This window comes from Melampsora larici-populina, assembly GCF_000204055.1.
Source record: "Melampsora larici-populina 98AG31 unplaced genomic scaffold MELLAscaffold_60, whole genome shotgun sequence".
Taxonomy (NCBI): Eukaryota; Fungi; Basidiomycota; class Pucciniomycetes; order Pucciniales; family Melampsoraceae; genus Melampsora; species Melampsora laricis-populina.
In genome coordinates, this window is record NW_006768824.1 from 181,931 (window position 1) to 252,683 (window position 70,753).

At 40.0% G+C, this 70,753-nt stretch overlaps 11 protein-coding genes across 11 annotated transcripts; 3 read left to right on the forward strand and 8 right to left on the reverse strand.

Annotated features, from left to right (window-relative positions):
* Positions 1 to 15,988: 15,988 nt before the first annotated feature.
* Positions 15,989 to 17,692, forward strand: MELLADRAFT_93707 (uncharacterized protein; the record flags this gene model as incomplete). The annotated part of the gene is made up of 5 exons (XM_007416368.1): positions 15,989 to 16,422; positions 16,487 to 16,515; positions 16,604 to 17,284; positions 17,362 to 17,474; positions 17,549 to 17,692. The coding sequence occupies 5 exons, from the start codon at positions 15,989 to 15,991 to the stop codon at positions 17,690 to 17,692; spliced, it is 1,401 nt and encodes a 466-aa protein (XP_007416430.1).
* Positions 17,693 to 18,274: 582 nt separating this feature from the next.
* MELLADRAFT_93708 (uncharacterized protein) lies at positions 18,275 to 21,321 on the reverse strand (the record flags this gene model as incomplete). The annotated part of the gene is made up of 5 exons (XM_007416432.1): positions 18,275 to 18,457; positions 18,536 to 18,798; positions 18,878 to 19,093; positions 19,182 to 20,645; positions 20,712 to 21,321. The coding sequence occupies 5 exons, from the start codon at positions 21,319 to 21,321 to the stop codon at positions 18,275 to 18,277; spliced, it is 2,736 nt and encodes a 911-aa protein (XP_007416494.1).
* Positions 21,322 to 21,964: 643 nt separating this feature from the next.
* Positions 21,965 to 25,261, reverse strand: MELLADRAFT_111982 (uncharacterized protein; the record flags this gene model as incomplete). The annotated part of the gene is made up of 20 exons (XM_007416431.1): positions 21,965 to 22,072; positions 22,166 to 22,229; positions 22,297 to 22,401; positions 22,471 to 22,496; positions 22,586 to 22,605; positions 22,685 to 22,749; positions 22,845 to 22,922; positions 22,993 to 23,176; positions 23,371 to 23,413; positions 23,478 to 23,741; positions 23,820 to 23,848; positions 23,920 to 23,968; positions 24,045 to 24,076; positions 24,144 to 24,209; positions 24,290 to 24,368; positions 24,451 to 24,523; positions 24,600 to 24,672; positions 24,746 to 24,770; positions 24,872 to 25,021; positions 25,094 to 25,261. The coding sequence occupies 20 exons, from the start codon at positions 25,259 to 25,261 to the stop codon at positions 21,965 to 21,967; spliced, it is 1,701 nt and encodes a 566-aa protein (XP_007416493.1).
* Positions 25,262 to 26,660: 1,399 nt separating this feature from the next.
* Positions 26,661 to 29,837, reverse strand: MELLADRAFT_93710 (uncharacterized protein; the record flags this gene model as incomplete). The annotated part of the gene is made up of 20 exons (XM_007416430.1): positions 26,661 to 26,680; positions 26,726 to 26,820; positions 26,864 to 26,968; positions 27,042 to 27,067; positions 27,172 to 27,212; positions 27,270 to 27,334; positions 27,425 to 27,502; positions 27,570 to 27,690; positions 27,790 to 27,855; positions 27,931 to 27,973; positions 28,044 to 28,282; positions 28,399 to 28,456; positions 28,615 to 28,646; positions 28,713 to 28,778; positions 28,856 to 28,934; positions 29,015 to 29,129; positions 29,170 to 29,242; positions 29,310 to 29,334; positions 29,449 to 29,586; positions 29,670 to 29,837. 20 exons carry the CDS (start codon positions 29,835 to 29,837, stop codon positions 26,661 to 26,663), a joined length of 1,653 nt encoding a protein of 550 aa, XP_007416492.1.
* Positions 29,838 to 32,460: 2,623 nt separating this feature from the next.
* On the reverse strand, positions 32,461 to 33,760 carry MELLADRAFT_67938 (uncharacterized protein; the record flags this gene model as incomplete). Its single annotated transcript, XM_007416429.1, has 3 exons — positions 32,461 to 32,953; positions 33,037 to 33,171; positions 33,300 to 33,760. The coding sequence occupies 3 exons, from the start codon at positions 33,758 to 33,760 to the stop codon at positions 32,461 to 32,463; spliced, it is 1,089 nt and encodes a 362-aa protein (XP_007416491.1).
* A 234-nt stretch (positions 33,761 to 33,994) lies between these two features.
* MELLADRAFT_79278 (uncharacterized protein) lies at positions 33,995 to 35,866 on the forward strand (the record flags this gene model as incomplete). Its single annotated transcript, XM_007416369.1, has 8 exons — positions 33,995 to 34,262; positions 34,345 to 34,423; positions 34,508 to 34,598; positions 34,671 to 34,726; positions 34,857 to 34,952; positions 35,020 to 35,155; positions 35,226 to 35,476; positions 35,546 to 35,866. The coding sequence occupies 8 exons, from the start codon at positions 34,040 to 34,042 to the stop codon at positions 35,667 to 35,669; spliced, it is 1,056 nt and encodes a 351-aa protein (XP_007416431.1).
* A 1,710-nt stretch (positions 35,867 to 37,576) lies between these two features.
* Positions 37,577 to 39,485, reverse strand: MELLADRAFT_93713 (uncharacterized protein; the record flags this gene model as incomplete). The annotated part of the gene is made up of 7 exons (XM_007416428.1): positions 37,577 to 37,902; positions 37,983 to 38,151; positions 38,224 to 38,329; positions 38,401 to 38,876; positions 38,950 to 39,059; positions 39,141 to 39,246; positions 39,336 to 39,485. The coding sequence occupies 7 exons, from the start codon at positions 39,483 to 39,485 to the stop codon at positions 37,577 to 37,579; spliced, it is 1,443 nt and encodes a 480-aa protein (XP_007416490.1).
* A 1,197-nt stretch (positions 39,486 to 40,682) lies between these two features.
* On the reverse strand, positions 40,683 to 43,195 carry MELLADRAFT_118089 (uncharacterized protein; the record flags this gene model as incomplete). Its single annotated transcript, XM_007416427.1, has 6 exons — positions 40,683 to 41,594; positions 41,669 to 41,728; positions 41,795 to 42,009; positions 42,092 to 42,356; positions 42,787 to 42,987; positions 43,102 to 43,195. The coding sequence occupies 5 exons, from the start codon at positions 42,919 to 42,921 to the stop codon at positions 40,683 to 40,685; spliced, it is 1,587 nt and encodes a 528-aa protein (XP_007416489.1).
* Positions 43,196 to 43,733: 538 nt separating this feature from the next.
* On the reverse strand, positions 43,734 to 47,433 carry MELLADRAFT_79280 (uncharacterized protein; the record flags this gene model as incomplete). The annotated part of the gene is made up of 3 exons (XM_007416426.1): positions 43,734 to 45,515; positions 45,595 to 46,128; positions 46,842 to 47,433. The coding sequence occupies 3 exons, from the start codon at positions 47,431 to 47,433 to the stop codon at positions 44,242 to 44,244; spliced, it is 2,400 nt and encodes a 799-aa protein (XP_007416488.1).
* A 3,886-nt stretch (positions 47,434 to 51,319) lies between these two features.
* On the reverse strand, positions 51,320 to 52,506 carry MELLADRAFT_93716 (uncharacterized protein; the record flags this gene model as incomplete). Its single annotated transcript, XM_007416425.1, has 4 exons — positions 51,320 to 51,711; positions 51,760 to 52,287; positions 52,351 to 52,426; positions 52,477 to 52,506. 4 exons carry the CDS (start codon positions 52,504 to 52,506, stop codon positions 51,320 to 51,322), a joined length of 1,026 nt encoding a protein of 341 aa, XP_007416487.1.
* A 7,870-nt stretch (positions 52,507 to 60,376) lies between these two features.
* MELLADRAFT_67943 (uncharacterized protein) lies at positions 60,377 to 60,694 on the forward strand (the record flags this gene model as incomplete). The annotated part of the gene is made up of 1 exon (XM_007416370.1): positions 60,377 to 60,694. The coding sequence occupies one exon, from the start codon at positions 60,377 to 60,379 to the stop codon at positions 60,692 to 60,694; it is 318 nt and encodes a 105-aa protein (XP_007416432.1).
* Between the last annotated feature and the right edge of the window lie 10,059 nt (positions 60,695 to 70,753).

Below are 70,753 nucleotides of genomic sequence, written 5' to 3' on the forward strand. Positions count from 1 at the left end.
AGTCAGCTAGATTTCTAGTCACAACATGTTATGATCTTTACCTGAATATCACATGGTTTTTTTTGTGAAGCCTTTGGGCTTCAACAATTGGGATGTTCATGTTACCCCAACAAGGGCTTTTTCATATGCTTTCCAGATTGCTTTTTAAGAAAAAATGTTCTCAAAACAACTCTTCAGCTTGATCTGAAACTACTTCAACCTAGGCTACAACAATACAAGTGAAGAAACAGGGTCCTAGGCCACCTGAGACATATGGATATCCCTAACTGGCTTGACACACATTGCCAATGCTTCACTTATCTAACTTTACCTCAATCACCTTGAGACTCTGATGTCTATGTATATTCCTAAAACTCAAAAAACTTCAAGGTGTTATGTATCTTACTTAGCCAATGAGGTCAACCCAAAACTTCTTTGTCTGATAAGGTCAGAAAACTATCAAGACAATGCTGAATCCCAGCTGGTGGGTTGGGGACATCTGCCACACCTAGGTAGTGACCAGTGCAGATAAACCTGGGCAGGTCCACAGAGTGGGCACACACCTGTGACCAGAGATATATGAGATGCATACAAAGCTGTGATGAGGTGAAACCAACACAATTTGTAAAAACTCAAAACCAGCTAGAGAGATATTCAGGGGATTATGGATTGTCTATGTCTTTGGGTATCTGATATGCAATCCTACATGGTTGATTCTTGCACCTCTTGTACTTTTTACCTCCTCAAGCTAAAAAAGTGTATCTGGACTGTTCAGAGATACCCTGAGCAGTCCCCTGTTTAAAATTCAAACCTACCAGGTGAGCTAAGGTAGATCCTCATTTCTTGTGAATCATCTTCAGACAGCAGGCTCATAGTTTGGGACTCTAGAAGATTCTGGTGTACAAGTTTCAGATGGCCAAATTGCGCAGGATACAAATAAGGTGTTCCACAATCCCACAAAAGTAGATTCATCTCATTGATCTTGACCTCATTGAGCAAATCATGTAACTCTCACAGTGCTCCAAAGTTGGTGAATGAAGTATCAAAGCAGAACAATGACCTTTTGAGGAAACCTGGATAGTAAAATCTAGAAAGATAGGTTGTATATCTAATCATATTGAATTCTTCTTGTAAGTTTTTTATAACCATTGTGAATTGGGAATTTGAAAACACAATATAGGATATTAGATCAAAGATTTGATTTTTTGTTGAACAAACTAATACTTATTCAATTCCTTGATCATCCTTCTTGCTTTTGTTTTTTCTAAAATGAAATAGAATACAAGATGTCAGATCCCCTTACTAGCTCCTCCTCCTCCTACTCTGTCTACTCAATCTGGACCATCACTTCATGCTTGTACCCCAACACAACCCAAGCCTGAATTTGTGCTCCAGTCCACCAACTTACACATCACTACTCATTGACCTCCAACCCCTGATGATGTTGATTCTGTGTATCAACCTGGTTTATCAGGAATTGTCAGCAGTTGTGGAAACTTGGATGGCAAGATTGAGTTCATTGACAACAATGTTGAAGACTTTCCAGCAGTCCTTTTGACAACTCCCAAAGCCAAGAAGTGCCATCAATTGAAAAGCAAGAAGGGTTGTGCCAAGGGATGTCCTAGAGGCTCAGGAGCTTCTTTTGCTTTGGCTTGAGTACAAGCTAAAAAGAAGAAAGTGGTGCCTAAGGTAAGTTATTGTGTTTATTTTGTTTGAATTTTTCAGTTATGTAATCTGATCTGGTTCTCCCACTTCCCTCTTTTATTTTATGACCACTCAGCCATCCAACTCTTTTCCCAATGTCATTGAGGTTGATCAAGATTCTGACATTGAATTCATTGGCACAGAGCCCCTTCAAGCTCAAGATCCACAAGTTACAGAGTTAATGTCCTATTTATTTCCTCCTGTCCATATCAAAAATAAAGTAAGTGTTTCATACATCCCTACTTGATTTGATTTAGTCATTCCAATACTGAATCATCTGAATTTTTCAAGACTGGAGACAATCCTCAGGGTTCTGAGTGTTGGTGGTGTATAGGTACTTCTACATGTGGTATTCACACCAACTAGAACTTTCATGCCCATTGTGACGGTGCTCCAGGACAGTCTGCTTGTCCCTGAAAGTTACCTTTGAGCTGGGCTCAAGAGCAAGCTAAGGCATTGGCTGCTTCCAATGAAGCCAATGGTCACCAACACTTGATGCATTTCTTTCTCAGACTACCTTCAGTGTTGATTTATGCAACATATTACTGGTTGTATGGACTCTCTGACATGCTATTCTGTTCAATTGTTTTCATGATGTCCCTTTACATGTGTTATGAATCACACCAGTGACATCTCTCAGATCACATGTCACAGTTCTCATTGTATAGTTAGACTTGTAGACTACGTCATTGAGCTGCTCTCTTCCTCATCCGACAATACACATTCAAGACCCAGTGGGCAGTGAACAGATCCTTCATACTTCACCTCTAGAACCCTAGCCTATCCATAACACATTGTCGGATCTAAAATCAAAGAATCAAGGATCAAGATATAGAAACGAAGATTAGAATTAAGAAGATTTACCTGAAACCTTATTGACTGAATCCAAAGATACTGAACCAACTCCAACCTTCGTACTGAATTAGAAGACTGAAGATTATAGATCATCGACCACACTGCATTAGAACCTTAACATTAAACTAGACTAGATCACATCTCAAGACCTTATCCATACTTTCCGAACGCCACCACGTCACCATCATACAGAACCCCCAACCCGGTCGACAACGACTCAGAACCTGACGATACTACGCAATTCGTCGACGCTGGTACTACAGATCCTGCATCAGAAGATCCTGGAGTAACATTTACCCAGATCGAGATGGACGAAATACAACGTCAGATCGCCGACCTCGCTAGATCTTTACAAGATGAGCGCCAGCTTCGCCAACAAGCTGAAGCCAAAGCCCAACAGGCTGAGGAGCGCCTAGCTGCTATCGAAGCTCATCAAACCCAGACCTCGAGTGCTAACCCTGCACCTCCAGCTACACCATCAGTACCACAAATCGACGCATCTCAAAGCCTAAAGGGCCCGAAAGTTGCTACCCCCGATAAGTTCAGTGGAGCACGTGGAGGTCCAGCTGAGATTTTCGCAAGCCAAGTGCAGCTCTATATGATGGCTCACCCCAATGTCTTCCCTACCGAGAAAGCAAAGTCGTATTCACGTTATCGTATCTCACGGGAGCGGCAAGCAGCTGGGCTCAGCCCATTACCTTAGAACTCTTCGACCCCGAGAAACGTCACCTTGTAACGTTCGACCGGTTCATACATAACTTTAAAGCTATGTACTTCGATACCAAGAAGAAGTCCAAGGCCGAACATGCTTTGCGTATCCTTACCCAGAAAACTACCGTGGCAGCGTATACTCATGACTTTAATATACACGCTGCTGCTACGGGGTGGGAGGTACCTACGTTGATCAGTCACTTCAAGCAGGGATTAAAGAAGGAAATCAGGGTAGCTATGGTGATGGTTCAGGAGAAGTTTGAAAGTATTGAACAAATCGCAAATCTTGCTATCAAGATAGACAGTAAGATTCACGGAGTCTCTGATCACACGCTCTACAACACGACCTCCAATCCTGATCCAAACGCTATGGATATTTCGGCAAATTTTGTTCGATTGTCCGACGAAGAACATTTGAAACGAATGAAAACGGGTTCTTGTTTCAAGTGCGGTGTTCAAGGTCATAGAGCGTCCGACTGTCCTAAATCGTCTTACAAGTCTGCTAAAGGAAAGGGGAATAATTACAAGAGTAGAATTGCAGAATTAGAGATTAAATTAGCAGCCTTAGGAGGAAAGAGTGACAGAGAGGATGATAAACAGGAGGGTAGTAGTAGAGCTGAGACTTCAAAAAATGGAGGAGCTCAGGAATGACGGTAGTGCCTATCCTGAGCCACCGAGAAGATATGAATGAAATTGAATTAGGTTCTAGTAGAATTAATGAGTGCAATGCATCAGATCCTTGTTTATTTCTCAATACTTCAATTTCTATGTCCCAATCTTCCCGTGCCACTCCACATCAATCTTTTGACGCCGTTTTATTAATTGATTCCGGTGCTACGCATAACGTTCTGAGTGAATCTTTTGCTAGAGCACACGGACTGTTAGACCATGCTGAGCATACCTCTAGGGTAGTCACAGGTTTCGACGGCTCGCAGAGTCATTCTTCATTTCAAGTTTCCTCTTTTATCAATCACGACCAAGAACCAACCACATTTATTATCACGAAGATTAAAGATACGTATGATGGAATTTTGAGCATTCAATAGATCAAAGACCATCTCGACATTATTGATTGGCGCCGCGGCACAGTCCACCTTCATACAGACACTAATCGCACTGCAACTGCTGACACTGCCAGCATTAAAGAGGTTCCCGGATGGGAATCTGGGTCCCAGGGACCAGATTCCCCTTCTGTTACTGTTACACAGCCTAAGGAATATTGCCTGAGTAGTCATTGTGATATATGTAGTCAATTTTTCAAAATTCTTGTCACAATCTGAGCAAAATTACAACATGTATTACATGTAATTTTCCTATCCAGATGAACAGATAACTGAGCTGATGTGTATGTAGCTGATAGCTAAGGATTTACACAGATGTTTGCACATATGTAGCATATGCTTCAAGGCTCAGTTGCGCAGTGCAAGATGATTTCATGACCATTTTACTCTCAATCATGTTCCCAGCCTAGGTCACTTTCCCACCTGGGAACCTCTTTAATGCTGGCAGTGTGAGGTAGTTTTGTCTTGTCCGAAAACACCCTCGACAGACCAACGGATGGATCCATCGAGGGAAGCTAGGACAACTGACGAGGGGATGTGTACTTTAAGTACATTAGCATCCCCGCAGTGTGAGTCCGACATTCATTTCAATCATGTTGAGAATCTTGTGGCTAGCAGTTTCATTTCTGCCAGTATGACACAGGATGACCACATTCACGACCTACAAGACACAAATCGGAAACACCTCACAATCGCAACTGCTACGGCTGTTTCGTCAGGACCGAAAACACCTTCATCGACTCCTGCATTGGATCCCATGAGGGAAGCTAGGTACCGTGACGAGGGGATGTGTATCCGAGAGGATACATTGACATCCCCGCGATGTGAGTACACTTATCTACCAGAAAAATTGCCAATTGAATCAGATAACAACACTAGTTTGATCCGTAATTCAGAACCAGAGACGGAGCCCCAAGTAACGATAGTGCCTGTACGAACAAACACTGCAGCTGATAAATCAGTTTCGTCTGATCCGAAAGAACCCTCGCCAGGCCAGGTATTGGATCCCAAGAGGGAAGCTAGGATATATGACAAGGGGATGTGTACTACTGATAGTACTCTAACATCCCCGCAGTGTGAGTCTGCTTCTCTTAATGATACTTTGTCAAAAGAATTCGCTGTCCAGCAACACATTCATTTGAACAGCACTACACCAAAGGTCAACTCAGCAAACGCTTCATGGTCGACATCGGCAAAACTAGCAGCGGACCTGAAGAAGAACGCCCCGACTAAGACAGTTGAAGAACTCGTACCTAGCTGCTATCATCAACATCTACACCTATTTCGAAAGTCAAACGCTCAATGCTTACCACCAAGACGCAAGTATGACTTCAAGGTTGATCTAATACCGGGCGCACAACCTCAAGCAAGCCGCATCATACCTTTATCACCAGCTGAGGATAAAGCATTAGATGAAATGATTCAGACTAGTTTGGCTAACGGCACAATACACAGAACTACGTCACCTTGGGCTGCCCCTGTGTTGTTCACAGGGAAAAAAGACGGTAATTTACGACCGTGCTTTGATTACCGGAAGCTTAACTCGTTGACTGTCAAAAACAAGTATCCACTACCACTTACTATGGATCTTGTCGATAGTCTTTTGGACGCTGAAGAATTCACTAAATTAGATCTTCGTAATGCGTATGGTAATCTCCGAGTCGCTGAAGGCGACAAGGACAAATTAGCCTTTATCTGCAAACAAGGACAATTTGCACCATTGACTATGCCTTTTGGGCCAACCGGGGCTCCTGGTTATTTTCAGTATTTTATCCAAGACATTATGATTGGAAGAATCGGGAAAGATACCGCTGCTTATCTTGACGACACTATGATGTACACTAAGAAGGGTGTACGGCACGAACAAGCAGTTGATGGTATACTCGACATACTTGGCAAGCATCAACTTTGGTTAAAACCTGAAAAATGTGAATTTTCAAAATCTGAGATAGAATATCTTGGATTACTGATCTCGCACAACAAGGTTAGAATGGACCCTACTAAAGTGAAAGCAGTAAAAGACTGGCCCGCTCCAAAGAATGTATCAGAACTCCAACGATTTATTGGATTCTCCAATTTCTATCGACGCTTTATTGATCACTTTTCAAAGACGACAAGACCACTTCACGATTTAACACGTAACAACACTCCTTTTGTTTGGGACGCGAAGTGCAATAATGCCTTTGAAGGTTTGAAGACATCTTTCACAACGGCACCTGTCCTTAAAATCGCTGATCCGTACAAACCATTCATACTTGAATGCGATTGTTCAGATTTTGCGCTTGGAGCGGTGTTGTCACAACGCTGCGATAAGGATAATGAGATACATCCGGTTGCTTACCTCTCTAGATCACTGGTCAAGGCTGAACTTAATTATGAAATTTTCGACAAAGAATTACTTGCCATCATTGCAGCTTTCAAGGAATGGCGGCATTACCTCGAAGGTAATCCAAATCGTCTGGAGGTCACAGTCTACACTGATCACCGCAATTTGGAAAGTTTCATGACTACAAAACAACTAACTCGACGCCAAGCTAGATGGGCCGAGACACTTGGATGTTTTGATTTCATTATTAAATTCAGACCTGGTAACAAGGGAATGAAACCTGATGCTCTATCCCGACGACCTGACTTAGCCCCGACAGCTGAAGACAAACTCACGTTTGGCCAACTACTCAAACCTACCAATATCAACGATGAAACATTTCCTATTGAGCTAGCTTCTATGGAGGTGTTCTTCGAGGACGAGATCATTTTATTGGAAGACGCAGAACACTGGTTCGAAGTAGATGTATTAGGCGTTGATGATGTGGAAGAAAACCCAGAGGTCAACTTTATGCCTGATGATAAGATTATTCACATGATTCGAGAAAGCACTAAATCAGACTCACGTATTAATGAACTAATTGACTTGAAAAACAATCCTATATCGTCCAAGATCAAGAAGCACATGGAGACATATGAAGTGAAAGATGGAATCCTGTACCGTGATGGTAAAACCGAAGTACCAGATGACGAACAAATCAAAATTCAAATTCTGAAGAGTCATCATGATAGTCTATTAGCAGGCCATGCTGGCAGAGCTAAAACTCTAAGTCTTGTACGTCAAAGCTTTACTTGGCCGTCTCAACGACTGTATGTGAACAGATACGTTGATGGCTGTGATTCGTGCCTACGAGTCAAGAGCTCTACTTTGAAACCATTCGGGACCCTGGAACCTCTAGCAGTACCTGCAGGACCTTGGACGGATATCACATACGACCTCATCACAAAACTACCGAATTCGAATGGCTACGACAGCATTCTGACGGTAGTGGATCGTCTAACCAAAATGGCTCACTTCCTGCCATGCAAGGAAAGTATGAATGCAACTGAATTAGCCGATATCATGATGAAGAATGTTTGGAAACTTCACGGGACGCCCAAATCTATAGTTTCAGATCGTGGAAGTATTTTTATTTCTCAAATCACAAAAGAACTTGCTAAACGCTTAGGAATCCGGTTACACCCGTCAACAGCGTTCCACCCAAGAACGGATGGCCAATCTGAGATAGTAAACAAGGTAGTGGAACTATACCTTCGACATTTCGTTGGTTATCGTCAAGACAATTGGGAAGGACTTTTACCATTAGCTGAGTTTGCTTATAATAACAATGACCATGAAACTATAGGAGTCTCACCTTTTAAAGCAAACTACGGTTTTAATCCTTGTTTTAGCACAGTTCCCATCAGTGAACAGTGTATACCTATAGTAGAAGAACGACTGCAACTAATTAAGGAAGTACAAGAAGAGGTCACTAACTCATTACAATTGTCTCAAGAGGTTATGAAGAAACAATTCGATAAAGGAGTGAGACGAAACCCATCATGGAACGTAGGAGATCAGGTTTGGCTGAATGGAAAGAATATTTTGACAACGAGGCCTAGTCCCAAACTAGAACATAGATGGCTAGGTCCCTTCAATATTACTGAAAGGGTTTCACATTCTGCTTACAAATTGAATCTACCACCTTCAATGAAGGGTGTACATCCAGTTTTCCATGTTTCAGTACTGCGTCAACATCGTCAGGACACTATAGCATTACGACAATCACCACCCCAACCACCAATTCAAATAGAAGGAGAGGACGAATGGGAGGTAGCTGAAATATTAGATTGTCGAAAAAGGTATAACAAGGTTGAATATCTTATTGGTTGGAAAGGATTTGGACCAAATCACAATTCGTGGGAACCTAAAGGTAACCTGAAGAATTGTTCTGAATTAATTAAAGAGTTTGATAATTGTTTTCCAGATGCCATCAAGAAATTCAAGAGGAAAAGGAGAAAGTAAGAGGGCATAGCTTTTTCCCACTGGGTTTTTTAATGCTGCCCGTGGGGAGAATGCAGAACTCGCAAGAGGGAGTTTGGGCATTAAAGGGGGGATAATGTTATGAATCACACCAGTGACATCTCTCAGATCACATGTCACAGTTCTCATTGTATAGTTAGACTTGTAGACTACGTCATTGAGCTGCTCTCTTCCTCATCCGACAATACACATTCAAGACCCAGTGGGCAGTGAACAGATCCTTCATACTTCACCTCTAGAACACTAGCCTATCCATAACAACATGTGGCTATCACCTTGGCTAATTGAAGGGTGGTCTTACAAACTACTACCTGGGCAGCTAGTGAGTCAAAGGAGTTACATGGTGTGTTGGGCTCAGCGACAGTGGCTTTGGTATATGTGAGTCCTTTTCATGTAAAATTTCAAGTCATATTACTAATAAATAATATTTATTTTGATTACAACGCTTGCAATCAGGAAAACAAAAGCAGGTTCTTCCTTGTCCATAATGTTTGGACCATGGAGAGGGCCTGGTATGCTTTAATTGGTGTTTCTGCTAATTTAATTGATCAAGATTGGAACTATCAATCAGTCTACCTCACACTGAAACTTGTGGCTTGGAACAATGTCGGATAAGTAATCAACTCACATATCAAATCTTTTGACCCTGTAGGTATTTTGCCATTCAAACAAACAATTGGAGGGGGATTTTGCCTCTGGCTCTGTTTTTCTAGCCAAGTAATTTCCAGTATCTGAGACACTCCAGCAGATCCACAACAGCTTGGTATTCCCGTCTATAGTTAATATTATTGATATCATGTTACCTAACATGTCTTTGCACCAGGAAGAAGCAGTGTCTACCCATATCATCTTGATGGCCACTGTTCTCAACCCAAAATATCAATTCTTTTTTCGGATCTTCACTATGCTGACTACGCTGACCAAGCAAAAGGTGGCATTGAATGTTGTTTCAACAAACTCCTTGATACTTGCCCACAGTGACTCCTCCAGTTATCCCATCCACCAATACCATCAGTTGTTCAAGTGACCCATTTGACCACTTCAACATTTTCACCACATGTAATTCCACCAACAACTCTGCCAAGATCTGAATTTGCTTGGTGGTGGGTAAGTTTGTATTTTCATCAATGTCAATGTTTGAGTAGAGGTTGACTTGAAAGATTTTCCCAAATGCAATCACCAGGGCTGTTGGATGTAGGGAGTGGCTTTGAGCTAAGATTCCAGTTCTTGATTGATTTTCAGATGTGATTAGTCATGTAGCATCCTTTGCTGTCAACTCCAAGAAAAAGACTCTGTCACAAACATTTTGAATTAATTGACAACCTTCTCTTCCTCATAATGCTTAAAATATGTGCCTCTCTTGATTTTTCTGAATATCTTTTTGAAAATATCTTTCTTTTTCTTCAGGCTTTTTATTGTATTTCAAAGTATTTTCTTTCAAATTTTTCTTTTTCTTTTTGTTTTTTTAGTCACTTGTTCAATATCTCTTCTTCTCAATTTTTGCTCTATGCAATGATGGCTTATTAATATTTCTTAGTCACTTGTTTACAGTTGAACCCACGCAACTGTATAATCACCCTTTTTGCATAGGCTAGCACTTCCCCCAACTTGGTGCTTGCTAAAAGTTGGATCTATTGCATAATTTTGTCAAAAATGATAATGCATAGGTCAAAACCCAAAAAAAACTGGGTCTTGGAAGCCCAATTGCATAGCTTTTACTCAAAATACAGAATAATAAAAAGTACATAATCATGCATAAACCTTGAGCCCTAAGTCTTAAAGCCTAGCTCATAACCTGCAAAAATGCATAATGTTAGGTATTTTGGCCTATTTCCGCATATACGCATAACTTTATGCATTTTAACCTATCCTGTATTTTACCTCACTTTGCGTAACCCGTGAAATTGCATAGGCCAGATGTTCTCCCCAAATTATGCACTTGTGCAGGTTTGACTGTAATGGTTTTGCTCTTGATCTCTTTTATCATTTGAGACAAGTGTTTTGTCTGTTGCCTGTTGTAGCGGACTGTATATATTTATGGTACTCAAAGCTACATGTGTACGCATACATAGTTGTTGTATATAGTTTTTTTGGTGTGGAATAAACAAAAGAAGTATTTTCAAGGTATTTTGCCCGCAAAAAAAACTATATACTACAACTATGTACATACATATAGTTGCTTTGAGTACCGTAATTTTTATTCTTTGTACATGTTTGAAAAAAAAATGTGAATAGCAGCACTTGCCCTGCCTGCTCCAGTCTGTGAGAATTTGTAGAAGCGGAGGCAGTGCTCCATTACCATGCAGTGCTTGATTTTCAAAAGCCAAGTGACAGCAATTCACCTTGTATCTGTTTTCTGTGTCACTACAAAAAAACCGACTTTCAGCGGAGTGGTGCAGAGTGGTTCAGGGGTTGAGCCTATAGCCATAGTATTAATCCATAAAGTTCACTAGTGGCTCTCAAAGTAGACCGGTTGACCAGTTGCTTTTTGGTGGTAACTTTGTGTATCAACTTGACATTTGTTGACAGTTCCCAGCCAGAAAGTCAACTGGGTCAACTGGGTTTATAACCAGGTCAAGTTTGAAAGCCAGTACTATAAACCCATATGTTCAAAATATATGGGAATAAACTAATTTTTTTGAAAAACCCTTCTGGCCACATCAACTTGAAAAGTCATCTATGGCACAAACCACCCCCAATTATGCCAATTAAGATGCCTTTTCAGGACCTATTAACCCCTTGGGGCATTTGGGTTGACTCAGGTTGCCAAATTTCAAATTTTGCACGGTGCATGTGGTTGAACCTAGGTGATAGCAACTGGAGACAATTGAATTGGGCTACTGGTGATGCCCTGAGATCATCTCCAACACGCCCTGTTCTCTACACCAAATACAGAGCCAAAAAACATGCTTAAAACCTAAAAACAGCTGTATTTCATATTCAGCTTCTGGTCCATCCAATGTGAACATGAGGCACAGGTTTTTGAGATCCTACAGGACCCCAGTATGCTCTTATAAGGGGTAGTCACTTGGAATTGTGACTTTTGAGCTCCCCGGGAAACCCACCCCTGTCAACACTACACCAAATGTAATCTTTACCGGGCGGTAAAGATAACTACTGACATAGAGAAGTCCTGAGGCAATAGGAAGAGATCTAAAAATCTGAAAAAGTATGAACCTTGTGCCTAGATGTCGGGGCGTCATGATGAGTATTTGCTAGTATTTTACACACAGATATTGGTTTATGTACTAACAATAAACACTGAAAATCATCAAAAAGTCACATGTAACAATACCTGAAATTTGGGTCATGAGTATGAAGACAATATTTTGTGGTCTAAGAACTTCAATAACTTTTGCAATTCTGCTCCAAATAACTCTATTTCTGGTTCATTCAAAAGCTGAACTATTCTCCTTCACACTTCATAATGTTAGTAAGGTGCTATCTAGTCATTTAAACACTCTACATATGTTCAAACAGTTCTGCATGAATAGCTCTGTAGGATCTTTTTTAGACCAGCTACAGATGTGATGTCTCAATGAAAAATGTAGAGGAAAGGCTCACCTTTTTAATGCACTTCAAATCGAGTGATTTGATTCAGAACTGCAAGAATTATTGAAGTTTTTAGACCACAAAATATTGTCTTCATACTCATGACCCAAATTTCAGGTATTGTTACATGTGAGTTTTTGATGATTTTCAGCGTTTATTGTTAGTACATAAACCAATATCTGTGTGTAAAGTACAAAAAAATACTCATCATGACGCCCCAACATCTAGGAACAAGGTGCATATTTTTTCAGATTTTTAGCTCTCTTCCTGTTGCCTCAGGACTTTTCTATGTCAGTAGTTTTCTTTACCGCCCGGTAAAGATGACATTTTGTGTAGTGCATACTGCTGAGTCAGTCCCTGGCTTCATCCATAGCTCTAGGTGAGGTTTTGTTGTGGTATTTAACAATACCACGTTTTCAGGCTGTGTGTGTGTAGACTGGTTCTTAATCAAATTAAAGTATCTCAAATAAATCAAGATGTCAAGGACTTCTGCTTAAGTCAAGAAGTCTCTTACCTCACTCACAAGATCAAGACAAGTTAGTGCGTGGCAAGTTATTGACAAATGAGGGTGTTATTGAACAAATATCAGGTTGCGGTTAGAACGTGTAGAGTCTTTCTTTCCTAATTGGGAATAGGTTGTCTGTGACCTGTGATGTTTTCTCTTTTTCTTTTTGTTTATGTATGTGTGCTATGACTGCTTCTAGTTGATAAGGAACCTTGTACAAGTTAGTTTCTTCCCTCATCAATGAAACTTATAATTTTTATCTTTACTCACGTTTTACCACTTTGCTAAATCTTGCCCGTATCATGTTGTTCTGTGCACAGGTTTGTCTTCATATTTTCTTTCTCTATCTTTCTCTTTACTCTTACTAATCTGTGTGTGTGTTGTGTTAGGTGTGCAGTCTTTTTACGAGCTCCTGTGAAGCTCTGTGGCTTGTGCCGTTGTGCTTACGCTAGACCTGATAACCCCAGGTTAGTATCATCATTGAAGAAACTTATAATTTTTATCTTTACTCACGTTTTACCGCTTTGCTAAATCTTGCCCGTATCCTGTTGCTCTGTGCACAGGTGTGTAGTCTTTTTACAAGCTCCTGTGAAGCTTTGTGGCTTGTGCCGTTGTGCTTACGCTAGACCTGATAACCCCAGGTTCTCATTCTTACAAACGGCAAAGCCATTGGCTTCTTTTGGTTCTCAATACTTTACAGGTTTAATCTGTCCTTGGAATTCCTTGCCACCGTTCATCTGTCAAATGATAGAAAGAGTGGCAATAAGCAAAAGCAGAAACTGGCAGAAAACATGAGAGCTCTCTATAATCACATGAAGTGTGATTCCGCAGGAGCTCAAAAGTCACAAATTACAATTCTGACTGAGTACCCCTTATAGGAGCATACCGGGGTCCTGATCCTACCCATACCTGAGATGCCAAACCCAAACTCAATTGAGCCACCAATTAGTCATTGATCACTTTCTTGATTAATAATCATAGGGGGATGTGGTGATAAAAGCATTTGCCAAGATTATGTTCAATAGTTGTCCAATACCATTTACTCCAAAAGTTCATGTTTTGCTGGAAAATCGGGCTGGCGTGCATGGTGAGCTGTCACCGTTTGAGAGCGTGCAGGATGATACACCTTATGTGTGACATGTGTGTCTAATTTGTTATGTTGATAGACGTGCGTTGGTGGAGGTGCTCTGACCGACCAATCCAATTAGGCACCAAACGGGACAAACCCTCCAACCTTTTCTCTGGATTCATACGTATCAGTCATCCCCTTCCGAAACCCAATCATGCAAAGCTACAACACTCATGAGTCATGCTGAGTCATCTCGTCAAAGCACAGTCAGATTGGGTGATACTTTACAGCCGTGTTTGAACAAAGATGTGTTTGTTTTTGAAAATCCTGTCACGGTCCAAAACCCGGTGTTTGTCTCTCACTTGGTTCTATCTCTCCGTTAATTTGAAGAGTAGAAAAACAATCACACTTGCCAAGAAGACTTTTGTTTGGTTTTGCTCGCTGCAGCGGCAACTTTCTTTCAAAAAGAATGATCAATCTTTCTTGAAACGGTTGTACCAATACTTTTGTGGCTCGTAAAGGTGACAGGTGAAAATGGAACACCGCAAGCAATACGCCGAATCAATAGGAGTGTTCAAAGCTGAAAACTTCATATTTTGAAAGAGATTTTGAAGCAAAAGATTTTGAACCGTGATTGTTGTACAGAAAAACTGTGATTCTTGTCCAGATATGTATGGGTGTATCTTGAGCTTTGGAGTTTGCTCAGGTTTGCTCCACTTCAAAATCATAGGGGGGCACATCCATACTCAGTGATACTCCCTTCTGATCATATCTGTACGAGAATCAATGTTCATCTGTACAAAAATCACAGTTCAAAATTCTCGCTTCAAAATCTCTTTCAAAATGTCAAGTTTTCAGCTTTGAACACTCCTAATGTCAAACTTTCAATAGATCTTGATTGAGATTGATTGGCGTTAGTCAGATGTCAAACTATCACGATTAACTTTTTCACAGATCCTTTTCATCCTTTCACAGCCTTTCTCTTTAGTTCCTTTTTATCTTGGCTCTTTCACAAACTAAGCCGAAATCTGGAACTAGCAGGAACTACATATGTAGAGCAGGTCTAACGTGCGAACGGCGATAGGAAAAGACAACACCTTTCTTCTCAGTTGTCTATTTATACACACTTCAACTTCTTGCAGGAATCTAAAGTCCATTGCTTGCAGTCAGTTGATCTCAACTTCTTTGTGGATTCCTAAATTCTATCTTTCCTACGTTTCGATTTGCGTTAACTCGTACATAGGAGTGGTTTCAGAATTTTTGGGTTTAAGTGTAAGCAAAACTCCGAACACATTCAATTCTCCACCACTTACAGCCACCTGAGACGAACGAAGAAAAAAAAAGACTGAGTTTTAAGCTGATTGAATTCAGTTTGGTTTATAGCTTCTTGCATCACTTCAAGTTCAACCTTTGCTTCTTTCGGTCTGCAAGATTCACCATTAAGATTTCATCCTCAAGCTATTCGTTTACAGAACATTCTGGAGATACGTCTTGGAACTACAAGTGAACGAAAGGAATTTAGGGTCGACCAGATATACTTTATAAATTCTTTTTACAATAAAGTTATATGAGATTTTGTGCAATTCGAGATTGTACATAAGTTCTTTACTTTAATCACCACCTTCACTGTGTTTTCCTTCAAGCAATCAGCAACTTTTATCTCTCATGAGTTTGACCATCTTCGACTGATGATCAAAGCTGTGTCTACATAAACAAAGTGAGTTGAAATTAATCTGGTTTATCAATCGGACGATACGAAAGGATACCCTACTTTCCTCACTTCAGTCCCCCCCCCCATTCTTTCATTACTCCCTGCGTCATCAGCGATCCCATAAGCGAATATACCACATTGTAGATCTAACCTTGAATGCCGTTGATTTGTTTTATCTTTAAAAGGATTTGCTCAAACTTTTATATAATCCTCTGATCGAGCTCACAAGACCTTCGCCCCTTTATCCATCTCCTCGTACGTCAATGGAATTTCTTTTGATTCATCCATATCATCTTAATAACTCGTTACACAGCTCATTAGGGTATCACATGGCCTGTTCTTCCATCGGCTTTAACGTTCATCCAAGCTTACTACATCTTGTATCCTCTTCTTCATTACCTTTCGTCGAAAGATAACTCCAAATCAACAATCAACACATCAGAATAGGCTAAAGTTTGAAACATTTTCCACCAAATCCCTTCACTCTGGCCATATGGCCTCATCAATTGAAGAGTGGAGTGCGCTTCGAGCTGAGTTAGTGAACACATCAGCTCCAGAGCTACCTAATCCTGCTCGATCGGCTTGTTGGGCACTTGTTGGACTATCACTCTTAGGCGCCGTACTTCACTTTACAACTTTTTGCGTCTCTTGGATCTCTCGAAGTACCGAACGTCGTTTCTTCATCATCAATGCTCTTGGTTATCGTCGACCCATCTTAGCCAACATTTTTCCAGTGGTTTTCTTACTACATGCCCTACGTGAGTATCCTACCATTCATTTGAAAAAAAAGGTATTATCTTCTAGAAGCAGTGACTTATGTAGATATTTCCTTACAGTCAACTTGGCCGCCATTACTAGTCTTTTAACAGATTTGTCCTCTTCGCGTTTCCGAGGTCGAACAAACGCTATTCAAGGAGCAAGTTATAGGTGAGTCTTCATATAGAATAGTGTCTTTTTTCACAGATATTTAACTCTGTTATCTTTTGACCAGCTTGCTCATCTGCGCTGGACTATTCAAAGGTGAGTCAACTAGCATCATCAAATTGATATGATTTTACAAGATCAGGGTATTGATCCAATTTTGATCTTCAAATATGTCAATTTTCAGTATGGGACCTTGCTGCTCGTTTGCCTTCACTTTCACCTGGTTTTACATCTTCAAGACCGTTCATCAAACCAAACATACCACCAAAACTATGCACTACATTCACCTACATGAGTTTTGCAATCGTCATTCTCCTACCAGTACCTTGCATCGTACTTACCTCTACAGCCATTGACACACTCGATTCCATCACACCTTCACTCATCACGACCATTGATGTGATCCTAGCTACTATTAATGAATCAGCTGTTAATGTAGCAACCCAACAAATCGAACAACTTGAAATAGCTGCTGAAACATTAGCAATCCATACTAGAATGTTATCAGGATTACATCTTTTATTTACAACCGTCACTTTAACTGGATTTCTTGTGACTTGTTTTGCTCTGACTAGATCATTACGTGGTCAAGGTTATTTGTTTCGTGATAGTTTAGATTATCGATACGAAGTAGCAGCTGCAAAGGCAAAAGCTTCTGGTCTTACTTGTTTACCACCTGCTCATCTTCCTGGTCGTCATCATCATAATCATTCTACCACTGAAACTCCATTATGTGGTCGAGGTGAACTTGCTGCACTGGCTTCTAAATATAGTGATCTTCATTCAGAAGCTAGTCAATTACGTATTGAAGCTATCCCCATTTGTATAGTTGCTGTTTCATTCTTGGTTTTGGATCTATGCGTCGGTTAGTTATTTTTTGAAAGTCTTCTTGATGTTGATGTGATGACCTTCTGACTTAATGTTTTGGTTTCTATGTCTTAGTCACTGATGCGTTCAAGTATCCAACTCGAACTTCTCTTGGCTCTATTCTTCTCATAGCTATCCAATGGGCATCATGGAGTTGGGCCGGTATTCCAGGCCCATTACTTGCAATGGTGAGTATCACTTAATAACCAACCACTATGATTTTATTTGATGCATTTACTAACATCTTGGATATCTTGAACAGTATACTTGCATCCAAGCTTGTAAACCTAAACCAGCTTCAATAGAACCACCAGTTATGGACGAATCAGTTGGGCTTGGTAGTTTAAGTGATATTCATCAAAGACCTTCAGTATCAATCGATCAACTTTGTTATCAAAAATGTTAATCTGTTCTTGATCTTGAATAATTGAATTCATTCAAATTCATTTGAAACAAAAAAAAATTGGTTTGAAACACAAAAACAAAAAAGAATATAATTTATATATGAAAACTTGAAGAAAAGGATTTTAATGAATTAATGATCAAGATTTCTTTTTACATCACTTGATTTGTTTTAATTTTGATTTTATAACTGAATCTTCATTTCTAAATGAACGGTTATTTCAAAGATTGATGTTTATTTTATTTTTTTTGCTTGAAACATTTGAAAGAAGAAGAAAAAAAAACAATTTTTGGTTTCAATTTTGGAAAATCAACTTTCTTGTATACATTAATTTATCCACCATCACCTTTTAATTTGTTTTCGTTTTTGAAAATCTGATTTGTATGTGAAATGATAAACCAAATGTGGACTAACCTCATTATACAAAGTGTAATTTCATATAAATAGAAGTCTATGATGTTTGCTCGAGTTCAACTTAGGTCTCTCTCTATGGCACATAGATCAAATCAAGAAATGAACCACATTGCTAAAGCAAACAAAGCTTCATAATCCTAATCTCCCAAATTAAATTGATTACTATACAAATCATAATGCTAAAAGTGCGAATCGTTGACCAGGTTTGACACAACTAATTACAGTTTGTTTAGTAGTATCTACTTCTTTATGATCGTATTTAAAATCTATCAAGATTGGAAACCAAAGAGATCTAATCCTAATTAAAAACTTAATCACTACTTCAATCACTTCCAGATTTTTCCTTTTTTCCTTCTAAATACAAAAAAAAAAATAGATCATCAGTAAAAGGTTTCATGTGTATTTAATTTGATTCTCGAATGATAGACTTACTGCAAATTCTAATCGAGGTGTAACACTTTGACCAAGGTATCGGATTAATTCGATTTCAAAGTCTGATAGATTCTCTATCACCGACGTAAGACCATTGAAAAACTCCTCTAAAACTTTGCTCACTAGACCTTTCTCTTTTTCAGCTCCAAGTCGATGAGGTCCTAAACCAGCAAGAGATTGGGCCACGAAATCTATAGTAGCATACATCCCATCACTTGGCCAATTATCCAATGTTTTTGGATCATGTTCTCTTTTCAAATTCACTACAAAGAGAAACGTTAGTCAAAAACGAGTCATACTTGATGATCCAACAAGGGTACCACATGAGAAAGTTTGACGTACTAGAATCAGACGTGTAGATTTTAACAGCAGCTTGAGCCGTGCTTGTAATCCAATTTGAGAGTGAATTTGAAGCAATTGAAGCCAATCGGATTTGAAATGGTTTAAATAGATTGTGAACTCCTTCTGTATGAGATAAAGCAAGATACGTCATAAAGCTCGTTTCAGTTGCAGAGATCTGCAAGGCGATATCACCGATCATCACTTCTCGTGATAGATCTAACAAAGAACAAAATCACATCAGTTGCTCAAGTTCTATGCAAGGAACATTTCCAGAAGAAGGAAGCCAATGTTGAGCGCCACATACCATTCCATATATCTTCAGATTTTAATAAGTCATCTAATCCATCCACCAATCCATTCATAAATTCTTTAGCCAATCCCACATATTTTTCAACCTGAATTTCAAGATTTCCATCTCTCCATTTCTCGAAATCATGTTTCAAAACTTTACCAACATCTTCAAGATTACCAATAATGATACCTTCACTTTCACCAAACCTACCTTCAGTTCTTTGACGTATAGATTTGATCAAGGTTTCAAATGTTTGATGATTTGAAGTTTCAAGTAATGGTAATGGATTTGAAAAGATCCATTCTTTTCGATTAAGTTCACCAAGATTAGGTTTGAGAGTTTGAATCGAATTTAATGTATTGGTTTTAAGTTGGTTTAATTTCAATGCATAAAGTGCATCAAAACGTTGACTTAGAGAATCATGAATTTCTATATGAAGTTTAGTAATGAAATCATTCTTTAAAGGTTGTAATGTAGTATTGATCATACTTCGAAATTCCACTAATTCACTGGTTGATTGAACACTTTCAAGTTGTGTATGAATCGCTTTTAATAAATCATTATGACTAATTTGACACCATTCATTTAGGAAATCTGGCATCTTGTCGCCTACACTAAGAATAACTGGTTCATCAAGAGAAACCGGGATGAAAGGTGAAAAGGTAATCACAGATTTCGGTAGGTATCGCATTGATTGGTGAGCATTCGGTAGCATTGAGATTATAGAATTGAGTCGAATGGTATCTGAATCATTCTTTTGAGGTTTAGAATCAAGTGTATCATTTTTTCGAGATCCAGAAGGTTGTGGAGTAGTATTACTAGAATCTTGTATAGCTTGAAGAAGTCGAACAAAGTAGGATGTTGAGCCAGCGGTTTCCTTTGGATCAACACCAAAGATTTCAAATGTTTGTTGAAGTGTACCAATCACAAGACGGATAGCATTCCGAATTCGATCTGTCCATAAATCAGGTTGAAGTGGTTTTGAAGCCAAGATAGCATTCAGACTAGTCCTTCGAGCTTGTAGAAACAAAGTAGCAGTATCCATCAAACTGGTATTGTCTAATAAAAGTATTGCTGCTAGTGCTGATGCAGTCTCATGACGATTAACATCCCATCTTCGTAAAAATCCACGTGCTCGCCATGCAATCTGAGGTGCAAGTTGTGCCAATGCTTCACTCTGTCGTACCACGATCGGAAAGGTTTTGCATACTTCTCCTGGCTCAGTCGTACCAGTTTCATCCCATCTACCGCTAGTCAATTCACTTGAGATAATTCGTCCTAACGCATCGAAACGAGCTGCTGAAAGGAAATCTTCTCGTTCAAGAGACCGCCAGATATGTTCAGATAATACGAGGATGAGCTTCACTAGGGTAGCTAACGTATAAGTGGTACGAGAAGATGGACCGGTTGATGTAGAGTATATGTGCCCTGTTTGATTAAGCAATACGTTAGTATGATGATCTGAAGGAAGACTCTCTTTGATAATCGATCACTGAACCAATTCACAATCAAGCCTTCAATGAATCATGAAGGAAGACTAACCTGCCTCTTTTCCTCTTCGTTTCAATTCTGATTTATTACATAATTCCATAGAATCATAAAGCATTTCACAAAGACTAGAAGAACTAGATTTCATTCTAACAATAGCATCAGCTGCACCTAACAAATCACGATACCTTTCTCCAACCATCTCACGTAATTCTTCTTGTTTCTTTTCGGCATCTGAACGAGCACGTTGAGCGATCAAACGGATTTCACGTATCGTAAACGTTTGAAAAAGTTCATCGGGTTCTTCAATCGTTAATAAATCTAATTCTTCTGGTCTACCTGAAATCTTTTTGATTGGTATATAATCATCTTCTGTGACTGTACGTGAATGTGAATGATTAGAAGATGATCGATCTACTAGGAATGGACGAAAGCCAGGTTTGTTTGAAGTTCGCATATGACCTGCATCAAGTCTACGTTTGTATGCTTGATGAAATGGAGTTGAAGTTTGAGGATTCGATCTTGAATCAGATGGAGCTAATGAAGTAAAAGAAAGAACTGAAGGTCTTGATCTTAAAGCAGTTGGAGGTGGAGAAGTGTTTGAGATTGAAGAAGCTGTTGGTTTTGATGGTGAAGGTTGATTTGGAATGAAGTGGTTCGACATCGTCTTGAAGTTGTAGTCATCAGTCGAAATTCACTCAATCCATTTTACTCAATCAACTGTATCACAACTCACATTTCTGGGTGTATAACTGTCTCAACCGGATCAACTTCCACACAACGTCCCTTCAGAATTACGATACAAACATCCACTTCTTCCCTTTCACTCCTTGTCCATCAACACCTTCACCAGAATATGCACGGTACATTTGTTTAGAAGCATATTGAACTCGCAAAGAGAAACCTTTTCAACTCGTTTCAATCTGACAAAATCAGGTGTTTTTACTAGTCATAAAGATTTGTTTATATGTTCATATTTAAATATTCAAAAGTAGCTATAAATACACAAAATAATCTTAAACAATTGATAAAGAGGTACAAGAATAATTTATCTGACAAAATCAGGTGTTTTTACTAGTCATAAAGATTTCCTTATTTATATGTTCATATTTAAGTATTAAAAAGTAACTATAAATACACAAAATAATCTTAAACAATTGATAAAGAGATACAAGAATAATTTAACAAGAATGAATAATGAATGTAACACCCAGAATAAGTATCTCAAAACCAGTGAGATAGATATAAGAACAATTTGATAGAGTACATTAGTTATATGTAATGAAAACAGACACTTCGATTGCAATTCAAGGCTTCAATTTAACCTCTTTATCAAGAACCACCATATCACGTTTTTCAGGATCACTGTTCTTACCAGACTTCACAATTATGACTGGGTGAAGAGCAAACCTTGCCTATGATGAGATCAAACATTTCAAAGGTAAAAATGATAAAGTTAGATCGAATGTATAAAAAGTATGATGCATACTGAATGAAATCTGACGTACCCGTAATTGTGGACCTTTGATCTGTAAAATCGGAACAACCAACAAGAAGAGAAGAGTAACAAACCTGTTGATCGGAAAAGTTTATCAAAACTAACGCTTTCGGTAACTCTCATCTATATTTCAAAACTCACGCAGCTTCACATCCGAATGTTTCCAAGGCACCTCGTGAGCTAGCCCATTTGATTTGAAAGTATGGGACCGCAAACCCTCCTAAAACTCGACCTTGGTTCAGCAAGCTATGTTTATAAATATTTCATACTCAGTGATTCTGTTGTCAGTAAAGTTTAGTCAAACTTTTAGCTTACGCGGAGATCTCTCCAGGAAATGGAAACTTTTGGTGGTAAGAATATGTCACAAAGTCAACTTCATGTGCCCTTTGTTTTCGGCAAGTTAGATAGAAGGACAAATTGATCAACCTACCGTATTGTTTGCATAATTCACTATCAAATCAATCAAACCCACCTCCAGATCAGATGTTGAAATGTTATGTTGTATATTTTCAAGAAAATGACGACTTACAACAAGCCACTGTGGTCACCATGGTAGCTACCTCAGCTAATCCCCATCCAATAACAATAGCCGCCCTGTTTAATCAAATAAAAAAAAGTTCAACGTCAATCAAGTTCCTAGTAGGATATTGTCAGATCGGCGGGAAAAGATTTTTGAAAAGAATACTAACACGCTCAATTTCTCTTGGAAAGCCGCTCCAAGTAATATTAAACCTCCAACATACATTGGTAATGCGATATAAAGGGTCCTAATAAATCATCCAGTTTAGAACACATGTTCGTGTGGGTTTGATGATCAAGGATTGAAAAACTACCCACCATAATCTCATTTCAGGTTCAAAGACACCAGAGTTTCGGTGGGTGAGACGTTTAGCTATCGCATCGTTTATGTATCGTCCCATCAGCTCTCCAATAAATACCGCAACCACTGGAGTCGCGTCTTGGTAGTTGAAGTACCAAGTTCGAAGGACAAGAAGGTAGTCCCAGTTAGCTGGCTGTTTCACTGTTTACTAGTCCTTTGTTCTAGGAATTGTTGGTGCAGAAAAACTCTCACAGATTGAAGATGCTATGATTGTAGATAATCCGAAGCCCAATGGTGCCGGAGAGAGGACGAAGACAACTGAAGGTGGTAATAAAAAAAGGTATGAGCATTGGTTTTCCTTCAATACGATTTTTACCAAGAGGATATCAACTTACTGTTGGTAACATTGATCCCGATTGCAAATCCAAACATTGCACCCTAATTATTACAGATATTCATCAACAAATCCAAAAAGGAACGATAGCTGATCAAATTCACAAACCAAATAAATAATGATACCCATTAGATTGGGTCTGGAAAGCAATTTGATCATTGGAGTGATAGCCTGCTTCCATGTTTCACGATCATCCGAAGTTCTATAGCCAGCGATACCGATCAAAGTTTCGAATCGAGCTTTGAACCCGGTTGCTGGGATTATGTTGTCGTGCGAAAATCGATCGTAGATGGTTTCTTCCATGTATAATGCTATGACTATCACCACTATAACAACGTACATGCATGCGATCCAGTAAGCCCATCGGTAAGACTAATTTCAAATCATTTGGAATATTAGTTCAAGATGTCTTTTTCGAACGCCGGAATTTGATAAATTTCATCAACTCACTAATGATGTGACCAGATATCCGAAAAGCCCTGTGTGGATATCAGAAGTGTAGAGTTAACAACCCAATGTCCAAGAAATCGATCCCCGCAATTTGACTTACATGGCGAAACAAAGGGCGAAGCCAGAAATCCACAAGTCCAGAGGTTTAGCTGTTGATGAAGTGTATCGATAGGATATTAGATGAATTTTGAAGGGTAGGTGAATTTTTGAAAGAAAATTACTGACCATACGAGCTTGTAAATGAAATGGATATAAATCTATGATTACGTGTTGGTCAGAATTTGAGTCTTTCTTAGAGGATAAGTGATCAGGAATAAAACCTACCATTGATGACATACAAGCCCATCACTTGTGGAGCAGTTGAGAAGAATGAATTCAAACATCTCATTGCTGAATCAATGACAAAGACCAAAAACAAAGTTAGTAGAAAGATTCAGCTGAGGTTTTAAAAATTGATAAAAAGGACTGACCAGCATATGCAGGTAGGGAGGGTGCTACTGCACATCCAATCAAGAAACCAAGACCGATTAATTGTGACCAAAAAAGAATCTAGGAAACAATCAAAATGGTTTCAAGAGTCAATATTTGATGAACTTTGTTGTGCTTTGTACCAAGAAATCTGATCACATACAGGAAGTCGTCCATAACGCTTAACGAGAATCACAGCAAGAATTCCACCAGGACCAAGTAAGAAGATAGACCAACTATAGAAATAATCAAACCAATCAGAATGGAAAAGAACGTATATATGTGACGAAGAAAATAAAAAGGAAATCATACTTTGTGGTCAAGTCATTGATTTCACCAGGTGTAGAATTAAACTCCTTTGCCAAACTGAAGAGACATGGAATACCTATTGCATTAAGATTTTGTGGCTCAATCAGCAATCATTTGTTTTGGCAAAAAAACGGAGAATATGAACTGACCAATCGCACTACAAAAGTCTGGCACCTATGTATTACAAAGAACGTAAATGAAATCATTAGGAATTCGACATTTAAAATGATGTGTGTCAAGTGATTTTCAAAAACTCGGGTTTTCATTGCACTTACAAAAGAAGCCATTGTGAGGATTATAAGATGAGCCGTTTTCTTGCGCGAACTCCAATTTTGAGGATCATCAGGTGAATGAGAAGGTTGAGGCCAAAGGACGATTTGTTGAGTAGCATCCAATTTCAACTTTCCAGCCAACTCACTACCATACTATTTGGTTTGGACATATGTATCAATTCAACTGAACTCCAGTCACATGAAGGTAAAGTGAAAGATGCCAACCTCAGCTTCCGCCTCGAGTGGATCGACAATGATTTTTCCTTGACCACTAGCATAGGATAGATTGAGATCTAAAATCGTCTTGGGGAGCTTGCTTGCCTTCAATGTTTCTGTTTCTGCGCGTCTGAGAGAAGCCGGTGTGAGTGGGATTGTAAATATTTCTGAATCCATTCGTGTCTAAATTTTTATGTATACTGCACGGTTCTCTTAAGACGCGTAAAGAAGGAAAGGTTATGGACGAGATATAATGAGATCAACAACAACCTGGTTGCAGACGAATTAGAAAAGGAGTTATTCGATAATTAGCGGAAAGGAAACGTTCCAAAAGATGGCTTATAATGGAGTGGAAGCTTGCGTTGACAGAAGTGAATCAAACTTTGACTCGAGAAAAAGTTGTGTGATCAATTCGTTCAATTAGCGAGCCTCAAGGGAAAGACGCCTGAGGGGAAACGTGAAATCAGAATGCTTCAGGTGGCCTGGACGAGTCAAGGACGAATGCCATTGTACACCGTTTCTTGAATGAAGATTCAGAATGAAGGTTGTCTAGAGTGAGACGAGCCTGGCGGTTCTCGATGACAACGACAAAACTCTTCAAATTCCTTGGACTAGACGAATATCGATCACTGAGACCAGCGTGCCACTGCCAGGCCATCGAATAACCAACAGTGCCAAATTCAGTTTGATTTGTAAGTCACTCGTCCAGAATTTCATTATTCTTACACATCGCCGAACCGCTCGCCGACATGAAGCTTATGCCTCAGTGGTTCATCGTCGTGAAGCGGTGCGGTTCGAGTTGAAGATGCGTTAGAAACCGATGAAGGCGGTCTTTCGAATAGAGCAGGGTTGGAAAGCAGTTACTCGATTCGGCTGATCAGTTTATGATGGGAATGGGGAAGTCTGAAGCACTTGAGTTCGCTGCGCAGCTTTCGAGCACAATTAGACAACTGTATCAAGCATTTCAGTTGTTTTTCTAATTCACTTCGCTATCATCACCAGATTCTTGAAGATGGCATGTGGTGAATTAAATTTCCTTTTCTCCTGACCCACATTTACAACCTTGTTCTGCAAATCATCGTCACAACTACAAGTCCTTTACACGGATTAAAGGGATATAAATTTAAAACCTGCTGATCAAGGACCACGCATCTTTGGTGGCTCGACCCACTTGGTTGGACATAAAAACTTTTGCCAATAGCTGGACAAAATGGTAAAGAGCCTAACGCAAAAGAAATTTCCTTTTTCTTTCAGGTATTACATCCCGCAATCAGTCTGGAGCGTAGCTACCATATTTCAAGACGTTAATTTGAATCCATAACCAATCATAAACAATAAACATACAGCTACATGACACAGAAAAGAACCTCAAGGATATATGAACTATCAAAAGAGAAAATCGATGAAATCTGTCAGTGTTCTAATGGAACACTCATTTATGGGGATTGGGGCTTTGATATCGGCTCTTTATCAAAAGCACCTGTACCAAGTTTTGCAGAATCACGGTTACTTCTGGACCTTACAGTTATTGATGGTTGAAGGGAAAACTTAGCCTGTGATGAAGAAAAATTGCGAGTTAGACAGAGGCTATAAATTCTCATTTTTTTCTGATTCTGATACATAGGTAAAAATTTCACGCACCCTTAATTGTGGCCCCTTTATTTGAAGAACCGGAACAACTAACAAGAATATACCGGTAGTGATCCTTTTTGTCCCAGATTAATTCGACATCAATTCTTCGAAAACCTAATAATTTAGCTTGTTTGATTTGAAACTCACGCAGCTTCGCATCCGAATGTCTCCAAGGCACCTCGTGAGCTAGCCCATTTGACTTGAAAAAATGGGACCGCAAAGCCACCTAGAACTCGACTTTGATTCAACAAACTACCCCCACAAGACATCCAATGCAAATTATTAGTTCTGTGTTGCTTGGATTATAGTACAATTTTGAGCTTACGCAGAGATTTCTCCAGGAAATGGGAACTTTGTCAAGAAAAATAGATTCACATGGTCAATTTCATTCTGCTATGATTTTGAGAAGGCGAGTAAAATATAGAAGAAACCACATTCTCGTCTAATCAGCTTACCGTGTTGTTTGTGTAGTTCACTGTCGAATATGACAAAGCCGCTCGCAGTCAGCGTTCGAGAGGATATTTGGAGTACATTTTCAAAAACAATAACTCACAACATGCCACTGTGGTCACCATCGTAGCTACCTCTGCTAATCCCCATCCGAATACTATAGCAGCACTATCGGACAATTAAAATCTTGTATCAATTTCTTTTGTTTGAAAATTATTGCAAGCCGCAAGTCTGAGGACAAATATAAAGAATACTAACACGCTCAATTTTTCTTGAAAAGCGGCTCCAAGTAGTACCAGACCTCCAACATACAATGGTAATCCAATATAAAGTGTCCTATGAGATTATACATTTGAGACTAACTATCTTCATTTTTGAAATCATTGCATGAATAGACACTGACCATAATCGCATTTCCGGTTCAAATACACCAGAGTTTCGATGTGTGAGACGTTTAGCAATCGCATCATTTATGTAACGTCCCATAATTTCTCCAATAAATACTGCTATTACTGGAGTCGCGTCTAGATTATCAAAAGTCGCCGGTTCAAACGTCATATTTTTTCCGTTAGGTTATTATCTCAATCATGGTACAGTCTTTAATATATGAAACATTCATTTACAGAGAGAAGATGCTGCGATCGTAGTTAATCCGAATCCGAATGGTGGCGGGGAGAGAACAAAGACAACTGAAGATGGAAATGTGAAAAAGATAAGAATCGGGCTTCCTCAAATATGATTTGCTGAAGAGGTGATAGACTTACCGTTGGTAACGTTGATTCCAATTCCAAATCCAAAAACTGCACCCTACATAAGACATCACAAAAAGTAATCAAAGAATGGCCAAGAAAGTTGAAAGCTGAATGAAGCAACTAACCAGATAGATCAGGATCCCCATCAAATGTGGTCTTGCAAGCAATTGGATCATCGGAGTTATAGCCTGTCTCCAGGTGTCTCGATCACCAGCGGTTCGAAAACCGGTGATACCGATTAAAGACTCAAATCGTGCTTTGAAGCTTCGTCCTGGCACTGGTTGGTCTTCCGAAAATCGATCGTAGATAGTTTCCTCCATGAAGAGTGCTATCAAAATGACCACTATGCCCACGTACATGGATGCTATCCAGTAAGCCCATCGATAGGACTAGTTACAGACCATGGGAATATCAGTTTGTGCCAGGCTTTTTCTTGGATGCCAATTTTGAAAAGTCAAATATGCCAAATGTTAGACCTACAATTTTGGATACCAGATACCCAAATAGCCCTGTGAATCGACATTGTATAATTAGGAACCTCATGAATTTTTGTTCTTCAATGATTTGACTTACACGGAGAAACAAAGGGAGAAGATAGAAATCCGCAGGTCCAGAAGTTCAGCTGATCACCGGTCAGGGTAGACAGAATGTTAGACCGTTTATAATGAGGCCGGCTTTACTTAGAGGACCACTGACCATACGAGCCTGCAAATGGAATGGATAGAGGTCTATGATCCAATTTTAGTCAGAATTCATCGATATGTGAAGGATACATCATCGGGAATGTAGCATACCATTCACGACATACAAGCCCATGACTTGAGGAGCAGTTGAGAAGAAAGCATTCAAACATCTCATCGCTGAATCGAGGACATAATCAAAACCAGGATCAGAAGAAAGGTCCACATGGGCTCTGACATTTATCAAAAAGACTAACCAGCAAATATGGGAAGTGTGGGTGCTGCTGCACATCCAATCAAAAAACCAAGACCGATCAATTGTGACCAAAACAGAACCTATGAATATGTCAAAAGATAGATTTAATAAATTCAAATGTTTCTTTGTTCTGGAGATCTATTTCTTTTTGGTCACATACCGGAAGCCTTCCATAACGCTTAACAAAAATCACAGCAAGGATTCCACCAGGACCTAGTAAGAAAATAGACCAACTGATTGATCCAGAAATGAAACAAATCAGAGTCTCCTTGATTCTGAAGAGGGAAACAAATAAGAAATTAATTGAGATTTTACTTTGAAGTCAAGTTATTGATTTCGCCAGGTGTGGTATCAAACTCTTTTGCCAAACTGAAAAGACTTGCAATACCTATTTCATTATCATTTTTGAAGATCAGCGCTTCATTTGTCTTTCAAAAAGTCAAATTGAATCTTACCAATTGCACTACAAAAGTCAGGAACCTGTGGCAGTGCACATCCCCCGAAAGAAAATATCAGATGTGATTATGGATGAAATCATTCACGCAAAAATATGCGTCCTTTGATTTTAGAAATATAGCATTTGATACGACATACAAAAGAAGCCATTGTGAGAATGATAAGATGAACGAGTTTTTTATGCGAACTCCAGTTTTGAGGATCGTCAGGTGAATGAGAGGGTTGAGGCCAGAGAATGATTCTTCCAGTTTTGTCCAATTTTAACTTTTGAGCTAACTCAGAACCAAACTATCGAATTTAAATATGCATATCAGTTCAGTTGGGATTGAGTCACAGGTGGTAAACTGAAAAGTGCCTACCTCGGCTTCAGCCTCGAGTGGATCGATGATTACTTTTCCTTGACTATTGGCATAGTAAATGTTCAGATCTGAAATCGTCTTTGGAAGGTTTATCACCTTGGTCGTCTCTGTCTCTGCGCGTCTAAGAGTAGTAGGAGAGAGTGGACTTGGAAATATTTCTGTGGTCATTATATCGTGTCTGGTATATATATACTGCGATTGTTTATAAGGTATACACGAGGTGAAGAATGGAAGAATATTGACGAGGCAACTACAAATTTGTTTGAGGAAAATTCAGAGAATGAGTTTGACAAGTAAAGACTACTGAAGAGAAAAACTTGCGGAAGGTTGATTGGAGTGGACGTGATACCTGAGGTGATGAAGACTACGCCGTTATATGATGACAGAGTCGGAAGAAATTCTGACTGGAGCACTAGTTTTGTGATCAATCCAAAAAAGAGGAAAATAAGGCTAGCAAGGAACGCCAAATCAGATTTGCTTTAGGAGACCCGAATGAGTCAAGGATGAATGTACACCAGTGGTTGTTTCTGATGCAAAGGTGGATAGATCAAAACAAAGATTGTCCAGAGAGAGGAGGCTGGTGGTTTCTCGATGAGAACCACAGAATTTATCAACTTCCTGGGATGATACTATAGTCTTTGTGGAAATCGACCACCCAAAGTAGGGCTCTAGGCCATCGAATAAACAAATAAACCAGGAGAAAAAAGGAATGAAACGAAGGACGCGTGCTTTCAATCAACTTTGATTCAATTCGATTATGCGCGTCCTGTGTTCTTTCTTTGTGACATCACCAAACCTCTCTATATCACTATCACGCCGCTTATGCATCGGCTTGTGGTTTACACGGATCACAATTCACGATAGAAAACAAGGTCATAGGATCAAATCTCGTAAGAGGGAGGTTTGAATACCAGCTTGAAGGAGTCTAACATGCATAGTAGTATAGCAAGACAGCCGCACAAACAAATATGCAAACGGAGGTTGTTATGACCAATATGTCTTTCGGATAAGCCGGTGTGAGGAAGCTCGCTTCAATCGATCAGTGATAAGTATGCCTTACTGAAGGCTTTGGGTGTGTATAGCGTGGGATTTTGTGAATACGATTGGGGCTTCCGTATCGTAGATTCGTTATCGTACCCACTAGAGCAATTCGTCAATATATTCCCTCACCTAAACACCGGCGTTAGTAAGTTGAAGGGAGATGTTGAAAATGAATCCTCTGATACATCGGTTACTCGATTACTTCAGACCGGCCACAAGGGCTCTTTATCATCGCTAATGACACCCCCTCTGAGTGACGCTCACAGGTTGTCCAAGTACGATCTTTGACATACGGATGTTGAAAAGAATGGTAGCTCACTCCCTGAAGAGTCATGATCACCTGCAAGCTGTGTACAATGTGGATTTATTCACACCTGGTTCTCATGAGTGAACCACGAGACAGCCTAGGTGAGGACGTTCTCAATCTTCGCAGACTCTCAATCCACGAGATAACTTTTTTGGACCTCTAAAACTCGACTTGAGAATATTTTTGCATAAAGCTAGCGATAAATTTCCTCGCACACATCGAAGACTGGATACACAGTACCCCAACCCATAAGAGCTTTCCGTGAGACCAGTTGCGTATATTGCAAAGATGCCAATATCTGAAGAGCAGGCTTCTCGAGTGGCGACATGTTGGTGGTGGTTGATGGATCATGGAAGCGAGCCGGCGTACGGTCTACAATCACTCCGAGTCCTCGCCCTGCCTGTGATGATTTAGCGATTCGCAATTTTATGAGCTCACATTCCACAACTTGTTGCTCAATAAGGAGGTTTGACAAGCGGAGATATAGAGAACCATGCAAGCAGCCTAGTTGATCTTGCTGCACCCTACCCGAGCGGTCGAAAAGTAACGCGGCACAGAGTTGAAACGTCATTCTGTCACGGCAATTTCTAAGCGAGCAAGCCTTATGAAATGTTCACAGAGTACAGCGTGATTTGTATAACACTCAATGTGATGACGCCGGATATGATGTAAAGCCAACATCTTGCGAATTGAAAAACAAAACAAATTCTCATGGTGACTTTGTTTCCAAAAGGCCGCTCAAAAGCCAGTAGGCTTGAATATAAACATGAATTACACAGGCAGGACGATTGATCACTCATCGAGTGAGAATCAGATGGTGTTCACTCTCTTGATGATATTAACAAACACTACATACACTGGTTCAGTTTATCGTTAATGGTGGAAGTGCTGTCAACGAGAGGACTTGGTTGATCAAAGGGTAGGCCTGATCGAGGTCAAGGCGAGCTCCTCACGATGGTCTGCTGTTGGCATCTTTGATCTTAGTGATTGATGTTACAGAGGTTAAGGAAGACTCGAATTAGTTGGTAGTTCTACATAAAATCAAATCCTATGTGATGTTTGTCAAGGTGGAATATATACATTGGCCAACGGTCTACGGTCTTCAAAGAGTCCTTGCTGTCCTCCACCAGATAAACCCAACATTAGGAAAGCCGGAAAGGCGACTAAATTCGAAGCTGGTCGGCATTCCCATCCTATATCATCGTTATCGCACAGGTGATCCACTGAGGCTGAACTGAAGCTCAACAAGTTCATATCCGATGTGCAAGTCATGAAGCCATTATTGATCGGGTTCCAGAAAAGAAAGGTAAACCCGACACAATAATCATCCGAGCTCAAGGTTTTAATTATGTATATAAAAAATCACATTTGCATAAATGAAAACTGTGTGTCTGGATTGTGATTTTTCAGTACGATTGGGTTGGTATGATTTCATGAATGGCTTCAATCACTTTCCATCTCTTGTCCTTCTTCTACCTCTTCCCTTTCTTCCCCATCTTCCATTGTTGCATCATCATCAAGATCACGTCGGGTAGGAGTGGATTCGACTCGCACTTCTGGTACATCGATCTCCATTACATTCTGTTCTGATCTTGAAGAAGGTCGTTCAATAGGCTGCGGGGTATCATTAGTAGCACGTGCACCAAGTCTTGAACGATTGTCCGGTGTCGAAACAGCAGAGCCTTGAGTCGAACCCTCTGGTAAGAAGACAGAGGCCGTTGGGTTCAGTGTACTTGGCCTTGATTCGTGTTCAGAATCGTTGAGCGCAGAAGGAGCAGCATTGAGATCGATAGACATATCAGCGTCAACGGCTTGTTTGCTCATCTCGGCAATCCCACTTTGATCTCCCTCCTCTTCTTCTGCTGCTCGACCCTCATCATCATCTGCGTCGTCATCATTCAGAGCCTTCTTACGATCAGCATCAGCTTTCTCCTCCCTAAAAGGCATCAAAAGGAATGGTCAAGATGATAAGCCTAACTGGAATGTAAGTCTGATGAGTCTAAAACATTTCACACTCACTTTATACTTTCCTGAAGGACTTCCAGATTCGATACAACAGTATCAAACTGATCTCTTCTTGATTTCCATCGTTCGGTATAAAGACGTTGGTCGTCGAGTAAGTTGGTAATCTCTTTTGCAAGACCACTGATTCGACTACATTTCAAAATTATAAGCCCACAAAGAAAGTTTAAAAAACAAAATTCTGTAAGGAAGAGTTACTACCCAATATACCTTTTTAAAATCCCAGAATTCGAAGCATGACAAAGGTAGATTGAACGAACCCTGCACTTGTAAATCGATCACCATATCTCCTAACTTCCTTCCCGATTTCTTCATACTGAATTTTGTTCTTTCTTTCACGTCTAGCGTCTTCAAGTTCTAATTCTAATTGAGATATCCTACTAGTCTCTTCTAAAGCTTCAGATTCCAATCGTACTTTTTCTTTTTCTAATCCTTCAAGTTCAAGAGCTGTCATCTGTAACATTCTAATACCTCTAGATTCAGACAATAATCTAGTGAGTGAATTGAGCTCGACGAGAAAACTAGCATGTTGCATGTAAAGTTGATCAGAGTAATCTTGTGATTTTCCTTTTGAGTTATCTGTTTGAGTTTCATCATGAACTTGAGGTGAAAGAGTTGCCAGTCGATAAAACGCGCGTAGTAAGCGACTTAGAGGTCTTTCCGAATTGGCCAATCGAGCACGAATGAGGTCCATCATTTGTTCATCATGAGCTACAGCCATGGTAAATGAGGTTTTGGTGAGAGATGTGGAACCGAATATTGTGAATGTGTGTAAATCGAAAGAGTAAAAACAGTCGACCAAGTCTGGTGATGCTGCATAAACCCCGAGAACCCGAGAATGTGAAGCTGATCCTGCTCGGGTTTTGATCAGTACCCGGCCGGATCTGATAAATTCCTCAGTAAAACATTTTTTCTGATCCAGTTGACCTTGTTGACCTCGTTGACTTTGTTGACCCTCTTGTTGAACCTCTTGTTGACCCTCTTGACGATAATCGAGATCATGTCTGGATTTTCTTCACTTCGACTTTTCTCTGGTACATCTCACCCAGCTCTAGCTCAACAAGTCTCTCGTAGATTAGGAATTCCTTTATCACCTACCACACTCGATCGTAGACCATCAGGAGAGATCTCAGTTTCAATCAAAGAGAGTGTTCGTCAGGCAGATGTTTATATCCTTGGTACAGCTAGTTCTATCACTTGTACTACTAATGCCAGTTTGATGGGTGAGTTCAATTCTCAATCCTTGATATCTTTTCCCTACCAAAGTTTCAAAAATCCTGATTAATCTTCTTGATTTGTTCTTAGAACTTTTAATCATGATTCATTCTTGCTCGATTGCGTCCGCTGCTCGAATCACGGCTGTCATTCCTCATTTTCCATATGCGTCAGTTCTTCAGTCTTTTCGTCATGACCCTTGACGATTCTCCCCTGGCACTGATCCTGATTTCATTCCTCCTTGTTCAATCAGTCGACAGGATAAGAAGGATAAATCACGAGCACCTATCACGGCCAAGTTGGTAGCTAACATGATTCGAGAAGCAGGAGCTCATCATGTCATAGTCAGTGGATTTTCTTTTTCTTCTTCTTCTACATGCTTTCTGGATTCTGACCAATTTGTCAAATCAATTTAGACGATGGATCTCCACGCTTCTCAAATCCAAGGTTTCTTCGATTGTCCTGTTGACAAGTTAGTCAACTGGAAATCCTCATCTCAAGAATATATATATAAATTATTACCCCGAACCTGATTCTCCGAAACACACTGGTCCCATTTCCCTTCAATCTTCTCACTTACGCCCTCGATTGTCTCCTACCAGTCTTTATGCCGAACCCACCTTAGTTCAATACATCCGAGAGACATTCGAGGTGGCAAATGCAGTGATTGTATCTCCAGACGCTGGTGGAGCGAAACGGTAAGCTATTTCATCTTTCGATCACCTGCTCTTACTGATCACTATACTCGCATATCTGCTTGCTCAGAGCTTCCTCTATTGCGGCCCGACTCGATCTTGACTTTGCTCTGTTTCACAAAGAGCGGAAGAAAGCCAATGAAGTCTCTCGAATGGTTTTGGTTGGTAGCGTGAAAGGCAAGACGGCTATCTTGGTAGATGACATGGCAAGTAGCATCTTTCATGAGTTCGCAATCGGAAAAGTTCAATTTACTCATCCGCGCATCCTGTCTTTAGGCTGATACCTGTGGTACCATCTGCCTGGCTGCTAAACATCTTGAGAATGCTGGAGCAACGACTGTGATTGCTCTAGTCACTCACGGTATCCTCTCAGGTCCTGCAATCGACAACGTGAATAACTCTAGCATCGCTAGTTTAGTAGTCACCAACACCATCCCTCAACGCGATCATCTTGACGCATGTTCGAAATTGGTCTGCGTGGATATCTCCCAAGTCTTAGCCGAAACTATCCGACGTAGTCATTATGGGTCAGTCTTGACTGATAATCTTCATATATCTCTTTGCTGAATAATTGTGTTTTTGATCATATACTCTAGTGAATCGATCTCTTATCTCTTTGATGCGATCCCATGGTCGGGTGGCGCTACAATTGATTACACTACCCAGTCTAGCAACAGCAGTGAGGAAGGTAGTGGAGGCCAAGAAAGAATCGCAGAGTAGGAGAAAACAACTTTTGGCGCTCAACCTGACTAGGTTTGGGTTTGTTATATAGAAAAGCTTTATATTGCACATTCACTGGATTCTATCTTTTCTTTATGTATGAAGTTCCTATGGGCATTGATCTACACCTTTTTGTTTTCTATCTATATAGGTAAGTTGAATTGTAAGTTTAAATGATCACAATTGATTGGCATTCTTGTGTTTGGTTTTTTTGTCTTCATTATTAGAGCAATATTTTCTTAGTTACATTCAGCCGTCTGTCCTTTCCTCATGACAGAAATGGATTTGTTGTGTTTTTGGAGCCTTCTGGACTTGGTGTGATCTATGATCACTGTGCTCTGTTCCCTAGGCTACCCCCCTACTACAAGTAGGTAGCCATGAGGAAGTTTCCTCCATTCAAAGGATTCCCTGATAATGACTATCAATAGCTTTCCAGCAATGCACAAAGATAAGTAAAGATACAGAAATTGTAAGATTCATCAGATGAAATCTCTGAAGATTCATCCCTCTTGAGAGAGAGACTCCCTTGGTTTGAACTCTCTAAACAAGATGCGGACAGAGAGTTTCACTCAAACACAAGATGAACTCCCTTTCCATAGGATCACATTTAAGACTTATCTAGAACTAACAGGTTCCAGAAAAGGACATTCTTTTCTGGAACCTACCACCCACATCTCTCTTTTTCCTTGTCACTGAGAAAATAAGAGTAACTATTAATAATGAAGTAGAAGGTCTCATGAAAATCTTTCATACCCATACCATTGCATTTTTTATTTCTACTAATCCAGTCTGTCAAAATGAGTTGAAACATTGGCACAGCCTTCATACAGAGTAGTCTCTTAAATCTATCAGGCTTGAGCAATGATTTATTGTATGAAATGATCATGTGGGCTGGGACAGCCAGATATGATCTTGTGGGTGAAGACAAGGTGGGTTAGGTATCTAACCCGTATACAACCATAACATTTTACTGTCTAACAATACCCCAGGCATAAGAGCTACAAATTTGGAGTGGCAAGGTTGTCAAAAGCTTGTGTGACAGGGGTAGGCTTTGAGCAGTTAGCTGGGATCACCAGGGAGGGCCAAATGGAAGGCCAGGGCCCAGTATCTTAGCCAAGAGGTAAGATTGATGATAAACCAAAGCAAAAAGGTTTACCCAGCCACAATTTTCCAAAAGAAAAAACATCAACACTTATTAGAAAAACATAATCCCAACCTTTTGAGCTTGACTTGATATCACATCTCCCTTATGGAAAAAAACAATCACATCAAAAAAAACCTTTGAACCTAATCTACATGTATTCATACTTGATTTGATTAATCTATCATTTTGAAAATACATTATAAATCTTTTCTTGAATCAAACCCAAAAGTCTCTTAAAATCTTTTTCTTTTGAACCAATTATACTTGAAGCATGATGAATAAGAATTGTAATAAATTCCTTTGGATCATCATCATCATCATCATCATTGTTTAAAGTTTCTGTATTATTAATAGAATGATTTAATAATCGATTCGAAATTTCTTTATAAATTGTTTCTCGATTAGGTTCTTTAATAAGTTTTTTTTGATTCAATAATGGAAAATAAAGATCTTCTATAACTGCATCTAATCAAGAAGAAAAAAATGAATTTGATTTTTAAAAAATGAATTTGTTTTTTTATTAACTCTCTCTGATATTTTACATTTGGAACTATCTTTAACTTACTATTAGTTCCGAGTTTTTCACTTAACAAGAAATTTTCAGCAAGATCGATATAAGCATCTAAATCATCACCTTCAATCGATTGAACATCTAACCTGAATTTTCCAAATCGAAAAACAAAGCGTTCATCATCATCAAGAATCAATCTCAAATGAACCCAACCAAGAAGAAAAAAAATGTCGAAAACACACACACACACACTTACCCGCAAAGTCTTTGAGGATTCTTATGATCAATCGAATTCCTCAAACTAACCATAGCTTCTATCCAATTCTTAAGTCTAGGTAAAGATTTCTTAACAAGTTCATAAACCGGATCAGAATGATTTGGATGATTTTTAATGCCTTCTAAACCGATTTGAATAGTTGAAACTAAACAAGCCATCAAAACCCAATCAGGTGGAAATTGAAAATCGGTATCTTCTTTTTTCCTTCCAGGTTTTGGTTTCATTTTTGATGAGCCGATGAAACCGAAGAAGATTGGATCAAGTTTAGATGTGATATGTAATGCAAGTGCATGAATAGGAGCTAAATGAAATAAAACTCTGATCAGTTAATGATAAACCACTTTGACTGTCAAGCTTGGTATTTAGATTTTGTTGACTCACGTGGTATAAGTAACATTTGAGAAAACCGAAGAGCTATCAAGGGTACATTGATAATACAATCTTTAGTAGGAAGTAGCTCTTCTTCACGTTTTCTAAGATCACTCGCAAGCTTATAGCATGTTGATGCAAGTCCATTGCGATGACAGCCTTGATAAAGTCTAGGTGGTCTCTATGAAAGTGAAAAGATCATCAATAAAGAATCCAACAAATTAAAGGTGGATACTGAGATGAGATGACTGACTTGCATCGAGAGAAGTGTAATGGTGGCACGACTTGCTTTGGCTTTCAGATGATCAGGAATCTCGGACATAAAACCAATATAAGGCAATTCTTTACTACAAATCAAACTGAAAAACAAAAGGAGTTCAATCAAGATGTTAACTGATGAAATTTCACAAGTACCTTCAAAACAACTCACTTGATCAAATCGTGCATCATGATCGGAAGTCGAAGTCGAGTACAAGCCAAATAAAGAATCCCAAGTGTAGAATCCATCCTAGGGAGTTCTTTACTCAACCTTCTTTGTCTTCGTTTCTTACCAGTAGCGCTTCTTGAATCACCAGTTTGAGAAGTATGTTGTGATTCATCATCAGATTGAGGCGGAAGAAAGCGAGCTCGTCGGTCAGAATCATCTGAAGAACTTAATTCATCTTCTGTCATTGCTTTAAGCGTTTCTGGAGTCAGAGGCAGTCCAGAATCTCCATCAGGTGGAATAGCAGGACTACTAAAACGAGATCGAGCATCTGTGAAACGAGAATCTTCTGATGAATAACCGGATTGAGAATGAGTAGGAAAACAACTAGAAGTAGGTGAAAATGATCTTGATGAAAGTAATCGGATAGGTGGAAGTGAAAGTGTGTTGAGATAAGCTCTCCAAAGTGAGTTCACTACGTTCTGAAGTAGGTAAAAGACAATCGAGTTTGAGATCCATAGAGTTTCAAGTGATGAGTTCGATAATCAAGCTAACCTCGAGAACGGGTGGTGCTCGAAGAACCTTGATCAAGACCTCTGTTTGCTTTCGAATCAAGATTGTATAGATTTGTAATAAGAGCAAACGTTCATGTTCATTGGTATAAACTAAAAAATTCATCAATCGTAAGGTCTAATCATGAGTGAAGTTTGAGCTTTGACTAATTTAAAATCAATCTGATCACTGACCATCTTTCAGAACATACTCTTTCTTCACTTTTCCAACTCTCACTCTACGTACTCGTGTAGAATGTTGTGAGATTTCAGTTTGCACTGTACTTTCTCGAATATAACCCTACCAAAAAAGAACGAGTTTCAAATTCAACATTAATGATGAAGACCCAAGGCCAAGAACCTGAACAAATAAGGAATCAAGTCACTAACTTCTAGTACATGACCTTCACTACAAATCATCACACCTCGATTCCTATCTCTCATCCAAGTTCGAGAACCACATCTCACACATTGTGGTGCTCTTTGTCTTCCACTTTGTGATTGGCTAGATGGAGTCAGTCCTTGAGAAGGTTGAGACATGATCGAGTCTCTAGAGTTTTCTCTTGATCCAAGGTCCACTGAAGAATGTTTCGAAAAAGGTGAGCCGATTATAAAGTTTGATAAAGTGTTAGTAATGCTTCAGAGTCCTTTCTTGAAAATTTCGAAATTCGCAATCAAAATCAGAGTGTTACATACATGTCACGTGACCTGTCATCTCATGAATCAAATATGTATCACATATCCAAGCCAAAGAAAACCTCTCAAATCCAATCAAATCTCGACCAATTCTCAACCCGAAACCCATAAAAAGCATTTCCAACTTCTAGACTTGTCTCAACAAGATGAATTCTTTGAACCACTGGACAGGGCCTAACTCATGGCTTGAAAATTCAATGATAAATAAACACTGCCAGCACAAACACCACACTTTCCATTACCCAAATTTCAAACCAAACTTTCAAAGAAACTTCACCATCCTTCTTCCAAACTCTTCAGACTCCATCAATCAAATTCCTCCCATAAAACTCATCATGTACTCTTCCGGAATCCGAATCCCATCAAATATCCTATTCCGATTCCCTAATTCGAATCATTTCGTCTCTCCCTTTCTCTCTCTCTCAAAACCCCAACAAGTAACCCAATATTCCTCAAAAATGACCTTACATATCAACCAACACAACCCCCCAGCCGCCCAAAAAAAAGCAAGAAATAAAACTCTTGCATAGAACAATTTGCAAACATCAAAATAAACATTAAATTTAAGTTTTTTTAAAAAAAGGAAAAATAAAACCAAAGATGGTATGATAAGATACATTTAAAAATCAATCAAAGAAAAAAAAAGATGAAACGAAACCCCAGATTACTAATTTGATTAAGATATGTATAAAAAAAACTACACCATTAACCTCAAAATTTCAATGACTTTCAAAAAGAAAAAAAAAACATAACAAAAAACTGTGCAATTTTGTTTATATAAAAAAAACGTTTGGTAGAAAAAAACACATGTAATTATACACAACAATACAAAACTTAACTCAAATAGATATATAGATCTAAAAAAACGAAACTTGATTAATGAAGATCAGTTTGAAAAAAAGAAATAAAGAATCAAAACCCTCAAATCGTCCTTTTGTCTGTTATATAAACCAACCTCAAAAAAGAAAAGAAAAAAGAAAAGGAAAGAGAAAAAAGAGGTAAAATGAATCCCAAATAAATCCAACCAAATCAAACTCCATCTCAAACCCTAAGTTCTCTAAACATCCCAATAGTTTCCACCCCATCTTTTCCACTCTTTCCAAACCTTTCAGCCGTACCCACATTTACCCAATCTTGATCGATCCGGTTGATTTTCTTTTGTGCTTGTCTGATTTCTTTTCGACTCATCAGTTTACTAAGTGGAGAATGAGATGAGCTAGCCTTAGATCTATTACACAACCTAGACTTCCTAATCTGAGATTTCTTTTCTTCTCCATTCACCAAGATTTCTGAACCTGTTGGATGAGCTAAGAGATCAACTGAACCGGTTTCAAGTTCAGGAGAAGTGAAGTGTTCAGAAGAATTCGATGCTTCTGATGGACTACCACCACTACTACTTAGACTAGCCGAAGATCTAGGAGGAGCTTTCAAGCCTTCTGGATTCGATGATCTCGTTCTTCTACGTCTTAATCTTCTTCCGATCCCTTCGTCGGTCGAATCAGATGGTTCAGGTGATCTAGAATGAGATCTCGAAAGTTTCCGTAACTGTGAACTCGATCTGGTTCGAATCGAACTAGGAGCCGTCGAATTCGCTGGACTTGAAGCTGTGGTCACTGATGTAGATGACGGAGTAGGTTCTCTATAACCTGATCCGACCGATAAACTCGTTTTCAAATCTTGGCTTGTAGAAGAACTGATCACTCGAACTTGTGAACTAGACGATTGTTCTGAATGACTTTCTTCCTCTTCGACTCTTTCTTCCAAAACCTCTTCTAATGCTTTCTCCCACGAGCCAGTTCGACTAATCATCTCCTTTAATTCTTGATTGGTATAACTCACTTCTTCTGGTAATGATTTTCTCAATAAGTTTAATTCGGTAGATAATTGAGTAGGATCATGTGAAGAGTTAAAGTGGGTTTCTTCTTTGGGTGATGTAGAGGATGGTCGAAGGTTCTATTGGAAAAAAGAAACAAGAAAAAGATAAGCAAAGGAGAGAGGATTCTTAGACAATAAACTAGATCACTTACTTCTCGGATCTGAGGTGGTCCAGAATGAGGTCCAGCCAAGTTACGTACACTACTGTAATGCTAAAGCCGACCCAGAGATCAGTACCTAATCCGAATCCGAATCAATCAATCAATTCGAATACTAACCTCCCATTGATGATAAACGATGTACAATGGAGTCGAAGTAGATGAACCATCCGATTCTACATGTCTAGCTTTCCCTTTGCCATTCTTGGATGTCACAGAAGAAGCTGATTGATCTTCATAACCAATAATATAAATCATACCAGGTTGAATGACTTTAATAGGTCTTTGATGAAGATTAGCAAATGCAGAAAGTTCAAGATGACCACCATAAGTTCCTAAAGAAAACATCAAGCCAGATCAGTTTTTTACTTTCTCTCTAAATCTTTTCTACAATTCACATTCTTTATAAACACATACCTAACTTTCTCATCTCCATCAACCGTGTCTCCCAACTCTCTTCTTCATCCGTATCAACAAAATCTTTATACTTTTCAACATTCCTTTCAAGATAATCACAAACTTCTTGTCGAATTCGATCATGTAAGTCTTCATGACCAAAACTTTGATCTGAAAGTGCTCTAAACAAACAATTTCCATCTCCCATCGTATTACTTAAATATAATCCCATCTTTCCTAATTGTTCTTTTAAAAGTTTGTCATCATCTTTTGGATCTTGAATTAACTAGTTTTCCAAATCAAAACAAAAACAAATTGGAAAAAAAATCAGTTAGTTGGGTTTTTCATAAAGTTCATTTTTCTTTGGGTTGGGGTGTAAGAAGATGAATTAGAAATGAGTAATTTTGAAAAAAAGATGTCGAGTTTAAGAATTGAATTGGTATCCCAAACGATTTCACATATATATAAAATCTAATGGGATCCGACCCAAGAGGCAATCCCAGGTCAAAGAAACCTCCTTGAAGAAGTATAATTAGTCCTCAAAAGTGAAGAGTGTGGGTAGCCAAAACCAAAAAACCCAACAATCTTCGATGGCTTCCAAGAGATATTTCCAGAAATAAACAATCATAGAAATGACCAGAAACCAAGCCCACTAAACCCCCAAAGGCAAGAGAAACCCAGAAAAAAGGATCAAACACATATATATATATACATACCTTTAGACCACTAGCTCTAGTACGAGCTCTACCTTTACTTACCCTACGAGGTTCATTGATCTGATTAGAACTCGAAGGTTTAGACGATGGATGAGATCGAATGGTTGATCTTCTACACGATTCTCGTTTGACCATCTTGTGTTGTAGAGAGAGATGAGAAGAGTTGGAGTGTTGGATTGGATTTTGTAATTTTAAGGGTTGCTAAAAGACAAAGCATTGAATGAGAAATCAGTTCAACTGTCTGAGACTGTACACAACTCACACACACATACATACATAACACAAAGTCAAAGATCAAGTGAAAAATCTACTTACACAAACTGTAGTATAATGCCAAAATGTGTAAATAAATCAAAATCAGGAGGTTTTTTGAAAAACTTTCAAGGTTCGAAGTTCGGGGCCAAGAATTAAAAAAAAAAGATAAAAAAAATCAATAAGAAAGAAAGAAAAGTTAAAGAAATCTCGATTAAATTTTCAAAGCTTTAAAGAGAAAAGTTTGGAATTTGATTAAAACTTGAAGTTTAAAATTAAAAAATTGTGGATTTTAAGTTTGATTGGAATTGTAAGATTAAGATAAAGAATTCTTTAAGTGAAGAAATATCCCAAAAAAAGAAACTGATCCAAATTTATATTACAAAAACCTTTAAAAGAAAGATGGCTGAAGGATTGATTAGATTCATTCAGTCAATTTGTTAATTCCCTTCTACTCACTACTCACATTCCTCTCAACTGTTCGATTCTCATTTTTAACCTCCCTCACTTCTAATTCTCATGCGCTTTGTAAGGTACACAATCCATCTTACCCATCATCCAACGTCTCTTGGATTAACCATATGTAGTTTTTCCCTTTGACTCCATAAAAGTAGAAGAATGAAGAAATCATCCAAACTTCAAAAGGAAAATGTAAACTCAGCTCTCTTATTTAAAGTCAAGACTTCAATTTAATTAATTAGTTTAAAAACATTAAATCTACTATAAATTTTCATTTCATTTGCTTTGCATACATATATATAAATTATATAAAGATGTCGTGTAAAAAAAAAAGGAAAAAAACGAGATAAAATAAAATGATTGCTTATTATAATTTTTTTTATAAGGTTTCGAAATGTATATACCAAAAAAAAAATTATTGGAAACAAAAAGGGAAAAAAAATCCAAAACCAATTTTTAACACGTTTTTTTATACATCCCCATTCGTCGTAAAGAAAGAAATGTTGATACAAAATCAAAATCTAGTAAAAAACATTTCAAAGATTAAATTAATTTTAGCACTAGTTTAAAGGATTAAATTAAATTGATTGTATATTTATATAGAAATAAAGATGATCAAAAGAGATTAAGATTTTTTAAAAAAAAGAAGAAGAAAAGAAATCAAATCAATATACAAAAATCAAAACATTAGCTTTGGAAAAAAAGACCATGAAAAGTTTCCATTATCATTATTGTTAGAAATCATCAAGGATTCAACTTTCCAATCTTTGACCAATTTATCAATGATTTCTTATGATTCTGAAAAGTTTGAATTCCATTTCCAGCAGAAGGCATTCTAAGTTTACTCAAGTTTGAAATTAAATTAGATTGATCTTCATGATCTTGACGATCTTGATTCTTTGGATTTTGATTACCTCCAATCCCAACCCCAAACACAGAAATCGAATTTCGATTTCGATTCTTAGAAGAAGAAGAAGACACTCCTCCTCCTCCAATAGATGAAGGTAATGGTAAAACGACCGTAGGGTGTAAAATCTTTCCTGATAGTTTAACTTGTTGATTCGGATTGCCTCCACCTAGTTCTTCCCTAACGATCAACCACATCGATGTGATGACAATCAAATCTTTCATTTCTTCTACCGAGACAGCTTTCGAATCTTCATCCGGATAGATGGTTTCGAGATTCCATGGGACCGTTAGTTTGCCAACGATTCTAGGATGATGTGGTTGAGGTGTAAAACTTCCGATATACGTTCGTTTGCCTTCTGTGTTATGAAGTTGACAATCTTGATTGATAACAACTAATTTACAATGCCAAGGTCTTTCCGAATCTTCTGCATCACTTTCATCTTCTTCATCTTCCTCATTAGTTTCTCTTTCTTCTTCGATCACTGAAGGTGGTGGTCTTGGATGAAAGTTAGGATCCATGACTTCTGCTTCACCAGCTACTTGGATCGAATGTCGTCTAGATGAAGAAGCTTGATTGGAATTCGTATTAGAATCAATCACCGTCAATGATCGAAGATTCTTTTTCGTCTTCGGTTTCGATCCTTTTCTCCATTCGATCAAGACAATCGATTCAGGTGCTTCTTCTCTTAACCATTTCCTGACCATCCAAACATATCCTTCTGCTCTTCGATTAGATTCAAGACTAGGTCCTGTTGAACTTAATGCCCCATCACTATCTGCTACTACTTCATTGCCTTCAGGTTCATTGACAATCACCACAGGTTGAGGAATAGGTGATCGTTTAGACCCCAACGTGCCAATCGTTTTAATCTTCTTAAACCAGTTCGTAGGTCCATTAAGTTTAGTGTTTTCATTTTCAGATGTGTTGGTAATCGAATGATGACTACTGATACTAGAATTAGATGCTGGAACTTGATTTGATAAAGTTCGACTTAGATTAAACTGTTGTAAATTAGGAATTCCTTTCTTGATCTCGCCTGGTTCGATGATTGCAAAATCAATGATTTCGATGCCTTTCTTGATAAACTTTGCAATCTTGGCATCAGTACCTAGAGGAAGAAGATCAAATTCAGTTTCAGTTTCATAGGAGATCGATCGAGGAGAAGAGTTAGGTCAACAGAAACTGACCTGCATCCGAGATCCAAGTAGGTAAGACAGTATGCCATTGAAGGTTATAGAGAGGAGTAACCCTTCTACCTCTTCTTGAAGCTTCACTATTGGTCATACTGAGAAGACTAGAGTTAGATCTTTCCGATTGACCACTCCTAACACTAGGAGTCCTTCTAAGATCAGAGTTAGAAGACTCATTTTGATGAACTGAAGCAGAATTAGCCGGTAAGGTAGGTAAGACCAATTGAACTTGAAGATTGAGTGGATGATTAGTTTTTGAAGGTGGAGGTCTAACAATCACAAAGACCTCTGGAGAATGTGTAGGAGGAGATTGAAGAGGCGGAAGTGAAGAAGATGGTGGTTGTGGTGGATGATCTTGATCCATTGAAGGTATTGGTGATGAAGCTCTTTGAGAGTGAGGAGGAGTAGTAGGTGGAGAATAATCTGGAATAGGACTTAATGAAGTAGGTTGAATGAGATTATGTGGAATTGATGATGGAAATGAAACAGGTCGAGCTTTAGATTGAGGTTGATGATGAGTTGGAGTTGTAGCTATAAGAGAAAGAAATGAAAGTGAGTATGTTGATGATCTAGATTGGAAGAGTCAAGACTGGATGAAGTCTAAATTAAAGATTAAAGTTTGGATGAGGATTGATTGATTCAGATTGAAAAAAAGGTTATTCTCAAAGTGGTCAAGAAGTGCTAAAAGACAGTTTGTATATTGGCAAGTTTGAATACACCATTGGATTACAGATTCACTTCAAAAGAGCACATCGTTGGTTTGTTAAACACATACAATCAGAAGAAGAAGAAGAAAAAGAAGAAGAATTGATTACCATTTAAGGCAAAAGGTTATGTATGTAAATGTTGTATGTGTCTATGTACATGCTTTCAATCGATTTCAGATCATCATCATCATCATGGTCATAGTCATCATGGTCATGGTCATGATGGATTGAAGATTGGTAAAAAGAAAGAATCGAATCGGAAGTTGAAGGATAAACTCAACTGGTGAATGGATTGGTGGAGATCGAATGAGGTCGATTTGATGAAAGTGACTGGATTTGATGGTAAGAAGAAGTTGAAGTTGCAGATGAAGAAGTTGATGATGAAGTTGAGATCGTGTTACGGTTAGAAAATTTAATAGGTTGAGAATTTAATAGTTTACGAAATGGATTTCGAATTTCTAAATCAATCAAAAATACAAAATCATCAATTTAATCAAAATCAAAAACGTAATAAGCTCCAAGAAATTAAAATCTTACCATTCAAATCATGACATGGAGGTGGTAAAGAAGAAGAAGAATTAGATAACAAATCCAATTCATCACTCTCATTCAATCCATTCACATTCACTTCATTCTCAAGAGTTTGTAGTGAAGCAGCAATAGCAGCATTAGTGGCCTCTTCTTCCATCACCAATCTTGTCACATTCGCAATCAAAGTAGCTGCACTCGGTTCTGAATCTTCATGTAAAGGTGGTGTGATCGGTCTAGGAATCGAACTTAGAGCAAGTAAACTGGTAACTTGTTGTCTAGGTTCTCTAAGACTGATTTTAAAATGTCGTGAGTTTTGATAAGAATTCCAATAAGTATCAGGTTGAATGATTGGTAAGGTATGAATGGCTGCTCGGGTGGTTTGGTTTGCTAGGGTTGAACTAGATGAACCGGTTCTTTTGGAGGCTCTTCGATTCAAGGCTGCTGCAAAATTAAGTGAATGAGATCTACGATGTTGACTTTGTTGTTGTTGTTGTTGTCGTATAGCAGGTAAAAGTGATGGATTCGATTCAGAAGGAATTGTGGTTTGATTGAAATTGTTGCTCATTGAAGTCGTCGTAGTAGAGCTCATCATGGACATTGAATTGATGGGTTGATGATTAGTAACTAAAGTAGTAATAGTATCTAAAGTAAAAGGAAAAAAAAGTTTGAATGATTAGATCCTTTTTTCAAAAAAGGTAGAACGATATAAAATCTTTAAAGTAGAAAGTTGATATCACAAAGAAGAATAAAGTTTAAAAGGTTAAGAAGCTCGACAAAAAAGAAAGAATGCAATCTATCTATTCAAAAGTAATCAAGACACGAATCAATTTCAACTGTTCAAAAGTGTTGAGGGTGGTATGATTTGAAGCAATTGATATCTCCTTGACCGACACGACAAGGCAAAAGGTGATGAAAAGATCAAGTGAATGAAGTGTTGTTAAAAATTGACTAGGCGAAAAGATTTAACAAGTTAGTTGTAAGGGCCTAGTTGATCTAGTCAATGAGATTTAATTTGCTTAAACAAGAAGTTGAGAAAGATAGAGTAAAAAGCTCGAATCAGTAGGGATTTGCTTCAATAGATGTTTTGAAATCAAATCAAATCACAGTCACTTGATGATGATAAGATTTTGAAGTAGGAAGAAGTGTAGATGTTTGTTTTCTAACAGGTATGTAAGATGTAGACACAAAGTAACTAAAGATAAGGAAAGAGAGAACGAATTATAAAGGAATTGGACAGTTCGAATTCAATCAACCATCCTCCAACAGATGGGATGACACTTCTTTAATTATCCTATTTGGCACCGATGCTATTTGGTTCCAAACTTATGGCCAACTCCCACGCTGCGCGCGAAGCGTGCGAGAAGTAGTGTCCTATCTTGGATAAGTTTAACTTGATTCTCTTGCTGGTTCAAGTTTATTGACTCATTTTGTAAAGACGCAAAATCATCATCAAACCAATTCCAAGTTGTTATAGGTACTTGATTGAAAGTGTATTACTCGAAATCAAAAGTGAAGAGAGAAAAGACAAAAATGAAAAAGATCAAAGAGAAAAACCAAAAAGCAAACTTACCATCTGTTGTTCTATAATATTCTCTCCAATCTTCAACTTCAACTTCATCATACTGTTGATCAGATTCTTCTAAACAAGTTTCTAAAGTTGGTAATCCTGAGTTGTTCATATTCATCGAAAAGATTTCATTCATCTAATCTTGTAAAAGATTCAAGCTTAAAATAAATAATTACGGTACTCAAACTTGTGTATAGTTGTGTATAGTTGGTTCGTGTATAGTCCGTGTATACTTTGATTTTGACAGGCAAAAAGAAGTATAATTCGTGTATAGCTTTGAGGACCCCGTGTATACTTCTATCTCACCTCACCTCAACCTCATGCCTCGTGTTGGCCAGCGGCAAAAAATCGCGGTCGAGCTCGGTCGAGCAAGTGCGCATGTCTTATCGGCCCTCTTGTCTACCTCTCAGCCACCCTCTTATGTCGGTTTATGCGCCTGCCTTCACCTCGAACTGACCACAATCGCCGGCCTGATGCTATTGGACAACTCCGAAGAAGTCTTTATCATTTCGTCTCTCTCTCTCATTAACGCCTTGAACAACTTTGTCAAAGCCAGCTCGGACCTTAAAGCTTTGATCATGTCTCAGCAAGCGATCTACCAGCATACTTTCAAGATAGCTTTGGCGATTGGTCAAGCTTTTGATTACCTAACTCGCCTCCGATACGTTGAACCAAGGATTTACGACCGACTTAGAGCACCCACTATGGTGGGAGTGTTTTATCGTAAAGTTTGCGTTCCTGAGCGCGAAGTTTGATCATGCGTGTTTTACCAAAGTTGGTAACCGCGTGAAATCCACTATGGGATGATTTATCGTCTGCTTTCCCTAGTTCCTACGATAAATCAAGTCGTAGGCTTGCGTAAATCTGAGCACACGAAGTGCAAGACTTGACACAGCCGTACGGACCGCAGGTCTAAAACAGGTCCATAGTGGACCTGTTGGTATTTTAGCGTTAGGGTAACGCTAAATCACCGAGTTAACGCAACCATAGTGGGTGCTCTTACAGCCATCCAAGCTCTAAAGTTTGGCAAAGTTTTTAATGGAAGTGATCGGAATTTTCAGCGACATGTAAGTGTTATTTCCTTCCTCGACTTTCATATTCACCTTGGTTAACTAATGAAACTAATTCCACACATCAGGCACGGATGTCCAGAGAAAATTTCGACCGATTGGCGGATCTCATCCGAGATGATCCAATATTTCATAACAACTCCAATTCCCCTCAAACAATAGTTGAATGGCAGTTGCTAATTACTTTAAGCCGGCTGGGTCTCAGTGGAAATGGAGGTAGTGCTTATATGGTAGGCGATAAGTTTGGATTTAGTGGTAGGTAACCAATCAAGTTCAGCTCCTTATAAGACTGCTGACTGTGTTCTTAGAAGGGTCGGTGCACAATTTTACATACCGATGTTTTGAGGCGATTTTGAAATTGGAAGATGATTATGTTTATTGGCCTAATCAAGAGGAAAGAAATATGATCAAGAGGTGTATTGGGAGGAAGTCTTTCTTTCAAGATTGTGTAGGTTTTATAGACGGCACCCTGATCCCCCTGGCTTTTGCACCGGTCAAAGATCCTGAGGATTTCTGGACTCGTAAGCATACATATGCACTCAATACTATGTTAGTCTCAGATCACCAGGGTCGAATCATCTATTATTTACACGGGTGGTGTGGTAGTGCACACGACCAACGTGTCTACTCATCATCACATGTAAGTCTTGGTCTGTTTCTAGATAAGATGAATCAATTTTTGATATTTGTATGGGTAGCTTGCTCAGCATCCACAGGATTATTTTGGCCAAGGCGAATACATTTTATCCGACTCGGGTTATACTTGCTCTGAGAACATCATTCCTACTTTCAAAACCCCGCGTTTGCAGAACTTGGATACAGTGAGGAGGCAGTTCAACCAGGCTTTGAGTGAACAGAGAGTTGTAAGTGAGCATAGCAACGGACAACTGAAACTGCGATTCCAATCACTGCAAAGTTTACGCATCATGATTAAAGACGTACTTTCCGCACAAAGTGCAGTTACCTGGTTAAAAGTTTGCTGCATACTGCACAACTTTACTATCAAATTCAGGGACAATTGGATTCCAGAACATTCCTCAAATGAACCATTCGAGGAACCTGGTGAGGCTCAAGAACAACCCTTGAATGATCGAGACTCTTCATATCGCCGTAGGAATGAACTCCTCCAACAGTTTAGAATCTATCAAACTGGTCAAAACAACTAGCTGTTACTATCCAGTCATGTGAATCATTTTGAGTAGAAGAATTTTCAAATTTTCCAAAGATGTTTTTAAAAAATTTTGCAAACAAGGGAAAAAAGACATTTTAAACAACCAATTTTGAAGGGTGTGAAAGAACTCAAATAGAACTGCAACTAGTATTTACAAATATCTTTGTTTGTAACAATTTTTGTACTATTTGGTTGTTGGACTGCACATGTGAAATTATGATTTGGTGAGCCTCAAAAAAAAGTGACTTCAAACAATTTTTGGGTGAGAATCAAGTATTTTTTCTAGATAGGAAGATAGGAAAGAAACTGAAGTGTCGTATTCAGAATGACTTAAATCTTTATACGTGATCGTTCTAAACCTGAAAACGATCACGTATAAGTAGAAGCTCCGAACGTTTCTTTTTCTGTTTTTTTTAATAAAACAGAAAAAGAAACGATTCGATTTCATTTGTTGGTTCATTGAATGAACAAGGAGTATTTGATCTAATCCGAATCAAAGAATTTGAACAATAGATTTGATTTGATTCACCAAGATTGGAATAAGTACCACAACTAAAATAAGAAGAAGTATCAGATTAACCAGAAGAGATCGATAAAGAAGGAGTTGTATTTTTAGAAGGGAATAATGAAATGATTTCACTAATAATTGCATTTTAAACAACATGAATAAGAACGATCATTTCAAACTATTTAATATTTCTTCAGCCTTTCTTTCAGCATCGTCTAAGGAGACGCCAACCGCACAAAATTTGGTAATCATATCGACTTTCTCTCGAGCCAAATCGAGCTTCGATAAACCTGACCCCTGGTTATTCTCTGCTAACGCCTTACGCTCCTGAGCTAATTCTCGGTCTAATTTGAGAAGCTCAAGTTCTTCTTGCTTGTCCTTCTTTGCCTTTTTTTTGCTCATAGCCTCGGGGCATAAATCCTCATCTTCCAGATCGCGTTTTCCGTATTTGGTTTCCAAAAGTCTGAATAGGCTGCTTGAGTTTGCTGAAGCTTCTTGCATCATACTTTGACCGTTTCGGATCGAAGCCTTGATATCGTTTTTCATTTCTTGGAAATCGTCTTGAGTAGGTAATGAAGAATGAATCGATTTGAGTACATTCAACGTACTAGTATCAGATCGTCTGGGACTGTCGATGTTGGTTTGATTGAGTTTTTGACTAACATTAAGTCGTGGTTTTGAATTTGGTCTCGGAAAGGATTCAGAGCTGGAGGTGTAATCCATAGGGTGAGATGAATGTTGGATGGATGTCAGATTCATACGTTCGTTTAAGGCAGGAGATGTATCTGAGGTGATCTCTGGATTCGACTCTGCCGATTGTGAGATGGCTATACAATCATCAGGGCCAGATATTTCAAGAGATGTAGCTGAGGTTAGGTCTGTATTTGCTTGGCTCTGAATCTCCTTGAAAGTGTCTTGGTTGAGTTCGATATCGATATTTTGAGTTGGATCCCAACCACTAAATTGAGTCCCCTGAGACTCATTCGCTGGAGGAGACGGGGGACGGTCCATGATCGAGGCAGCGCGAGAAAGATGTTTGTTTCCTGAATCGGCAGCAAATATCGGCTCATTGCTCGCTCTATTGCCCATGATAGGCTGAAGGTAATTGTAGTACGGGCATCTAGCACGCAAGCATTCTTTTTGAGGAAAACACAGTGAGCCAAATGTCCAAGCTCGTTCCCATTTGAAAACAAGCTTACCTTCGGTTGTTTTTGCAGCTAATGCACGGATTTCATCTTCTTTATCTTGAGTCCAATTTCCGTTCAATCGCAGCGCCTCAATTTCGGCCTCAACGTTCCCCGTGATTGACAACCCACCGCCCTCACCTGTTGAATTACGCCACTTGTTTGCTTCATGTAATTTGGTTTCCAAAGCAACGATCTAAAGGTACAGCGTTAAAGGATAAATTTAAACAATGAGTGTAAACCAATGAAAGTAACGTTTTAGAATAAAAAAGAAATCGACTACCTGCTGTCTCACACCATCCCAGGTTGGAGTTTCGAAACCTTTTGCACCGATGTACAGAGCATACCTCCTTGAACACTCTTTCTTGTCTGGAAGGCCCATTTGAAATCTGTCATAATTACTGGAGATTGTATCTTTTTCATCCATACACATCCACACTGCATCACTCGCGGACTCTTGATCACCCCAGTTGAGACTACACCATTCTACTATCAAGTCCAACATACTCTTCCCCTCTGAATTTAGATCTTTTTGCCATGATTTTTGTTTACGACCGGAACCCGATTTGTCTTCAGCGCTCGATGACTGTGCGGTTGTTTTCCGAGTTGGAGATTTGCTTTGTGATGAATCTGTTTGTTTTTTTTTTCGACTACGGCGAGCCCCCTTGGGGTTGTTGTCAGCTTCAGGTTGTTCTGATCCAGCTGGGGCTGATACGACCGGAGATTGGGATGACATGATGAAATTCGAAGGCAGAGAGCCCACGGTGGGCTGAAGGGGGTGAGCTGCAGAGTACGTCAAGACCAGGGGAGAACCGGATGGAATCAACGGATGGTGTGCAGGATACGGTGTTACAAACTGAACTGGTGCGGCGGCCGGACTGGGAGTGGTTAGGGGTTGAGACGCGCTCCACACAAGATCACTTGGAGTCCTACTCAGGCTGTTAAAGGGGGTTGTGTGGTCTGTTGAGTTGGTGTTTGGTGGTGGTGGAGTTTGATCGGCCATGGTTGAAGGCTCAGAGGCTTTCAGAGGCGGGGAAGACCATGTGGGCAAACTTCGAACAAAATTATAATTTGGCCTCGTTGTGTATAGTTGTGTATAGTCACAAAAAAAACTTAGGGTACTCAAAGTAAGTATGCACACGTACATACTTTTCGCTGCATACTTTTTTTTGGCGGGGAGACCGAGGCCAAAAGTATATTTTTTTCTTTTTCCCCGCCAAAAAAAAGTATGCACACGAAAGTATGTATGTGTGCATACTTACTTTGAGTACCCTATACACAACTATACACGAACCAACTATACACAACTATACACAAGTTTGAGTACCGTACACCCACTTCGGTAACAAAACCCGAAAAAAGTTACATATATGATTTTTACATCACGGTGAGAAATATTCTCACCGTGTATGTATATGTAAAGCTGTGATCCTTGAAAACCTTCGGTAACCGAATCAAAGTGAAGATGATGATCATTCAACGATGAAATGATCATTTGTCGTTCGGTAAACAAGGTCACCGAGCTCATCGACTTGATGAGCTCACTCTTTCTTTTTGTAATGAACCCTTCCCGCCGCTTGTAGATGTAATAGAACAAATTTAATATAACCTCATTAAAAAATGGATCATACTCGAGCTCTTCAGCGCCGGAGACATCGACGTCGCCAAATTATATTCTTCAATCACTTAATCCTGATGGAATCCGCTAGATTCTACTACAACACAATCTTGAAGCCAACTATAATAAAAAATCCAAGGATCAGATCAATCCTTTCTGGCCAGATGTGGATTGATGAGTTACTGACCGGGCACGAAAAGGTTTTCTACGAAAATATGGGAATGAAAAAGGAGGTTTTTGTGGGATTGAGAGAAAGGCTCGAGGAATCTGGATCACTTGCTGATTCCAGATACGTTACCAGCACAGAGCAATTAGCTCTTTTACTTTACTTCCTCATCACCGGGCTATCAAATACGAAGCTTAACCAACGCTTCCAAAGATCTGCTGACACGGTTTCAAAGTGAATCCATTAAATCATTTATATTATTCATTTCAAAGACTGATGATTGTGTCTTTACAGGATCATCAACAACTTAACTCAGGATATCACCAAAATTACCCAATTGATCCATTCTTACATCATCCTCCCTCAACAGGATACTCCGATGTCAGCATCCATCCGTAATAACCCCGATTGGTACCCCTATTTCAAGAATTGCGTGGGGGCAGTTGATGGAACGCATATGCCAGTTCATGTATCGCCACTTGACGCCAAGCCATATTTCAATCGAAAAGGCAATATAACTCAAAATGTACTGGCGGCTTGTAATTTCAGCTTATGTTTTACGTATATTCTAGCTGGCTGGGAAGGTAGTGTGGCGGATAGTAAACTCTGGGATGATGCACGCGAAAGCAATCTTACCATCCCGGCTGGTAAGTATGTTTTGGGCGATGCTGGCTTTGCATTGAGTCTGACTTGTCAAACCCCTTTTCGAGGGGTGCGATATCATCTTCGTGAATTTTCCGGCGATAACTCTGAGTACGCCACCAAACCTCTTTTATTGAATAGCGCAAACTGATGTTTTTGTACTCTACAGACCTCGAACTTATCAGGAACTGTATAACAAACAACATGCAGCTTTAAGGAACTATATCAAAAGAATATTTGGTGTAACAAAGCAAAGATTTAAAGTGATGGGAGAAGGTTCTCACTATCCCATACTGATTCAAGCAAGATTAATACTACTAATGGCTTTTATACATAATTTCATCAGAACAGTCGATAGTAATGATGAGCAATTTAATGGGGAATTTGATGAAAACTATCAACCTTGAGTCAATCAAGAGGAGTTACACACTGTTGGAAACACTCCTGAAGAGTCAACTGAAGCAGGAAAGTTGAGAACGAAGATTGCTAAAGCAATGTGGAGAACTTATCGCCAACAACGAACTGCTTGTGGAATGTGAATTAAGATACTCATTTGTTTTTCGATTTTTGCTTAGACGCTTAGCAAGTTATTAAACATTTATTATCATTTATTACAAACTCGCATCATACTTAATGCCCTCATGTTTTAGGTGTTTTAGAAACTTGATAAAGACGAAATATTTTCATGTTTTAGTATTTATATAAACTCAATCAAGAGTCAATTACAACTTGAGCAATCAGCAGGCTTTGTTATTACAGAACAATTAAGAACCTCATAAGCCTTATGAAATTACAAATGTATTTAAAAAAACCTTTAATTATTGAATATTTATTTTAAGATATATGCGACTCGACTTTGACCAAAGTAAAAGATAAACTCATGTATGGAAAAAGTGATTAAAAAGTTATTGAATTGAATCGATTTAATTTTGATCACCTGCTAACTTTCCTCTGATCCAGCCAAGTTGTAAATCCTTTTCTTCAAGACCAACAAACATTTTGGCATAGTCAACATCTTTCTTTAACATTTCCATTGATTTGTACAGTTCATCTTGACTTAAACCAAGCTTGCGTAATCCCCGAGTAGCAGTGGTGAGAAAGTCGTAAGGTTGAGTCGAACTTCCAGAAGCTAAATTATCGTTGGCCATGTGACTAATAAATTTGTCTGAAATCGAGCCAATTCCATCTATAAAGTCTTCACCAGCTTGAGCCGCAGTCTTGCGTTGTCGTTTTTGAAAAGGTTTATGAACTTTGACTTTTGAATCGATTTCTGGTGATCGATCGTGTTTGAATCTCTTATTCTTCATGAATTTATTCTTGGGAAGATCTTGAGAAGTGCTGGTAGGTGCTGGTGTTTCTTCATCGGATTCGATAGCACGCTGAAGTCGAGATTCATCTAAACTCCCAAGTTGACTCCCATCATGGCTCATTGATTTGCCACTTGAAGTATCATCATCCTTATCTTTTTCACCTTCTCCAACAGCTTCCTCGGCAGGAGCAAAAGAATTGATCTTCCCAGTTCCCTTGGCCATCCCAGGATCGACGAGCACACCAACTGATTCATAAAGCGGGAAGGGGTTCCTTCTGAACCAACCTAAACGCTTGTTAGTTCCTGACTGGGATGAGAAAGTCACAGCATTAGCAATCAGACAAGAAAGAAGGTATGAAGGTAAGAATGAGCTGGGCATACTGGTACTTTGGCCATCTCGTTCCAGATGTCGGAACTGAGCTCGACCATATTCGTTTCGGGGTTCCATCCGGCACCGCTTTTCTTCAACAAATCGCTCGCATCTTTGTACCGTTTGTTAAGCTTAATTTGAAACAAAGATACAATTAATATACAGTAGAAAGAAAGAGACAAAAGCAAAAGACTTACCACATTATAATGACCATGTACCATCTCACCAGTCTTTTTTTTAGTCGCGCCTTCAGTACCCTTCAATTCAGTTGCAATCAATGCCCAAGTTGCTTTTGAAAAGCCTTTATTACTTTTATTGTTCCTATGAGTTTTTATAAGATGTTCGATCATTTTCGATTCTTGGTCACTGGTCCATTCGCACTTGGATGAGGGTGTTGAAACAATCGGACTGTCTTCAACTGATTGTGATATGTTGGTGGACGCCGGCATGTCGAGATTGAAAAGGTAAAGGTAATGTAATGAATCAATTGAATGAAATGATAAATAACAGTTGAAGGAAGTTTTTTTTTAAGATGAAAGTGGCTTGAAGGATATTTTGAAGTCGACTTTGAGTTTCGATGAGAGGGGATATGAGGTTGACCAGATTGATTGATTGATTTAACTGAGTGAGCAAGGTTGAGGTAGTGAAGAGTTGAAGTTATTTGTGATGAGAAAGAAAAAAACAAAAAAAAATTGATTGTTTTCGGTGAAGTACAAAAAAAGACAAAGTGATACTTCGAGATGAAAGAGAATCAATAGATATTAGTTGGTTTTCATAAAAAAAAAACGACAAAAAGTCGTTTTGGAGAATTTGTACAAATTTTACATATAAATGTCAAAATATGTATATCTGTTTCGTTGCAGTTTAGGTTACCAAATTGGTTTTCCGGGTCATATATACAACCGAAATTCGGTATGTTTTTTTGGTGGTACATATTTGGTCGCATATGTAACATATGCGTTACCGAAGTGGGTGGTAAATGATAGATGTGATTTGTACCCTTTGTGTCAAAACAAAACAAAAAAAAATGATTGGATGAAAGGTTTTTAGATTCTGGTGTCAGATTCAAAGGTGTGACTGTGATGGATACGTAAACCGATATTACTTTTTCTAAAATGAATGGCACCCCTGGCCCAAGAAAAAAATATTTTTCAGCGCCGCAGTCCCCGCAGCCGGTGCAGTGATGCATACAGAATCCAGATCAGCTGGCTGACGCGGCCTGCTGAGCACTGTAATTGGCAATCACTCACCGAACTCCCTCTACGATTGGCTTTCAACACCCACTTCCTCGACATTTTTCCTGACGCCTCAAACCAATTGCTTCATCGATCACACGTAAGTCGTCCTATCAGCTTTCTAGCACACCTATTCCACGTTGACTTATAACCTTTTTTCTTTTTCTTTTTCTTTTTCTTTTTCTTTGACTTTGATTTTGATTTTCTCTTCTTTTTTTGACCATGTAGATCAAAGACTACCCCAACTCCTTGTTCAAACCGACACCGTCATAAGCAAAGATGATACTCACTTTTGAGATGATTTCAAGTGATTGAGGGTGGTTATGAGTGATTTGGGGTGGTCTCGTACTTGGCCTATCTCTGGTACCAGACCACCATTTCCTTTTTTTTTACAAAAAATGTGTCCTTATGATAAGTTTTGCTCTAGGATATCATAACTCATGGTTCCTGTTAATGACTTTTCAAGTTGTAGTAATTGATGCTTATGCTAGTATTTGTTCTCAGTTCTTATTTGTGGTTGTGATGACTCACACTTTTTGTTTTTGTTTTGATCAATGCAAGTTCACTGTGTTCCAAAAGTATGAGCCTACAAACTGAGAAAGTCCCATTAATCTCACTTATGATCCAACATAAATGACGCCAAACAACTTATAGTTACTCAAGCAGAACATGATCCAGCTTATTGTCTTTTTCATTCTTTGTTGCATCGACAAAAAACTTTCAATTATATTGATAATCTCAATGTTTTTCAATCAAATCTCACTAAAATAGAGGATCCAGTATCTAGTTCGTTCATCCTAAAATCTTAACTGAAATGTTAAAAGTTGTTCAAATAAATATGAACAATTTAATTTGATGTTTTGTAGATAAGTTTGGTTTTGAATGGCAAATCAAACAAAAGTTTCCTTCTTTGCATTGATTTCTGAGTCAGACAGCACAAAAATCAAGAGACGTTCAAAAGTATTAAAGAGATTCAATAAAAAAGATACATCAGGTAAAGAAACAATTGTGATATCAATCCGATCAACAGAATGATCGTGTTCGTTAACTAGATAATAAAAAATTCAATTAAATCAATGAGATCTCAATCAAATGCCCATCCCTTCTCCGTGACCTGTAGCAAAACTAGACATATGACGGTCTCTGTTTGAATCGGGGTAGTCTTTGATCTACATGGTCAAAAAAAGAAGAGAAAATCAAAATCAAAGTCAAAGTCAAAGAAAAAGAAAAAGAAAAAGAGAAAAGGTTATAAGTCAACGTGGAATAGGTGTGCTAGAAAGCTGATAGGACGACTTACGTGTGATCGATGAAGCAATTGGTTTGAGGCGTCAGGAAAAATGTCGAGGAAGTGGGTGTTGAAAGCCAATCGTAGAGGGAGTTCGGTGAGTGATTGCCAATTACAGTGCTCAGCAGGCCGCGTCAGCCAGCTGATCTGGATTCTGTATGCATCACTGCACCGGCTGCGGGGACTGCGGCGCTGAAAAATATTTTTTTCTCGGGCCAGGGGTGCCATTCATTTTAGAAAAAGTAATACCTTCTTGAGTTTTATATAAGAAAGAAATTCTTTTGATTTAACCGAGTACTTCTTCACATGTCCGTGCCTGCCGAGCTTGATGTCTACACTTTACGTCCGACTTTAAACAGTTGATGATCGATTTGACTTTTTAACACTGATGAAATACTTGGTTGGTGAATACAACACTCATCAAATCATTTCAATTCTGAATTAAATTTTAACTTGGAAAACTTTTGACTTTTTTGAAACACGCTTCTGATTCATTTTACACGCATACATTTATACATTTTCAATTAAGTATATCATTTTAAGGAGTAGATTATTACACACTTGATCGAAAACTTTTGAGCATTTTATCATGCTTTCATTTCTTTAAACTTTTCTTCAAAGTTTGTATCAGGAGAGTTTTTGAGATGAGGATGTTTTAACGACTTTGAAATCAAAAGTTAGATCTTATCAAGATTCAAAAGTTTCAATGAGTTTGATGTATACCTGAGTGGTTTTGGCCTGGGGTTATACCTTGTTATACAGACATACAAACCCAGAACGTTATTGAAGAGGAGGAGTGCTCGGAAACTCGAAGTTGGAATTTTTGTGCGAGATTTGAATTGGTTCGTTTCGAGGCATGAGTCGAGTCTTCAGGAGTCAAAATTGATTTGAACTTGAAAGGTGTTTAATTTTTCATAATTGATGATGTGAACTTTTCGGAGTGTCACTCTAGGTTTCCCAAACGGGGGAATTTAGAGATTTTCGGTCATTCAAGGAGAATGAGCATTGAGATTGTCCAAGGCCCGTGAATTGTGAAGCATGGCACGGTGGATCCTGCGGCTGAGTCATCTTTCGTCAAACGACAAAAGCTGAGACAAAGTTTGGCCCACGCAAGTACGACCGGCAGGAGACAGCAGTTGTGGTGGAGGACGCTGTTGACAAAAATGTGTAATCCCGCTCTTGGTGTTGATTGGCCTTCACGCTGTTGATCTGTTGTTCGTTCCCAAATAGGTGTCGATTGCAAAACTTCTGCCGCTGAATGCTGCCCGATGAATGTTGAGACCTGTGTTTTTTCAGTCAAGTTCTCTTTGCTCATCCGGGGACATCTTCTTGTTCTCCTCTCGTGATTTATACTAATAGCTTTGCCAATTTTCTGAATTGACGTTTGCACCATTTATTCTATCTTCATGTAGCACAATGGCAGTGCCACCAACAAAACCTGGCAAGACGCCGTCTGCCAAGCCGACGCCTTCAAGTTATGCCGTCATTGATCAGTGGAAGCGCTTGCCCCCTTTGACTCTTATCAAGACTAGGCTGGATGACTATCCCTTTGCTGCCAACATACACGATTCTTTGCCTTTAGTTCATCTTGTCACCCCTACAGCTGGGTTTGACTTTTATCTGACCGTTTTGTACGGGATACTTCCCAACAACTGCCTCATTTCCCCGGTGACGTGGTGCGCCTCACTCTTCCTTGTGAAGCTGGAAGCCAACAAGACGTCATCTTCTCCATGACAGCCTCTTCTCAATGGATTTTCTAAGGGAAGCTTTATAACGGCAAGGCCAGGAAGTCCCTTGATGAGCTTGAAGATGATGCCAATCCTTATCAACATCACTGAGGTCAAACACAACTCCGCAAGTGGACAGAGTTAGCTGTGCAGCTGTGCTGGCAAACCCAACATTCATAATCAGACAACAATCACTGATGCTAAGAGGTTGTCCGGTGGCTCTATCCATGTTCAATGTCCTGCTAAATTTATTCTCCACAAAACTCTTACCAGTGATCTGGAATTTGAGTGGCATTCAAAGCACAAACACCACAATCCCTACTCACTTGAAGATATCTGCAATATGTGCTTGCCCAAATGTAGTGAAATCATTGTGAAGTTACATGTCCCAACAGTCCCAACCTTTTGCAGGTAACACCGCGGGAGTTAACTTGTTTGAAACCCGAATGAGTGAAATTTCGGTGTCCGGGTTCGAAATTTCCTTGAATCAAGAAATTGTTACATGTTCCCAGAGCCTGCGGAGGTACAGGGTAGTCCATTCAGTAGAGTGAGAGGGTTCACGGGTGCAGACTGTAGTGTCACAGCTCAGACATGTGAGTGGTGGTAGCCACATGTTGACTGAGGGATGGCGCCTCAGAAGAAGTGGAAAACTTTTCTCACTTCTCTCTCTGCGCCCCCCTGAGATCCTACAGCTGCACTCGAGAATCAGTCAAGTTTCCTCTCCTATCTCTCTCTTGCTTTCTCACTCTTCTTTTCTCTTATATTTAGTGTTCTTTACGCATCTGAATGTGGAGGCAGTTAGCTACCAAATCCTTCTTAAACAAATACAACAATCACCCAATGATTCAAGCAGCAAAACAAGCGGAAGAAGCGAAACTCGCGAAGTTTTTGAAAGAGAAGACACAAGCAGAAGAGAGGCTGAAGAGAGCAGAATCAAGATCTCCTCAAGTCGGACAAACCCCTCTAGAAGGCGACAACACACCCCAACCTACCCCGAGATTCACCTTCACCACGAGCACCCTGTCCTCAAAGGAAGCGGAGCATTCGAAGTCAACCAAGATGGACGACAGAGAAGACTCGACATCTGATTCTGAGGCATCGGACGGGGACAGTGAGTCATCTGACATCCGGAAGCCCAAGAAAGTGAAGACGAAAAAATTGAAGAAAGGCAAGGAGAAGAAGAAATCCAAATCAGTGCCGTCCTTGGTTGATGGCAATGAGGATCTGGGTACGGAAGACCTGTCGACGTTAATAGAAAAGAACTTCGGTAAGCGTCTATCCCTCCAAATGGACGGTCCCGTCTCGGATCTACCTACACTCCTTTCTTCCGTTGGTGAATCCCTGGTCAAAGCACCTAGTGATCAGAGCTCCAGTACTTCTGTCGTAGCGCGTCTGGCTCCAGTTTTTGGCTGTCGTAGCGGAATGATTATCTCGTACTTGTCACTTTAGCTCATCCCACCGAATCAGCTCCAGGTGCTCTCCTGTGGTAGCAAGGATTGTATTCCCCTCTAATAGCTCCAAGAATTGCAGCCTTGTCGAAGCTCAGAACATTTCAATACTGTTGAATTCATACCTGGGATACCCACCCCCCCAACTTCCCCCTTCAGAGAGAATACAAGATCAACCCGGGCTTTGGTCGAAGACCATTTCAGGGTTATACACCCGTCCCATCTTCGCTCCTGTAATAGTAGAAGCATACAACATTCTTGTCAATCCTGAGTCCAGAGAAGCGAAACTGACTCTACATACACGTCTTCCCACACGTCTTTCTAGTCCCAAGGCCATTAGAGAAGACTACTCCATCGCCACACGTAGCCCCTCTCGGCACAGACGACAGCAGTGACGTGATCTTAGACCGTCTAGCGGACGCCATAAGGGCGGAGAACCTCGACACGGTGAAATTCCTACGAGATAGACTGGTTGTGGCATTGGCCAGGGAAGGAAAGGTGGCGGAAGAGAGATCAAAAGAGAAGAGAAAGAAGAGGGAAGGGAAGTCAGAGAATTCGAAAGATAAAGCGAAGACAAGAGGAAAATCTGCTGGGAAATCCAAGAAGCAGCGGAAAATGGACAAGAAAGACTTACCTAGTTCTTTGTCAAGCGACTCTAGCTCCTCCTCCTCAGGGGAGGGTAAAACCAAACACGGCTACGCCTCATCCTCTTCAGACTCCTCGTTGTCATCATCCTCGTCGACGGAGAAGAACTCCTCGGATAGCTCATCTAGCTCCTCTAGCGGTAGCAGCTCAGATTCTTTCTCGGGTTTGAAGTTTGAGAGGACGACAGCATCATCCTTTGATCTGCCGAACTTACCGGAGAAATGGCAGAAAGCCTTTAAGAAGATGAACCGCTACGTCCCCCTGTCGGTGTTCAAACGGTCCTACATCGAAGCGCACCACGCCACAGCTCCCTTTGGCTCGAAGAAAGGATACGCTAGGGGATTCAAAACCTTGGAGGTCGAACTGGAACGCCGAATGAGCTATGGAGAATTCATTCTTGCTTGTGACCTAGAGGCAAGATACGCAAACGAACTTTACCGTCATAAAGCGTATGCTGTGTACATCGCGGAACATAAGGCGATAGTTAGCAACCTGATGATCCAACACAAATGCTGGATGGTAGGCCTTCGGTATCATATAGCAATCAGGAGTGTGATTTTCAGAAATCGGTCGGGTGTGATTTATGATAAGAAGAGAAAGGGGAGGAAGGGGAAGAAGATGGAAAAGGTTGTCTTACCGGAAGGTTTGCAAGAAGAAGCGGCACGGGTGGCAAGATGGGAGGCCGATATAGCGGGAGATCTCATGTATGAAGAACATCCCTACGCTCCTGGGCAACCTAAGTCAGGTCACGACTTCAGAACCGGCCAACCACTGGAACCACCCAAACCGAAGCACGATTGGTCCTGGAAGGGGAAAGGACAGGGGGGAGATGGTGGAGGTGGAAGTGGTCAGAGGAGGCAAAGAGGAGGTAATCGGGGCAGAGGTCAACATCATACTGATGTTCCAAACATTCCTTATGTTCCGCAACCATATGCGATGAACTACCAAGCGGGTCCTTCAAACCAGAACGGTATTTCGACCTCGGCTGCCCCCTCTAACTTTACGGGACACTCCAACTTTGCTGGTCCGTCGAACCAAGGCTGGCTCGCCCAAGGGCAACAACACGCAAATAGACAATTGTATGCATCGTCTAGCGGAGGGAGAGGCAGGGGAAGAAACAACAAGAATGGGAGAGACAACAATTGGTAAGTCAACTTTCGTGCACGGGGCTAGGCCACAAGAAGTCATTACTCACTTCTTATTTCCCTCTACCCCCCTCCCTCTCCCACTCCTTCGACGTTAAACGTCTGCTTGGGAAATCGATGTGTTTGATCCAATCCGTCTCTTGGTGACCGTTCTATTCCTTGGTTGGGGATATTCCTGGTGGATTGAATGGTGGGTGTTATGTGGATTAGATCTCTTCAATTGGAAAACAAAGTAGAGAAAGAAGAAAATTTGAAATAAATTACTTTTGAATTGTGCACCCCCCCCATCCTTTGTCCCAATATTCAGAGAGCAGCCATGCCATCTCAATTTTGCCTGAGAACCCCACCCCCTTGACGTCGAGAGCTGAGCTGAACAATGCTGGAATTCAACCTGCCCAGAACACCAGCTGCGGATTAGAACTCTCACCCCCAGAGCCGGACTCAGAATATGAGTCAGATGAGAATCTCAAAGTTCGCTATGAGGACGACTCACCCGAATCAGCGGCAGAAGATGAGGTGAACGAAGGAAAGAAACTCCTTCCCCTGCATAAACGCAAGCTCTATAAAGCAAAGGTCAAATCCTACTGGCCAAGCCCGGTGAGATGTGACATGAACATCAGTGAGTGGGTTAGGCTAATGAAATCGGTAGGTCTAGAAGACAAGATCCCCTACATTGTCGATGGTTTTGAGGAAGGATTTTGCCTTGGAATTCCTCAACACTCACTTGGAGACAGGAAGTGGTACACCCCCGAGAACCATTCCTCAGCACTTTTGGTGAGAGACCAGATAGAAAAAACGCTAACGAAGGAAAGGAAAGAAGGAAGGATCCTTGGCCCCTACACTCACGAGGAGGTCTACAAACAACTTGGTTTCTTTCGGTTGAATCCGATGGGGAGTGCCATCAACGGTGACGGCACAGTAAGACTCATTAACGACCTATCGCACCCCCAGGACGACCCAGAGATAGCTTCCGTAAACTCCTTCGTAGATAAACACAACTATGAAACCGAGTGGGACGACTTCAGGGAAAACCCAGGAGCATGGCACTTAGCTCTGGTGGATTGGGCAAAAGCATATCGTCAGCTTTGGGCCCACCCTAGCCAGAGAAGATTCTTGTGTATCGTCGATTTTTATGGACGTGTCTGGATCGACTTAGCGGTGGGATTCGGCGGTGTGGCTAGCTGCGGGGTGTTTGGTGGACCGGCAGAGGTATGGAAGGTAATAGTGAAGAAGACGCTCAACTTACCGACGATCTTTAGGTGGGTTGATGACAACCTGCTCTTCAAAAGACCAGGGGAAGACGTCTCCTTGAAGGACATAGTTGATCTAAGTAGCAAGATGGGAGTGAAGACAAACCCGGAGAAAAACAAAGATTTCAGTACAAGCCAACGATATCTGGGATTTGTGTGGGATGGAGTGAAGCATACGGTGAAGCTACCTGAAGAAAAGCTGAAACAAAGGAGGGACCAGGTGGAAGAGTTCCTCGTTCAGGGAGCGAAATGGAAATACGAACAAGTAGATGTTCTAGTAGGAAGGCTGTGCCACACGGTAAACGTGGTACCACATATGGCGGCGTACCTCCGATCCTTCTATCGTTGGTTGAAGAGCTGGAAGAAGAGACGTGCCATGAGAAAGACCCCCGAAGATGTAATAGAGGATCTCGAAGAGTGGAAACTCTGTTTGGACGGTTTTGACTGTTTCCACCTGGTCAAAGACCCACCGACGGAAAACGTCGAATGGGTGGGCGATGCCTCGTCCTCTTTCGGGTGAGTAAACAAGCGCATTCGTAAGAGATCCAGAGTACCATGGTTCACTTAATTTTCCCTTTCGGTTGAACGTCGTTTCCTCTTTGGGTGATAGGGTCGGAATCTTGGTCGGCCAATACTGGGCCTGTTTCCGATTCTCAGACAACTGGAAGAGCTTTGGTCTCCAGGAAGAGAAACGCTCGATCGCTTGGGCCGAAACCATCGCGGTAAGGTTGGGCTTGATAGTCCTGAGCAAAGTGACTAGCGTGAGGGGTCGATCCTTCTGGGTTGAAACAGACAATACCACCACGGAACACACCATTCGGAAGAGAAAGTGCAAAGATAAGAGGGTAAACAATGAATGGAAAGAAATTCAAAGACTTCTCTCAGTTCTAGGCTGCAACATAAAGGAGAAGAGAGTCACGTCCAAGAATAATGACGCGGATGGACTGTCTCGGGGGAAAGCGTTAGGCCTGGTTTGGTGGAAGGAGGTGAGGGTGGAAGTTCCAAGCGACTTGAAACCATTTTTGCCGCAAGTTACTCCGCCTACGGAACCGAGCACCTTTTAGACCCAAGTGCCATACGTAGTCACCTCTTGTATCCTACTCCCCGTATTGCCCAATCCCCCTATTGTTGTCAAGTAATTTTTCCTCTTCGTATTCGCGGTCTTATCTTCACACAAATATGACAAAGAAGAAATCAAAAACAAAGTCCGAGTCAAAAACCCCCGCTCTTGATCCTAAGCCTGATAAGGAACTAAGACGGTTAACCAAACCATTCGGAGTCTTCAAGTAAAATGCCTTTGGTGTAGATCGCTCCGACTCGAACGAAGTCCAAAAGCACTTCCTAAGAGGGGCCTGGAAAGACGGAACTCTGAAGCATTACAACTCTGGGATAGTCAAGCTTATGAGATTTGCTGAAGTGAAGGACATACCAAAAGGAAACCTTCTCCCAATCTCATCGGATACCTTATTACACTTCGTGGTCTGGGGTTCGAAAAAAGGAGACGACTTAGCAAAAGACGACGAGTCGGTCAAATCCTCGACGCTAAAGTCGTACATCGCGGGGATCAAGGCTTGGCACCAATTCCACCAGGAGAGATTCCCATTGGACGCAGATGCATCAGTGAAAGGCCTACTGAAAGCCTCAAGAATGGTGGAAGTTTGAGCGAAAGAGGTTGAGAAAATCCGGCCCCCAGTCTTAATATCTGATCTGAAAATCCTGGTAGATAACCTGTCAGTTGAAGTCGAACATGAACTAGCATTATTGGCGATAGCTTTAGTCGCCTTTTGGGGAACCTGTAGGCTAGGAGAGTTGGTGTCGGATGGCGACGGGAGCAGAGTACCTCGCTGGAGAGATTTGGCATGGTCGGTGGACTGGTCTTACGCGACGATCGCTATCCACGGAGCCAAGACCGCCAAGCCTGGAGAAGTTCAATACATCCAGATAAAGAGACAAAAATCAAAATTAGACGCCTTTAGAGTACTCCGCCTACTAGACTTGTTCAGACCTAGGTATGGAGACGAACCTATTTTCTCCTGGAGAGACCCAGAAGACGATAAAGTTTGGGAGTATAAGAAGAGCACTGTGATATAGACTTTGAGAGGCATCTGGAACGTCAATCGACCGGCAAACAAACAATTACTTTATGGACATTCCTTTCGCATCGGAGGTGCCTCCTTGAGATGGAACCTAGGAGCTACGAGAGAAGAAATTAAGGCGTTAGGAAGGTGGAAATCTGACGCTTACAAGATCCACTTGAGAAAATTCGATCTGAAGGAACTAAAAGAGACGGTCAGATTGTTGAAGGAATTAAGGGTAGAAGATTAGGCTAGTGCTATGATGAACCATGACAGTGTTGATCCTCATCGGTGTCCCCCACTTAGAGGCAGAGATAGCGTCACCAAGGGTCGGATCCTTTTGTAGAGGTGAAGAGGGGGTTTAGATTGTTTCCACCTTAGCCCAGATCTGAGGTTCACTGCATACGGGTAATCCTCACGCATACTTTGAATCTACATGCGATTGAAGTTTGAACTGCAATTAAGATTTAGTTCAGTCACCACCTGAATCAAGAATTAAAGTTTGATTCAGTCTCACGAGTCCTATGATTTCGGGTGAATTGATCTTTAAGTGAGCCACGCAAGGGTGACACAAACAAATGCCCTAGGTGTATGACATTAGAACAACCGCCGAGTGGTTGGGAGGGCCATAACAGCCAGTCCTAGAACAAGGACTCACGAGAACCGAGGTTGGGCGGTGCAACTCCTCAGGCTCACGGCTCGTCCCCCGTGAGTCATGGGGTTGAGCAGTCTGCCCTCCTCAGGTCTACTCTCGTCCCCAGGGGTAATCAAATGCCAAAGAGAGGAAAATCTCTTTCGGCATTTTCTTACCCCTGGGCCCCCCCCCACACCACACATAGTAGAATGTTAGCCACGTATAGGGTTAAGTTCTGCTGTGGTAGATTAGGCCAGTGGAGAAATAACAACCATGAGCCCACTTGATAGAGAAAGCTATATATAAATAGACCTAGGATTTCGACTAGGTATCACAGACACACCCACTTGACTCCACTCTACGTATGAATGGACTCGTTCACAACTCGTCAGCAATAGGTTTGCCAATTTCCCTCGGGCTGTACTCTGTACTCTGCTGGCCCCGTGTATGTACAGTCACATGATACAACAATAAACCCTTTCACCATTCCTCACCTTCACCTTCATTTGTCAAGCCTTGATCAACCATGAAAAAAGAAAGGAGTTGGGTGGGGACATGATGAGGGGTGAGATACTTGAACGGTTGGAATTGGAGGTTTTGAAAGTGCTGTGTATGTGTATGTAGTATGTAGTGTACTCAAGGGAAATCGGCAAACGTAACGTTAACGAGTTGTGAACGAGTTTCTCAATTCGAGGAAATTTTGAACCCGGACACCAAAATTCCGTTCATTCGAGTTTCAAACGAGTTAATTCCCGCGGTGTAAGTATCGTTCAGGTTAGACTTCATGTTTGCACTGTGCTGATACTTAGCACCGCGGGAATTATCAAGTTCAAACCCCAATTAAGCAGAATTGTGGTGTCCGAGTCCGCAACTCGTCTCACTTGCGGATCTAGTTCACATTATGTTCACAATACGTTCACAAGTTTCCCTCGGGTTTTTCTGATAACCCTTTGTCATGAGACATACAAACCCTTTCAGACCGACAAGTGTCTTTCATAGTACATTCCCTGTCCTCGCTATTTACGCTTACCATAGACATGCCTTCAAGAATGTTTGGCAAATCCAGATTTGATGACTGTGGCATCCTTAAATCCAATGGAGTCAGGATGGCAAAGGAGCCTGACCCGTCCTTGGCCCGTCAGCCCACGTGAGTACAGCTTGAGGGCAACTTGTGAACATATTGTGAACGTAATGTGAACTAGCTCCGTGATTGAGACAAGTTGCGGACTTGGACACCACAATTCTGCTCAATCGGGTTTTGAACTCAATAATTCCCACGGTGTAAACTAGTACAGCTGTTCCTTAAAAGCTTGGACAGTTGCTTTTGGTTTCTTGCTTTTTGTTTTTTTGTTTTTTGCTTTTGTAAATCTGAAAAATGCTTCAAAATCACGTTGAAGCACTGATTTTTTTTTTGACAAATAATCCATGAGCATCTGATGGTATTTTCGTCAAAAAACCTATTTTTTATAATACATGATTATGCTTTGAAAAAACAAAATGAATCATTTGTGTGAGGCTGTGAAACTTTCAGGCACAATTGCTGGGAGTCCTGTCACCTACGTGAGAGCTTTGATGACGTGGGTCAGGGTCATTATGAATAGGACTACATAGTCCTATTCACCACTGTTCTCACCTTTAACCTCACACTTACCTCACAAAGATGTCCAACAAAGGTAAACAGAAAGAAGCTACTGTATCTTCAGACAAGTTCACTGGAGAAGTTGCTTCTACCAACTTTGAATCTGAAGTCAAAGATGAATACAACTCCGATCTCGTTATCAAATCTTCTAAAAAACCGTACTTGTCACAATCTGCTTTTTGCTATGCCGCCTGACATCCCCAAGGAGGTTGACAACAGGTCAGTGTTTTATTTTTCATACTCTAGTGACAATATCTGAGAACTGACCGATGATCACTTTGTTACAAGTTTCACTGCTGAGCAAGCAAACCCCACTCTTGTAGCCAAACCAGCCATTGGTGGCTCTGTGAGGTGAGGGTTGTAATCCATTTTGATTGTTCTTGACTGTTGTGTTTTGATGGTTCTGACATATATGTAAGCAGCAGTTCATCATTGATGCCGTCACCCAAAGCTCAAGCACCTCAATGTAGAATTTGAGCCATTCAAGCGTGTTGAGCACATTTCGAATTCAATCCAACTTTACCAGATGTTGAACATAGCAAGATCCTTCATGATCTCCAAGATCAACCTGAATCTTCAAGTTTCAAAAAAAAAGAAATCAAAAGAAGAAAAGAAATTAAAAAAAGAAAAGAAATTAAGAAAAGAAAAGAAATTAAGAAAAGAAAAGAAATTGAATGAAGAAAAGAAATTGGATGAAGAAAAGAAATCAAACAAAGAAAAGAATTCAAAACGCAAATCACCCAAACAAAGTGGATCGGGCAAGCGTCAGAAGCGTAAAGTATCTGAGACAAGTGAATCAGACAACCTAGAGGCAAAGGTAAGTCTCCTCATATTCATTTAGTGGTCAAGCTTGAACTAACCAACTGGTTCACCGCTAGGCACAGAGTCCAATTCAAATTGAATGGCCCCTGAGCCCAGGGCTTGGTTCTTCCACGCCGCCAGCGCTTGGTTTTTCCACTCCGCCAGACAATCTTGAGCTGCACCCGAGTCTCAGAGTCAAGGAAACCTACAAATCAATGGCTGAACATGTGACAAGCGAAGAGTTTGAAGAACTTGAAGAATCAATAGTCAGAGAAGTTTGTATTTGGGTTGGTTATGAGATCTGGCAGGAGAGAGAACAAAAGGAGATTAAGAGGGCTCCTTCAACATCAAAGCGCGTTCAAATTAAACCTGTCAAGCTGATGTATAAGAAGGTCACCAGCACACCTAAAGGTGTCTCGCATACCAACT